Source organism: Oryx dammah, unplaced genomic scaffold (genome assembly GCF_014754425.2).
Source record: "Oryx dammah isolate SB20612 unplaced genomic scaffold, SCBI_Odam_1.1 HiC_scaffold_4, whole genome shotgun sequence".
NCBI lineage: Eukaryota > Metazoa > Chordata > Mammalia > Artiodactyla > Bovidae > Oryx > Oryx dammah.
Window position 1 is genome coordinate 67946525 of NW_024070188.1, and position 72089 is coordinate 68018613.

At 43.9% G+C, this 72089-nt stretch overlaps 2 protein-coding genes across 2 annotated transcripts in view; one reads left to right on the top strand and one right to left on the bottom strand.

Annotated features, from left to right (window-relative positions):
- The window catches only part of PEX3 (peroxisomal biogenesis factor 3), a 31478-nt gene extending 30228 nt beyond the window's left edge, over window positions 1-1250 (top strand). The window contains exon 12 of the mRNA XM_040238601.1: window positions 308-1250. Within this exon, the coding sequence (XP_040094535.1) occupies window positions 308-391 (84 nt within the window). The 3' untranslated portion in view covers window positions 392-1250. The remainder of the gene's footprint in view (window positions 1-307) is intronic.
- A 7346-nt stretch (window positions 1251-8596) lies between these two features.
- On the bottom strand, window positions 8597-28318 carry FUCA2 (alpha-L-fucosidase 2). The gene is made up of 7 exons (XM_040238606.1): window positions 27990-28318; window positions 20473-20660; window positions 15467-15806; window positions 13651-13861; window positions 13255-13445; window positions 10599-10707; window positions 8597-8881 (listed from the first exon to the last, which is right to left on the bottom strand). Exons 1-7 carry the CDS (start codon window positions 28205-28207, stop codon window positions 8741-8743), a joined length of 1398 nt encoding a protein of 465 aa, XP_040094540.1. The 5' UTR covers window positions 28208-28318; the 3' UTR covers window positions 8597-8740.
- Window positions 28319-72089: the final 43771 nt, after the last annotated feature.

Consider the following 72089-nt stretch of genomic DNA (forward strand, 5'->3'; position numbering starts at 1 on the left):
AAAGTTGTAAGTTGTGGCATTTATACTTTATCTTTGTCCATTTTCATAAAAGTCTCTGCCTTCATCAGTAAGCGGTTCATCTTGACAAGCCACACTTGAATACTTATCATACCCACTGTCTCTCATACAAGAACTTAATAAATATCTCCAGGAATTTATTATAAAAGAAACTACTTTCATTAAATGGTTTTCTTTTTGGCCTTAATGCCACAAAACTTTGAGCCAAATTTGTTGCTTGATTGCAGAAATGAATTCAGATTATCTGTTCTTTTTGCAAACTGTAATGTTTTATTCTCATCTTTGCTAGGATCTGTTAATGATGGAGCAAGTGAAAGACTTTGCTGCTAATGTGTACGAGGCTTTTAGTACTCCTCAACAACTGGAGAAATGATTTTTTTTCCTTCAAGAATAGCTACAATGGAATTCAGTTACTTTTTTTAAAAAATGCACCGAATAAATCAACTATATATAGGGTAATGATTTGTTACCATAATGTCTAATAAAAATATATTCTTAAAGTCTTCATAATAAAATAGATTTATTTGGCATCTTAATATATTTTTTTAAAGCCATCAACAGACTGGTTTTTGTGGGCATACCTGAGTGTATACAGTGCAAATATCAGAATTGTTAATAGTTTGTTACATCATGGATATTAGTTCCAAGTCAAATAATGTAAATACTTTATACTTTGACATTAATACTGAGGTAAAATCTGTTTGGGAAGTAGATATAAAGTTTGGAAAAAATGCTATTTAATCTTAAAGTTCACCGGACTGCAGTATACAGGAGAGAATCAGACTTTTCTTCAGTTAATCTTCAAAGAGATAAATACTTTGTCTTAAATATACCTGGTTGAGAACTTTCTTTTTTAATAGAAATCAGTTAATTTAACAACTAGGATTAGGACTTCCCTGGTGGTCCAGTGGTTAAGGCTCCATGGTCCCCCTGCAAGGGGCATGGGTTCAACCCCTGTTCCCTGGCAGGGGAATCTAAGATCCTGCATCCTATAGCATGGCCAAAAATAAGAAGGAATAACTATGATCAGCAATTATTTTCTTTACTGTTGTTAATAATCCTTAGGAAACTACATACTGATTTAGAGGTGAAAATTGTGTTGATGCTATTTACTCAGCTATTATTAACTACTGTATATAGTTTCATTTATTTGTATGTAAATAATTATAACTTACTTTGTATTGATTTTGAGCACAGTGAATCTTATTACAATAAAATATTTTAGTAAAATATGGTTTTATCGAGTTAATACTTTACAGCTATTATTTGTCCCATAGCATTTTTGCTGTTTTTTGGAGATTACACTGGTTCTCAAGTTTCATTTTTTTTAACAAGCAATCGCTACTTTAACTTACTTGTTTAGAAAAATAACATTTCCTTCTAAAAAGAAATAATTCATTGTTCTAGTACATATGTAGTTCTTTATATGGGTAACTAGGACAAAAAGAAATGAATCATATCATCATTATATTAAATAATTTTCAGTAGCATCATTTATGTTGTTTTATGTTCCTTCAACATATACAGCTACATAGGAGAAGGTAAAAAATGAATTGTAATGTCTCTGCTAAGTTCAGGTTAGGCCTGAAGCCAACTTCTAGGGAATCTATGCCTAGAATATATTAAAAAAAAAAAAAAAAAAACCAAAAAACAGACAAAAGCAGATGTCAAAGTAGAGAGAACACATACTTCTTTTCAAATTTGTCAGAATATAATGATGTAATTTCAAATCCTAAAAGATGATGCTGTGAAAGTGCTGCACTCAATATGCCAGCAAATTTGGGAAATTCAGCAGTGGCCACAGGACTGGAAAAGGTCAGTTTTCATTCCAATCCCAAAGAAAGGTAATGCCAAAGAATACTCAAACTACCGCACAGTTGCACTCATCTCACACGCTAGTAAACTTCTCCAAGCCAGGCTTCAGCAATATGTGAACCGTGAACTTCAGATGGTCAAGATGGTTTTAGAAAAGGCAGAGGAACCAGAGATCAAATTGACAACATCCGCTGGATCATGGAAAAAGCAAGAGAGTTCCAGAAAAACATCTATTTCTGCTTTATTGACTATGCCAAAGCCTTTGACTGTGTGGATCACAATAAACTGTGGAAAATTCTGAAAGAGATGGGAATACCAGACTACCTGACCTGCCTCTTGAGAAACCTGTATGCAGGTCAGGAAGCAACAGTTAGAACTGGACACGGAACAACAGACTGGTTCCAAATAGGAAAAGGAGTACGTCAAGGCTGTATATTGTCACCCTGCTTATTTAACTTCTATGCAGAGTACATCATGAGAAACGCTGAGCTGGAGGAAGCACAAGCTGGAATCAAGATTGCCGGGAGAAATATCAATAACCTCATTTATGCAGATGATACCACCCTTATGGCAGAAAGTGAAGAACTAAAGAGCCTCTTGATGAAAGTGAAAGAGGAGAGTGAAAAAGTTGACTTGAAGCTCAACATTCAGAAAACTAAGATCATGGCAGCTGGTCCCATCACTTCATGGCAAATAGATGGGGAAACAGTGGCTGACTTTATTTTTCTGGGCTCCAAAATCACTGCAGATGGTGATTACAGCCATGAAATTAAAAGACGCTTGCTCCTTGGAAGGAAAGTTATGACCAACCTAGACAGCATATTCAAAAGCAGAGACATTACTTTGCCGACTAAGGTCCGTCTAGTCAAGGCTATGGTTTTTCCAGTACTCATGTATGGATGTGAGAGTTGGACTATAAAGAAAGCTGAGCACCGAAGAATTGATGCTTTTGAACTGTGGTGTTGGAGAAGACGCTTGAGGGTCCCTTGAACTGCAAGGAGATCCAACCAGTCCATCCTAAAGGAGATCAGTCCTGGGTGTTTATTGTAAGGACTGATGTTGAAGCTGAAACTCCAATGCTTTGGCCACCTGATGCGGAGAGCTGACTCATTTGAAAAGACCCTGATGCTGGGAAAGACTGAGGGCCAGAGGAGAAGAGGACAATAGAGGATGAGATGGTAGGATGGCATCACTGACTAAATGGACATGGGTTTGGGTGGACTCTCGGAGTTGGTGATGGGCAGGGAGGCCTGGCATGCTGCGGTTCATGGGGTCGCAAAGAGTTGGACATGACCGAGTGACTGAACTGAACTGAACTGAACTGAAAGTAGAGAGAACACAGACTTCTTTTCAAAATTTGTCAGAATATAATGATGTAATAGGATGGTGGAAAACTGTATTTTGGAAAATGAGTGAATGTGTGTGTGATAGAGCATGCATCTCTTCCAGCAAAATTAACCCAGGATTTCAAACAAGGAAATTTTGAGACTAAACAGGTGTGACTTTGTAAGGATAGACTGCTGACCATCAGAAAATTATCACCTGGAATCATCTGCATCTGTAGAGTTGTGGCAGTTGTAGAGAAGACAGCGTAAAAAACCACATGTATTTGAAGCTAACTGGCCTTAGACATTACAAATTGTGTTCTAATTGAACAATAGGAGCCCTTTTATCTGGACCCCTTAGTTGTTTGGTTAATCCAAAAAGTCTTTTAAAGCAGGATATCATTTTTTAAATAACACATATATTCTTAGATATTTTAACTTAAAGTACAAGTCATCTTTATTTGCCAGTTATTTAATGTAGGACCTTGGTCCTTTCTACCTTTTCATTGTAGGTATGCTTATAAGCGTTCTCTGACATGTCTTATACAAATCATATGTGTTGCGTTACATAGTTGTACACGGGTACAGAATACTTGTGGATTTTTAGTACATTTCTGGCCAGTCTTTTAGAACTGTTTTACCAATAATTAACCAATACATTTAAATTGGGCATGGGGCAAGCAAGACACTTTCATCTAGCTTTTCCAAAGTATTCAACAGAATACTACACAGAAACTACAACCCTTCACACTCATCTCATCTGCTTATGTAACATGATAAAAACATAAATTTATCATAAATTACCAAAGATAATCAGTTTGGTGACTGTGTTAGTTTCCTAGAATTGCTGTAATAAATTACCACTAACTGTGTGTGTGGAGAAGACAATGGCACCCCACTCCAGTACTCTTGCCTGGAAAATCCCATGGACGGTGGAGCCTGGTGGGCTGTAGTCCACAGGGTCGCTAAGAGTAGGACACGACTGAGCAACTTCACTTTGCCTTTTCACTTTCATGCCTTAGAGAAGGAAATGGCAACCCACTCCAGTGTTCTTGCCTGGAGAATCCCAGGGATGGGGGAGCCTGGTGGGCTGCCGTCTATGGGGTCGCACAGAGTCGGACACGACTGAAGCGACTTAGCCGCAGCAGTGTGGCTTAAAACTACAGAAATTTATTCTCTCACCATTCGGGTACTTAGAAACCCAAAATTAAGGTGTCAGCAGAGCCATGTACCCTCTGCAGACTCCAAGGAAGAATCCTTCCAACCTTCCTTGACTCTTCCTGCTTCTGGTGGCCCCACGTATTCAGCCATGTAACTCAGCAGAGTAACTCCAGTCTCTGCCTGTCTTCATGTGGTCATCTACATGTTTGTGACCCCACGTCCACTATGATCTTACCTCAGAACTTACCTTAATTCTTAATTGCATGTGCAAAAACACTGATTCTAAGTAAGATCACATTCTGAGCTTTTGAGTGAAAGTGAAGGTCGCTCAGTCGTATCCAACTCTTTGTGACCCCATGGACTATACAGTCCATGGAATTCTCCGGGCTAGAATACTGGAGTGGTAGCCTCTCACTTCTCCAGGGGATCTTCCCAACCCAGGGATTGAACCCAGGTCTCCCACATTGTAGGCGAATTCTTTACCAGATGAGCCACAGGGGAAGCCCAAGAAAACTGGTGTGGGCCGCCTATCCCTTCTCCAGCAGATCTTCCCAACCCAGGAATCCAGGTGGATTCTTTACCAACTGAGCTATCAGAGAAGCCTTCTGAGTAGTTTTTGAGAGCTTTTGAGTAGGTATGATTTATTGGGGAGTACTATTCAACCCACTGCAGTAACAAACTCAGCTAACTGGTGGTAAACATATCCTGTTACATGGGCTTTACTGGTGGCTCAAGTGGTAAAGAATCTGCCTGCAATGCAGGAGACCCAGGTTCAACCCCTGGGTCGGGAAGATCCCCTGGAAGAAGGAATTGGCAATTCAGTCCAGTATTCTTACCTGAGAATTCCATGGACAGAGGAACCTGGTGGGTTACAGTTCATGGAATCACAGAGTCAAACACAACTGAGCAACTTTCACTTTTCACTTTCAAATTGATTGCAGCAAGTGGAAACCGAGGTGAAGCATGTGCCAGACAGAATCCTGCTAACTGAAAACCTGCATCTTGCCCAGGCATCAATTAGTATTCTTTTCCAAGAAAATGGAGAGCATTCGTTACTCTAGTGAGTTGGTTAAATGAAGATTACTTGAAACAATTATACTTTCTCCTTCAAACTTGTATAAATATGTTTGTTATTGTGTATATATAAAAATTCAAAATGAACAATTATTTGTTTGCAAGTTAGACAGGAAGGTTTATATCTAACCGTGTCTTTTACCTACAAAATCAAAAATGAACAGCAAGCAAAATATCTGTCTTGTTTTCTGTTGCCCTAATTCACATTTATTTGATTACTCTGAACTTTTAAAGTAATTGTGTTGTTTCAATATGGCACTCATAAGAAAATGAGATAAAATCTTGTTAAAGTGATATCCAGTCTAACAATCTAGTTTTGCTTGCCTTCAATATTTCTCTCGTTATTAAAGAAAAATCCAGTGTTGAAATTTAAAACAGGTCAAGTTTTTTGCCTGCATAATAACTCTGGGAAAAGAATCAGTTGTGGGGGATAAGAACTGTCAGACGAGTGTATGCTCCTTGGTTCTGTCTTGTCACAACAAAGATTTGGAGTGATGGATATTAAAGCCCTTGCTTGGCATGTCACAGCTCTCGGGTCTTGGACAGACCGTGTTATAGCTCTCAGGTCTCGAACAGACCATGTTATATCTCTTAGACAAATCAGTGTTACAGCTCCATGTTACAGTTCTATTTTATTTAGATAATAGCAGGAAAATCCACCTTTGAGGCATGAGGGCAGGTCGACCCAAAGATGCGAAGAGATGAGCGCCCCAGCGTGCGGGATTGGGAGAGAGAGAGAGACCCCCAGCGCTTTGGCTCCTCTTTTTATATGTTTTTTTCCTCCCCCGGGCCTGCCCTATGTAAATTGGGCTAGCCAGGAGTGTTGTTTGTTCTACCTGAGGTCCTCACCCTGGTCCTCGGACCTTCCTTTGTTCTATTTTCACGGGCTTTTCTCTTTCTTGTCTTTTAGCCACCGCCATTCTGGACTCCTGTTTCCTATTGTAACTACTTAATAGAACTATTGGCTTAAACTAAGTAATGAGAGATCTGATTTTTAATTAGCCTTACTATAATTCTTGCTCTTCATACCAATGACAGTTCTAAGAATTTGATGCACTATTTTAAAATCCTTGTTACAAGTCCCACTTACAGTATATTTCACATAAAAGCAAGATATACATTAAACTTAAATTTGATGTCTCATTCTGTTCCATATATAATATATGGTTATTAGGAAAGCATTTTATCAGCACCTCTGAATGCTGATCTGTATTTTATCATTTAGCTTCCTCATAGCTACCCATTAACTAAACCCTATATCTAATTATAATTTACTTAAATAGCTCAATTTTCCCTCTATATTCTCTATTTGTAAAGGTCATTATGGACAAGGTAGGAATTTAAATGACTGACAGATTTTCGTGTCAAAACTATTTGCTTCAGATGACCTCACTTTTATGTTAAGATTCTTCTAAATCAGAGTTTTTTTCCTTTTTTGTTTTTTCTTAGTCTAGTGTTGGGGATCATGTAAATCTGTCCTTACTGGACCTCTAATACAATGGTAATTGGAATTTAGAACTCTTTAAAGTACTTATTCATGTCAATACTTTAGAATGGTTTTAAAATTTTGGTAGTTGTAGAAATTTCAGCTATGAATAATTTTTGAAAAATATTTTTAACTTCAAGATGATTTTATAAAATAAGTGTGAATTTATGACTTCCCTCTCTACTTGAAATGTCTACAGGGAACAATGAGATATCTGCATTTGATTAACATAACAAAATGGAGCCTGTAGCACTTCAATTAAATATCTAACCTTGTGGAATATCTTTTGTTAAGGGAAGTGAGTTCTTTAATCAGTGTTTCTTTATATTTACATCAATATCAGTATTTTTGCATCATTCTTAGGGAAAATCTAAATACACAATAATTTTCTGAAAGGTTTTCAACTTCAATTTGCTTAAAGGCAAATAAATACAGGATAAAAAGATTCATTTAAATTGGACCTCTAATTAGCCCACCTACAAAAATAAGCCCACACCTCCAATCCTACACCCTTACCTGCCTCCGCCCAAAAAAACCCTGGAAGAATAAATACTAAAATATTAATAATGGTGATCTTAGTGATTTTGTCTTTAGGCATTTCTGTATATTTTTAAATATCTATAGTAAATATGTCAGTTTTATTACCATGAAGGAAAAAAACAAAAAATTTTTTATAAAAGACAGTTACTGTAAGCATAAACATTAAGTCAAATTTATTATATACCTATGACCCTTTATTGTTGTTGTTTAGTCACTAAGTTGTGTCTGACTCTTTTGCAACCCCATGGACCATAGTCTGGCAGGCTCCTCTGTCCATGAAATTTTCCAGGCAAGAATACGGAAGTGGGTAACCATTCCCTTCCCCAGGGGATCTTCCCAACCAGGGACTGAACCAGCATCTCCCAGTTGGGCAGGTGGATTCTTCACCACTGAGCCACCTGGGAAGCCTTTATTAATCTGCTGCTGCTGCTAAGTCGCTTCAGTCACGTCCAACTCTGTGCAACCCCATAGATGGCAGCCCACCAGGCTCCCCCGTCCCTGGGATTCTCCAGGCAAGAACACTGGAGTGGGTTGCCATTTCCTTCTCCAATGCAGGAAAGTGAAAAGTGAAAGTGAAGTTGCTCAGTCGTCTCTGACTCTTCATGACCCCATGGACTGCAGCCCACCAGACTCCTCCATCCATGGGATTTTCCAGACAAGAGTACTGGGGTGGGGTGCCATCCCACAGATAGGGTGCTTAACCCACAGTCACTTATTTTCTCACAGGTCTGCAGGCTGAAAGCCTACGGTTTTGGCAGGTTCGGTTTCTCTTGAGGCCTCTCCCTGGCTTGCAGTTGGCCACCTTCTCACGGTGTCTTTAAATGGTCTTTGCTCTGTGTGCTTCCATCCATGTTCTTCCTCTTCTTTTGACTCCAGTCATATTGGATTAAGGTCCCACCCTGATGACTTCATTTAACCTTAAAATCTCCAAATCCCATCCTTCTCCAGGGGATCTTCCCAGCTCGAGGATCAAACTCATGTCCCATGCATTGCAGGTGGATTCTTTACCGCTGAGCCACCAGGGAAGCCCCATTAAGGCTTAAGAGTTTCAAAATGTGAATTTGGCATTAGACATGATTCAGTCCTTACCACCACCAATTTCTCACTACAACAAAGATCCCCACCTCTGATTCACATATGGAAATAAATTCAGTGTGAAGAGAAATAGCAAAGTGCATTGGAGAGTTAAAACAGTTATGTGGGTAACTTAGGAAATTCTTGGCCAATTTTACATTTGCTTTCTCTGTGTGCTATAATTACAGAAACCTGATATACATTCTAGTCTTAGATATAACTGCATCAGGAAGCACTCTACTGCAGATCAGGTCACATTAGTTAGTGCTAGAGCCCAGCCCCACTGGCAGGGCATCTGATGGATGGTTAGCTGAGGTAGGTCTACTTTAATGCCATTTTCCTTCAAAGCTGTCCAGTGAAGGGGCTGTCCGTGTCCCAGGAGTTTAACCTGAAATTTAAAACATACACATAAATGTCTCCATATGTGTCTCTGACTTCCTCACTGTATTGGGAAGAAGCAGTTGATACTTCTTAAAGAGCAATGGAGACAGGAGATTCATTGTTTTTACTTTAATTTAGTGGGCCACAAGCTGCTTTAATTTATGATCCAAATGCATGTATATATCTCTCTTGCTCCTTTCTTACTCTCGAAAGTGTGCAGGATTTGAGGAAGAATCGTATAGACTGAATAGTGTCAGAGTAGAGAAAACTACTCTTGAACCAATCTGCACAACTAAGGCCTGCCTGGCTCTGACACAGGACGTTCAGGGAAAGGCTCATCTTCCTTATCCAGCCACCCTCCCTCCCCAGATGGCCCAGTAACCTCCACTAATCAACAGTACATACGTGCGATCTATTATTACTGTAACTGTTCTATATCCTTAGTCTTACACAAAATGAATTTAAATAAGTAGTTTTCTATATATTTGTGGTTATTTTGAACCAGAAAACTTTGTTTACCATGTAGAATAATACAAAAACAAAACCCGTGGACTTTCAAATAACAGTATTAATGGTGGCCAAAGCTTCCCTGGTGGCTCAGCAGTAAAGAATGTGCCTGCAAAGCAGGAGAAGCTGGTTTGATCTCTGGGTTGGAAAGATCCCCTGGAGAAGGAAATGGCAACCCACTCCAGTATTTTGCCTGGAAAATCCCATGGACAGAGGAGCCTGGTGGGCTACAGTCTATGGGGTTGCAAAAGAGACGGACAGGACTGAGCAACTAAACAACAAAGAGAAGGTAGATAAAATAAAAAGGTAATGTTATGTCCAGGCCTCTAAGCTGCAGTTAAACAAAAGATTTGAGAAAAAAAAAAAAAAAAACATCAGATTTGAACTCTTTATCTCCTTTTCTGCCAGATCAACCACAAGTGTTAGAAATGAAACATGGAAAAATGGTTTAAGGAGAAGAATTTGGACAATTCACCTCCCATAAAATTTTTATTTTCTTAAAAATAAGTTATAAAATATATTAAAATGAACTCATTGCCAGAGCTGATGGCCACAACTGTTAGATTAAACTTTTGTTACTGTTGTTTAGTCTCTCAGTCCTGTCTAACTCTTTGCAACCTCATGGATTGTAGCCCACCAGGCTCCTCTGTCCATGAAATTTCCTAGGCAAAAATACTGGAGTGTGTTGCCATTTCCTCCTCCAAAGGATATTCCCGACCCAGGAGTCAAACCCTCAGTTAAACCCGCATCTCTTGCATGGCAGGCAGATTCTTTACTGCTGAGCCAGCAGGGAAGGTTAACCTTTAACCTCCAAATGTTTTAAGAACTTAAAATAGTGGCCATGACATCTTACATTTATCAGATGTGTTCTGGGGTGAGATGTCAGGGGAAGAATCTGATCTCCAGTCTTATGAAAAGAGTCATTTTTGGATGCACTCAGTGAACCTGAGCAACATAGCATGACTGGAGAAGATGTTTTAATTGATAAGCATGGAGATGATGTAACTGTTTTATAGGCTTGGTTTTCTGGGGAATGAAACAAAATTTTCAACAGTTTTTGCCAAACATTGCCATTGATAAAGCTCATTTTAAAATTACTGTCATGAGATGTAAATGGAACACATATAAGGCTCACCTTGAAGTTAAAAGTTAATGTCTTCCTCAGGGTGTTCTAGTCAGCAATTTAAAGGAATAATAAATTCAAAATTCCCTCTTACCTGTGTTGCCCCCAGAGTAGCTTTGGGCTGACCAAGAAAGAGCTGTCCTGATATGGGCCATTTGAGAAACATAGCATAGACCAACTTATCTTTAGGTTTGGATGTGTACCTGGTTAAGAAAAAAAAAATGCATAGTAATATTTCTCATTATTTATGGGTCAGGTTCAGAATTATCTTCCAGAAATACCTCCATTTAGTAAATATTTACCAATGTTTTCTTTAATCGAGGGAAGAAAAAATAGCCCGATGGTAGCAATAAAAAGCACCCAAAAGGATTCTGACCCCAACCCCAGTGTAGTGTGTGGGGTGGGGGAGAAGTTCCCGTATCACCAGGCAGTTCTCAGGCACCAGCTGGGCGTCCTACTGTTTGACTCCATTCTGACACCATCTACCCAGAGGCAGTGTCAGATTCTAAAGGGTCAGGGTTTATTCCTACCACCAGTCATGTGTCCAGATCGTCATGTGGGGTTCTGACCCACAGGCTATAGATTGGAGGTTCCTACAACCCCCTCCTTGAGTTCTGCTAATTTGCTAGAGGAGCTCTCAGAATTCTACTTCCTGGATGACAGGTCTATTATAAAAGGATGTATCTCAGGAACAGCTAGATGGAAACGATGCACAGGACAAGGCATGTGGAGGGGCAGGGGGCTTCCACACCCTCCCCAGGGGCCCTGCTCTCCCGGCACCACCACCAATCCAGAAGCTCTCTGAACCCCATTCTTTTGGTTTTTTATGGTGGCCTCATTAATCACTATTGATTAAATCACTGGCCATGATGACTGTTTTAATTTCTAGTCTCTCTAAAGAGCCATTTGGAAGCTGAAGTGAACTGAAATACAAGAGGAGGAAGTTAGACAGTGGGATGATTCAGACTGAGATCATGAAAGGAGTACAAATATTGGAAATGCGAGGTCTAAGGTACGACCAAAAGAAGGGGACAGGGTTCCTGGAAAGAAGGAAGTACAAGACCTGCATGCCTGCTAAGTCGCTTCAGTCGTGTCCAACTCTGTGCAACCCTATGGACTGTAGCTTGCCAGTCTCCTCTGTCCATGGGATGGTCCAAGCAAGAATACTGGAGTGGGTTGCCATGCCCTCCCCTAGGGGATCTTCCCAACCCAGGGATCAAACCTGCATCTCTTAAGTCTCCTGCATGGCAGGTGGATTCTTTACCACTAGCATCACTCGGGAAGCCCAAGAACTGAGGGGCCAGCAAATTAGAAGAGCTGTGAATATACACAATCAGAATTATATGAAGAGTAGTTCTAGCAACCCACTCCATTATTCTTGCTCGGACCATCCCATGGACAGAGGAGCCTGGTGGGCTAAGTCCATGGGGTTGCAAAGAGTCAGACGCAACTGAGCGACTAACTAAGTTCTGGGGACAGCAACAGTGAGCCAGGGCTTAAACTCAAAGGATTTCAAAGATGGCCCTGGGAGTCTAGACAGCCATCTAAAGATGCAGCAAGGAGGGGAAACACACGAACCTGTGGGGAGAGAGCTCCACTGATGAGGCAGGGAGAGTGGCCACCTGGGCTCAGTGCAGTGGAGCCAGGCAACAGCCTTATAGGGATTGCTAAGTAGTCTGACTTTTATCTTTACTTACTGAAAGAGAACTTCATGGAATAATGCTTAATAATTGTCAAGTCCCAGATCAGACACCCTCATAGTCAAATATAAACACAGAAGCAAATTCTAAAACCAAATTTAAAACTAGCTTCTGTAAAATGAAAGATTGGTTCTGAGTTCTCATTATGGCTTCTGCCAGATCCAATATTCTAAAATTCTACAGTTAGGTGCTTCTGTGTACACTGCCTTACTTTATTTTCTTCAGTGAATTGACAATTGAAGTCATAAGTTCAAAGAAGAGTATTTAGTCCAATCTTTTGGTATATGCTTGATCAGGCTGTACTCGCTTTGGTGGTAACACGGGTGAACTTTAGAGCTTCACTAATACTGTGCTGTGCTTAGTGGCTCAGTCATGTGACCCCATGGACTGCAGCCCGCCAGGCTCCTCTCTCCATGGGATTCTCCAGGCAAGAATACTGGAGTGGGTTGCCGAGCCCTCCTCCAGGGGATCTTCCCAACCCAGGGATCAAACTCAGGTCTTCTGAATTGCAGGGGAATTCTTTAGTCTGAGCCACCAGGGAGAACTACTCTTATTTGCGTATGTTAAGATCCTACATCAGAAACCACCATATGCTTTTTATAGGAGACACTAGTTAAAATTTAGCCAGTTGAGATAATTTTAAAGAAAGTTCAGGTTTAGATTTATTAGAATATATTTTTCCTGCCTTATGGCACTTCCTGCTAATTTGATGAGATGTAACACCTGCAAAAGTTAGAATTTACCTGACTAAACCAAAAGTCTCTTTTGGATTAACCACTCAGCACTTTTTTTTTTTTTTTTTTCATTTTTCTGAATGACCTACAATTTTTATAAGAAATTTTATTTCTCCCTAAAATTTATCCACTGTTAGAAGAAATCTAGCGATTATTTCAGCTCAACTTGATAAGTAATTAAGTGTTTAAAATATGCTGACTTTAAGTAAATAAAATATTCTGTATAGGTGGGCATTCGTCCAATTTCCTCTTTATTATACTATTCTCTTTATCTCTGAGAAATGTTAAATGCCTTTTTCTATCAAATAGTACTTACCATACATCTGGGGTGACAGTGTCATTCTGGGATCTCCAAGCATAGGTTTCATAGATGGCTTCTCCATTGACTTTTAGCCAGATTCCCATTTGCCTCAATCGCTCCTTAAAAATTGCAGAAATGGTGCCGTCTTGTGTGGGTCCAATATTCATCAACAGATTTCCTCCACATGAAACTGTTTGTACAAGTTGCTTAAAAATTAAGAATAAATATAGTTCTTAGAGGAAGAAAACAATTCCATCATTAATCACTATCTAAGAGAACACACATAGAAAAAAAAAAGAGTCATGTCCTGTATTTACAGGCCATTGAGTCATACAGTTTAGAAAACATAATTCTGACACGTGTACACTATTACGAATATTACTATAATGGTCACCAGACATTTTACTGTACCTTCACCAATTCTTCAATTGTGAGATAGTCAGAGATTTCAGCATTCCTCCTGTAGCCCCAGGAAAACTTGTCTATTGTCATGCAGTTTTCCCATTTATGTGGCAAAAGATGTCCTGGGTTATAACGATCACTACATGTATAGTAGCCACCATGATTACAAATGCTACCAGCTCCCCAACGGTCATTGGTGACCACTGTGTCCCGAACTGGGCTGAAATGAAAAGGATGATAAAAAAAAAATTTACACAAAAGCAATGTCACTGAAAAGAGTGACATTGAATGTGACTGAAATCCAATGTGACTGAAATCCACTCTTAGAAAATAACCATAGTCGAATATAATACAAACCCCATGATTTTGAAGTAAACTAGACCTGAGGAAGTTGTAGTCCTGGCCTGTTACTTGCTAAGCTCCTTGTCCTAGAGCAAATTACCTAACTCCTCTGAATAATCCATTTCTCCATCTGTTATTAGAACAGAACTTGGGCTTCCCTGGTAGTTTGGACAGTAAGGAATCCTCCTGCCACCTCAGGAGATACAGGTTCGATCCCTGGGTTGGGAAGATCCCCTGGAAGAGGGAAAGGCTACCCACTCCAGTATTCTTGCCTGGAGAATCCCACGGACAGAGGAGCCTGGCGGGCTACAGTCCATGGGGTCACAAGGAGTCAGACACGACTGAGCAACTGACACAATCTATGTAAGACACCTATGTATGCCCAGCACACACAGCACTTAAAAGAGTTTTACTATTATTTAAACGTTCTCCCCTGGTCTCTTCCTCTTATAACTGTGCCTAACATTGAAGATCTCAGCAAAGCTGACTGTTATGGATGGAATTCATTCACTGTGGCATAAAATATTCCCACAACAGTATTCATCATAGCAGGTGGTACCTCCTGCACTTCTCCATTTAGAGGGGATCGTTTTGGTTCACAAACTGAAACGGAGGACTCCCAGTATGTCCTTTTGGAAAGGAGTACCTAGAGAAACTGCGGTTATGCACCAAGACAGAGGATTTCTCTGTGCATCCTCTGTGGACCCAGAGAACACCAGCAGGGCTCTCCCTAACTTCACAGCACAATACCAAGTACTTTTGAGATACAGATATCAATTTGGTCCACATAGTGTGAGCCTTATAGAGGAGCTTAGTCAGAACTCCCTGTTCTAATGGGGCAGCCTGGAACATGCTAGAAAACAAAAGGAAAGTACAGGAAGAAGTGAAATGCTGACGATGAAGGAAAAGAGACAGACAAGGGTGACATCCAAGCAGCAAAGATTATCAAAGGTAAGAGGATGTGAAGAAGCAATTAGAGGAACTGAAAAGCACAGCATGAGAAACAGTGATGGATAAATAGCATTGGCCCAGAGAGGTGATGAAAACGGGGACCTACAAAATTAATCTTCAGAGTGCTTAATGCTGTAATTTTTTTTTTTTTTAGTCTCAATTCAAAATCAGACTGTTGAGCTATATTTGACTTCTGATTTGTAACTCTTAGGGCTTCCCAGGTAGCTCAGTGGTAAAGAATCCACTTGCCAGTGTGGCAACACGGGTTCGACTCCTGGATCAGGAAGATCCCCTGGAGAAGGAAATGGCAACCCACTCCAGTATTCTTGCTAACTAATTCTTGTTAAGAATATTCCAGTGTTCTTGTAACTCTTGATATTTTGAGTAAATATTGATATATCTAATATGCATTATTTATAATAATTTTCTCCCCATGTCACAAACAAGCCTGAAGGGGAATATTTCAAGAAGCAAGAACTAATGTTATATAGATATTAGGAATATCACGACAGCAGTCTAGTGGCACACACACCTCTCATTGTACAGCCAGGCTAGGAAGTCTAAGCTTTTCCAGTAGGTATCTGGGGCCCCTCCATCGCCATCTGACCACAGCACCTCCGGCTGATACTTGTTCACTAACTCGTAGAGCTCGGGCAGCATCTTAGACACTGGATATTGTCGTTTCTGGAACAAGCTGGATTCATCCTCACGGAAGAGTGGATGAAACCACTCAAAAAGAGAGTAGTAGAGCCCGAAGCGCAGGTCAGTCCTGTTCCTAACCGCAACTGCAAGTTCCTTGACGATGTCCCTCTTTGGCCCCATGTCTACTGCGTTCCAGTTCCACGAGTACTCTGAGCCCCACAAGGTGAAGCCTGAAACATATTAAAAGCCTCTGTAAGCATACCAACTCTGTTCTAGCAAATGTGCGCCTATACCAATACCAAGTTATAAAGGCAGTATACGTGACATATAAATCACTGTCCTACAAACATGTTTTATGACCATTTTTTTCCTTAGTATATATTTTGCTTTCATGCAAGAAACAGATGAGAATTTAAAAAAATTTTTTTTTTTCTTTATTTGGCTACACAGGGCCTTAGTCGCAGCATGCAGGAATCCTTAGTTGCAGCATGCAAACTCTTAGTTTTGGCATGTGGGCTGTAGTTCCCTGACCAGGGATCAAACCTGGTCCCCGTGCATTGGGAGCACTGAGTGTTAGCCACCAGGGAGGTTGCTAACAAATGAGAATTTAAACAAAGTAGAACCAAGATTTTTTAAAGTACTTCTCATGGTACCCCATTGTTGTTGTTGTTCAGTGGCTAAGTCGTGTCCAACTCTGTGACCCCCATGGACTACCAGACGAGAAGCTCCATTATCTCTCGAAGTCTGGTCAAATTTGTGTCCATTAAATCAGTGATGTTATCTAGCCATCTCATCCTCTGTCATCCCCTTCTCCTTTTGCTTTCAATCTTTTCCAGCGTCACAGTCTTTTCCAATGAGTCAGCTCTTCACATCAGGCGGTCAGAATACTGGAGCTTTAGCATCAGTCCTTCCAATGAATATTCAGGACTGATTTCCTTTAGGATTGATTGGTTTTATCTACTTGCAGTTCAAGGGACTCTCAAGAGTCTTCTCCAGCACAACAATTTGAAAGCATCAGTTCTTCAGTGCTCAGTCTTCTTTATGGTCCAACTCTCACATCCATACATGACTACTAGAAAAACTATAGCTTTTGGAGTGGGTTGCCAGTGATTTTGGAGAAAATAAGGCCTGGATAGTCTGACCTTTCTCCGGTATTCTCCCTCTTAAATGACAAGGTCCTGGAGGGACAATATCATGTCTGCAGTGTTCCCTGTTATATCCTCAGCCAATGGCTAGCACAAGGTCTAGCACAAAATCACAGTCGACATTAGCAGATCACAGCTGAGATGGGAACATCTTCCACATCCACCACTCTAAACAATGACGGTGACTATTTACAGGGAAGAACCGTAGATGCACTCCTGCGTGATTCCTGTCTTCCAAATCAAAGAGTATATTCCCTGAGCTTAGAATTATTTTATTATAGTATGATTCATAGAACACTGATAATCCATGTTCAGTAGTAAATCTCGACCCTCATTATTCATTTAACCCAGGCAGGGGTAAGGTTCTCTTCCCCAGTAGTTCTATACTTGAAATGTACCCACCGTCTGTAATCTCATCCTACTCTAAAATCGTAAGCTTGGATGTTGTGTTTTAAATTACCTAAAAGTGAATTATCTACCAACTAAATGGATAAGAAGAATACAATTACATAAGTACTTTGAAATAATTCATATTTTAAAAGGAATTTGCATTTAGATTGCTGGCTTGTCTATATAAAAACCATAGAAGCACTAGATAAATTGAATACTTAAGGAATAATATAAAAGCCTCAAAATCTTTAGTTAGGATCTAGGAACATGAATACATTGTTACTGTCCTACTAAAATCTAAAGCAACATACGTAAGGTGTTTGGTGTAACATTTTACTTTTATAAATCAGGACAAGTCTAAGGCAGAAAGTGAAGAAGAATTAAAGAGCCTCTTGATTAATGTGAAAGAGGACAGTGAAAAAACTGGCTTAAACCTCAACATTCAGAAAACTAATCATGGCAGCTGGTCCCATCACTTCATGGCAAATAGATGGGGAAACAGTGGAAACAGTGGCTGACTTTATTTCTCTGGGCTCCAAAATCACTGCAGATGGTGATTGCAGCCATGAAATTAAAAGATGGTTACTCCTTGGAAGGAAAGTTATGACCAACCTAGACAGCATATTAAAAAGGAGAGACATTACTTTGCCAACAAAGGTCCGTCTAGTTAAGGGTATGGTTTTTCCAGTGGTCACGTATGGATGCGAGAGTTGGACTATAAAGAAAGCTAAGTGCCAAAGAATTGATGCTTTTGAACTGTGGTGTTAGAGAAGACTCTTGAGAGTCCCTTGGACTACAAGGAGATCCAACCAGTCCATCTTAAAGGAGATCAGTCCTGAGTGTTCATTGGAAGGACTGATGTTGAAGCTGAAACTCCAATACTTTGGCCACCTGATGCAAAGAGCTGACTCATTTGAAAAGACCCTAATGCTGGGAAAGATTGAGGGCAGGAGGAGAAGGGTTCAACAGAGGATGACATGGTTAGATGGCATCACCAACTCGATGGATGGGTTTGGGTGAAGTCCGGGAGCTGGTGATGGACAGGGAGGCCTGGCGTGCTGCAATTCATGGGGTCGCAAAGAGTCGGACACGACTGAGCAACTGAATTGAATTGAACTGAAGATGGACACACTCTTTGGATTCGTTTTGAAGAAACTTTTAAAAGAGCTCACACTGGTTCTAAAGATGTTTGTAGTAAGCTTCAAAGCACTGTTGGTGATATTTAAAGTCTTATTCCATATGTCTCAACTTGGCAGGCCCTAAAACCACTTTGGATCTTTGGTTCAGTAGCACCACCAGAAGCTCACATGGTGGTCTTCCAGCCTAACTGGGCTCAGCAGGGTCTTCTATAGGCATGAAAACCTCCAACAATATGGTTCTAGAAAGTGTATAAATGTGGGCTACATCATTTGTCCTCACAGCGTGATTAACGGTTGTTTTGCTGTGTTTTTAAATAAGCTAAGTAATACTTTCTACCATATAGCCTGGAGAAGTTCTAGGCATCAGAAAATCAACATGTCCTCAGTATCTATCTCAGCCTGAGAAACACCTGCAGGAAAAAAATCATTAAGCCACTGGACTGTGGCCAAAAGGAAAAATATCCTGATTCCTTATTTTGGGTTTTCATTCTTCCCTCGTAATCTCCCACGCACCGTGGCAGAAAATGAGACAAAATTTTTTATTCCAATGCAAACAAATCATCTAGTTATTTATTTATCTTTGATTGCACTGGGTCTTTGTTGCTATGTATGGGCCTTTCTCTAGTTGCGGCTGGTAGGGGCTGCTCTAGTCGTGGTGTGCGGGCTTCTCATGGAGCTAACTTTTGTTGTAGAGCTTGGGCCCTAGGGTACATGGGCTTCAGGAGTTGCAGCTAGAGGGCTCTAAATTCTGGCTTAGTTGCCCTAAGGCCTGTGGGACCTTCCCCGACCAAGGATTGAACCTGCATCCCCTGCACTGGCAGACAGATTCTTGACCACTGAACCACTGGAGAGGTCCAGATTATCTAATTATTAACATGCTGTTGGAAGAATAATAACGTGCTGATGTTTTCTTGATCTTGTAGATATGGGAATGGTAATGGGTAGATTCTATCCTATTCATGTAAGATCACTTTAATAGTTCATTTTATGTGTCAACTTGCCTGGGCCACAGGGTGCCCAGATATTTGATTAAACATCATTCAGGATATGTTCCTGAAGGTATTTCTACCGGAAATTAACATATGAATAGTTAGACTGAGTAAAGCAGATTGCCCACCTGAAGTGGTGGGCCTCATCCAATCCATTGAAGGCCTAAATAGAATAAAAGGCTGATTAAGAAAGAATTCTTCAGACTTTCCTGGGGGTACAGTGGTTAAGACTCCCCACTTCCACTGCAGGGGGCATGGGTTCAATCCCTGGTCAGGGAACTAAGATCCTGTATGCCGTGCATTGTAGCCAAAAAGAAAAAGCAGCAAAGTTTAAGGAGTGGTGTTTTTTGTTTTTTACTTAAAAAAAAGAAAAAGAAAAAATGTTTTCTATGTCTTTGAGCTGAGACATTAGTCTTTAACTTAGATTTGGACAGGTACTTATATTATCCACTCTCCTGTTCCTCATGCCTTTGGGCTTAGACTGGAACTATATAACTGGCTGTCTTGGGTCTGGACTTCTCAGCCTCCATAGTTGCATGAGCCAGTTTCTTATGATAAATCTATACATATTATACTTCCTGTTAGCTCTATTTCTCTGGAGAACCCTAATTCAACCACTCTGTTTCTTTTTAGATATTCTTCCACCATCTCTAATATTTCTGGGCATCATTGCAGCCTTGCAATCCTGTTCCTTTCAGGTGGCCCGTGTCATTTTCATCAATAGCAAACTTTCCTCAACTGGGTCATATAAGAGTTGGCCAAAGCACCACCTTGTATGTTGGTCATAATGTAAGATAATAGCAAATAATCCCCAGGGTACCTTCCCAGAATGCATTACAGAGGTGAGAAGAAAGTGGAAAGAATGCAGTTCAGTTGTAAACTTTGACCTGCAAACCACATCCCCCTTCAAAGGGCTTTAATAAAATCTTGCGTTACTTGGAAATTGTTAAATATGCACATAATAAAATGTGATCAGTTTCCATTTTTTTCTATATGTGGAGGGTATGATCTTTCTGCATACTTAATGCTCCTTTTTTTTCTTTTTCTTAATGCTTCTTAATTGGGTGAAATGTAATCTCTTAAATTACAAGCAAATGTCAGTAGCCACTTAGGACTGCTCCTAAGAGAAAACTCTGTTTTTATGCGGATGACCTTGCTTTAGTTTCTTCTTCCAAAAGAACTACTTTACATTTATAACCACTGTCAGTGTTTACAGATGTTGTTCTTACTTACCTTCATGATGTTTGGAAGTTAAGACAATGTATTTGGCACCAGAAGCCTGTAAAATATCTGCCCACTGGTTCGCATCAAAAAATTTTGCTGTAAATAGTGGTCCAAAATCTTCATATGTGAAATCAGGAGGGTAATTATTTTTCATAAAGTCCACATAAGCTGGTATCTTTTCCTCTTGCCAGTACCACCTAAGGGGATGAAGGAAACAGCATATAAGTAGCATACACATAAACACTTGAAATATAGGTATCCCTCGGTATTCATAGAGAATGAGTCCCATGTTTCTCAGCAGATACCAAAATCTGTGAGTACTCAAGTCCCTTACATAAAATGGCATACTACAGCCTGCCCTCCATATCTGCAGTTTGGGCATCTGCAGATTCAAGCAAACATAGATGAAAATTTCTGTCTGAGGTTGGTTAAATCCAGAGATGCAAATCCCTTGAATATAGAGGGCCAATTATGTATTTATTGAAAAAAATACACATAAAAGAAAACCAAACTTGTGCTATTCCGGGGTCAACCATAACTCCCTTTACTAAAATTCTCCCTTATTCAGATGTTACTAAGATTCTCTTCCTAACTTGCCCATTTAGTCTGACTTCACTTAAGGAAAGCTTACATGAACTTCCATAGTCTTCCATCTATCCCTCTGTGAACTCTACTCAGCTTATCAACCAGAACAGTCTAAACAAACAAGTCACCCATTTGCTCTTAATTCTTCACTTTTAGATTGCAACATGGAGTATACATAATTAGTCCTTTGTAACACAAATGATGAAGTCTTCAAAAGAAGACAAAGTGCATAAAATATAACATAAATGTATTATATTCACTAGCAGGGAACAAGTGGGGGAGGAAATGACAGTAAAATTAAGAAAATGCTGTTATTTTAATATACTGACTCAGCCTTCAAGGATTACTGGTTATGTGCAGTTATTCTGAGCAGTGGGGCCTCAACTGCCTAAGCAGAGCTTCGGAAGGAAAACAACATTGCAAACACAACTTTAAAAAAGAAAACTATTTATTTGTTTATTTTGCTGCCCAGATGTTAGTCACAGCCTGCAGGATCTTTAGATGTGGGATGTGAACTCTTAGTTGCAGCTTATAGGATCTAGTTCCCTGACCAGCGATGGAACCCGGGCCCCCTGCACCGGGAGTGCAGAGTCTTCACCATTGGACCACCAGGGAAATCCTCAAAGCATAAGTTTTAGATAAACATTTTATAAAAACATGGCAGTAAGCCCATGGTCATGAAATAGATGCAAGTCCCCGCTTTGACCCATCTTTTATTCTTCCTTTCACTACTTTCATAAGAGTGTTTTTACTGGATGCTGCTGCTGCTGCTAAGTTGCTTCAGTCGTGTCCAACCTGTGCAACCCCATAGATGGAAGCCCACCAGGCTCCCCCGTCCCTGGGATTCTCCAGGCAAGAACGCTGGAGTGGGTTGCCACCGCTTTCTCCAATGCGTGAAAGTGAAAAGTGAAAGGGAAGTCACTAAGTCATGTCTGACTCCTAGTGACCCCATGGACTGCAGCCCACCAGGCTCCTCCATCCATGGGACTCTCCAGGCAAGAGTACTGGAGTGGGGTGCCACTGCCTTCTCCATTTACTGGATGAACAAATTCATAATCAGCACTAGATCTCCAAAGATGACCAGGAGGTTCTTTCTGCTGAGAAGGCTTTGCTGAAGGACATACTGTGTCACAGGCACTCTTCTTTACCTGCCCAAGAGTCAGATACATACTTTCTCAGCTTCCATCACAGCTACCACATGGACACCTGATCCATGCTGGCCAATGGAACTGGAGGGGAAGCCAACTTGGGAGATTCTGGGAATGGTCTCCTCTCCAGTAGAAAGAGATACAATCTGCCGTTGGACAGGGCTGTGTGACGTGATGCCTGGCCACCATCATGTCACCATGACAGGACAAGTCAACAGGCTGAGGATGACAAAGAGCCCAGGACTCTGATTTTATCACTGAGCCAAGTACTTCTAAATTTCTTATATGTATAGTAATAAGTTCCTATTATTATACCTTTTATTTGAGTTTTCTGTACCTTCAAGTGAAAGTATCCTAATTGATCCCTGATGCATTTTTATCTTTTAAATGGAACTGCAAAAGAGAAACTGGGAGAGTCAGAAAGTTAAAAGATAAGATATTTCTATTTTTTTCCTAGCACATCTAATTTGAACCTGCATTCTCTATTATAGTCTAGAGTCACTTCTCAAATTTCATAGTAATAGAGATGAGAAGAAGCACTTACAGTAAACAGCCCACCATTTATATTTGTTTTTGAGCTGCCATTAAGGATAGTCAAATATACTCATCTCTGCTGTTGACTGCCCCAGGTCAAATCAAGTGAGATCAGAGATTTAGAGGAGATAAAAAGGGAAACTATAGATAATTAAGAATCTTCTACAGGGTTATTGCACTTCCAGACCATCAAAAATAGACTCTGTTTTGTATGACAATCATCTTTATTGTTCCAGGTCAAAACAAACAACTTTGTGTTCATTTGTAGAAAACAAGAAGTTAACCATTACAAAGAATAAGATGACTCAAAACTAATTGTTTTGTGCAGAGCACTAGTTTCAACTAACAAACATCAAATCCTCTCCTAGCATCAAATGTATATTTACCTAATCTTCCCAGTTGAACAAAGGTGCTAGTGGTTAACAGAATCTGCTTGCCAATGCAGGAGGCATAAGAGACGCGGGTTCAATCCCTGGGTTGGGAAGATCCCCTAGGGGAGGGCATGGCAACCCACTCTAGTATTCTTGCCTGGAGAATCCCATGAAAACAGAGGAGCCTGGTGGGCTACAGTCCATGGGGTCACAAAGAGTCAGACATGACGGAGCAACTGAGCATACACAATATAAGATGAAGAAATCTGTTAATTTATGTACCTTGCTGTCAGGGGATGCTCAACAGTAGGATTCCTGTGTGCTGTTTCCTGTCTCTCATGAGCCCTCTGTTCCTTATCAGTTCCTGGTAACAGGAATGAGCGGAGCGGCATGCTGCTCCCAGGACTGAGGTCATGAGATGGAACGCATGCGTAGGGTTTCCTTCATTAGCTTTTCCATATGGTAAAAGTGATGATTTATGATGCTCTTTCTTTGATATGGATTGTCTTCTGGTTTTATGACCTCTATTACTCCTTGTTTCCTTGGTAACTTGTAAAGTCTGGTCTTTTGATCTTTATCTGAAGAAGCTACCTTGTAAAACAGTATATATACTCACACAGAGTTCAATAAAGCACCCTTGTTCTACCGGAGACTTGGGTCCCCGTGTCCTTCTCTTTCTCTCTCTCTGTCTCTTTCCCTTATCTCTCTTTCTGGATGATTCTCTGGAGCATGGCAGCCTGCCGAGCTCACTTTCCTGCCCGGACTTTCAAGACCTCTTTGAGAGGATGCCCTGTGCCTACGTGAGTGGTACAAGCCCTGTCCTAGGGCTTTATTGGTTCTCTGCGTAACCCAGGGAGCATTAGCCTCTTTCCTTCTTTCACTTTCTTATCATCGACTCCAGACCACCAGGTTCTGGTCCATTAAAGGACCACAACACCTTGCTAACTGAAACATTTCAAAAGCAAATTCAAAATGCCTCACAGCACAAAACTTGCAAAGAAAGATTTATAATATCCTGAAGCAAATATATTTGGTAATACAGGTAATGGAAAGAAAGAGTCCCATATTTTACAAGTTGATTTCAAAAGAGTATATGAATAATACTCCATAGCTTATGCATTTCTTTTACATCAATTGGCCTAAGTGAATAAGAAAAGTTACTGGTTGCAGAAAGTCAATGTCTTTACAGAAAGTGGTACAGTGTTTACAGTATAAATGTTTATAGTGTAATACAATATATAATTTATACTCTGTATTGTATCAGCCAACTAAAAATTGTCACTTGCCATCTGATTCTATAAGAATGAAGTCCTTAGCCACTGTAGTTGCTGACTTTCAACACACCCTGAAAGGACAGGGTGGAGATTAGGAAAAACTTCCAGAACAGCCTTTCAGATAGTCAGATATTTTCAGAAGATTTTATGAGCCCAATTTCTTGCATGTTTCTCATAGCTAGAAAAGCACTAAAATCATTAAGGGAGACATCCATTCCTGGTGATGAGCAGTGACCTTCTTGTGACTAGCAGTAACCTGTCAAAATGTGTGCTCATTGCATATATCCCCTTTCACCAAAAAATGACATATATACTGACCTCCGGCTTTCCTGGTAGCTCAGTGGTAAGGAAACTTCCTGCAATGCAGGATATGTGGGTTTGATCCCTGGGTCAGGAAGATCCCCTAGAGAAGGAAATGGCAACCCATTCTAGTATTCTTGCCTGGAAAATCCCATGGATAGAGGATCTGGGATCACAAATGTAGGCTACATTCCAAGGGATCGCAAAGAGTAGGACACAACTTAGCAACTCAACAACAACACACTGACCTCCACCCTTAGCTCTTCAGAGCAGTTCCACAGAGCTCTCTAAGAGGCAGTCTCCTAGGTTACAGTCCTCATTTTGCCCCAAAGTGAAAGTGAAAGTATTTTGCCCAAAATAAAACTTAATTCACAACTCTCACACTGGGTGTTTTTTTTTTATAGTTGTCATATGGAATATATATTGTATGAATTAAATTTGTTGTACATTATGTATACAGTATAATGTAGGTTTAAATATTCATTGTTTATTTTCTTATCTTACTTAGGGACATATTATTTATGTGTACATATGTGTATTATGCATACATATATATGTAGTAACATTTCTATCTTGAAGAACTTAACATACCTGAAGTATTTAATCAAGAAAGATGTGAGACACTTAAAGCTGTAAAGGTATGACTCTCAAGGTAAAATCTAAAGAGCAATTTTTTTGTACACCACTTTTCACATGTCGTTGCTATTGTTTAATTGCTAAGTTGTGTCCAAATCTTTCTGAGACCCCATGAACTGTAGCACGCCAAGCTCCTCTGTCCATGGGATTTTCCAGGCAAGAATACTGGAGTGGGTTGCCATTTCCTTCTCCAGGGGATCTTTCTGACCCAGGGATCAAGCCAGTGTCTCCTGCATTGGCAGGGGGATTCTTTACCACTGAGCCACCAGGCAAGCCCACTTTTCACATTTTGTTCAGTCGCTAAGTGGTGTCCAGCTTTTTCCAACCCCATGGACTGCGGCATGCCAGACTCCTCTGACCTCCACTATCTCCAAGTTTGTTCAAATCCATGTCCATTGAGTCAGTGATGGTATCTAACAATCTCATCCTTTGCCGCCCCCTTTTCCTTTTGCCTTCACTCTTTCCCAGCATCAGGGTCTTTTCCAGTGAGTCAGCTCTTCACATCAGGTGGCCAAAATATTGGAGCTTCAGCCACAGTCCTTCCAATGCATATTCGGGACTGATTTCCTTTAGGACTGACTGGTTGGATCTCTTGCATCCAGTTCAGTTCAGTCACTCAGTCGTGTCCGACTTTTTGCGACCCCATGAATTGCAGCACGCCAGACCTCCCTGTCCATCACCAACTCCCAGAGTTCACTCAGACTCATGTCCATCGAGTCAGTGATGCCATCCAGCAATCTTATCCTCTGTCGTCCCCTTCTCCTCCTGCCCCCAATCCCTCCCAGCATCAGGGTCTTTTCCAATGAGTCAATTCTTCTCATGAGGTGGCCAAAGTACTGGAGTTTCAGCTTTAGCATCATTCCTTCCAAAGAAATCCCAGGGCTGATCTCCTTCAGAATGGACTGGTTGGATCTCCTTGCAGTCCAAGGGACTCTCAAGAGTCTTCTCCAACACCACAGTTGAAAAGCATCAATTCTTCAGCACTCAGGTTTCTTTATGGTCCAACTCTCACACCCATATATAACTACTGGGAAAACCATAGTTTTGACTAGATGGACCTTTGTTGGTAAACTGATATCTCTTGCTTTTTAATATGCTGTCTAGGTTTATCATAGCTTTCCTTCCAAGGAGCAAGCATCTTTTAATTTCAAGGCAGCAGTCACTGTCCACAGTGATTTTGGAGCCCAAGAAAATAAAATCTGTCACTGTTTCCATTTCCCCGCATCTATTTGCCATAATGGGACCAGATGCTATGATCTCAGTTTTTTTAATGTTGAATTTCAACACCTTTTTCACTCTCCTCTTTCACCCTCATCAAGAGGCACTTTAGTTCCTTTTCATTTTCGGCCATTAGAGTGGTATCATCTGCGTATCTGAGGTTGATATTTCTCCCAGCAGTCTTAATTCCAGCTTGTGATTCATCCAGTCCAGCATTTCTCATGAAGTACTCTGCATATAAGTTAAAAAGCAGGGTGACAACATACAACCTTGTCATACTCCTTTCCCAGTTTAAACCAGTCCATTGTTCCATGTCCGGTTCTAACTGTTGCTTCTTGATCTGCATACAGATTTCTCAGGAAGCAGGCAAGGCAGTCTGGTATTCCCATCTCTTTAAGAATTTTCCAGTTTGCTGTGATGCACCCAGTCAAAAGCTTTAGCGTAGTCAGTGCAGCAGAAGTATATGTTTTTCTGGAATTTCCTTGCTTTCTCTGAGATCCAATGGATGTTGGCAATTTGATGTCTGGTTCCTCTGCCTTTTCTAAATCCAACCTGTACATCTGCAAGTTCTTGGTTCATGTACTGCTGAAATCTAGCTCGAAGGATTTTGAGCATAATCTTGCTAGCATGTAAAATGAGCACAGTTGTGAGGTAGTTTGAGCATTCCTTGGCATTGCCCTTCTTTGGGATTGGAATGAAAACTGACATTTTCCAGTCCTGTGGCCACTGCTGAGTTTTTCAATTTTGCTGATTTATTGAGTGCAGCACTTTAACAGCACTGTCTTTTACAGGATTAGCTCATCTGGAATTCCACCACCTCCACTAGCTTTGTTCATAACTTTTCACATAGCGATCTGTTAATAATTGGAGTTTCTTAAGGTTAATATTCTAGAATCTTTTTAAAAAATTTTTCCTTGGGCTTCATGTGGTAACATTTTAAGGTTAAAGAGCCAGTGAATGCCCAAGTGAACAGAAGTCTCACATACCCATGAATTTATGCTTAAACCCTCTTCGTGACAGAACAATTGACAATTGACAAGTAGCAGCAGAACAGCAATGGAGCAAGTCTGCAGTTCGAAGGACAAGGACGGTTTAGGCCCAGAGCTTCCTCCTACGACCCCCACACAAGCCCATTACTTTTCTGCTATTTTATTCTGTCGATGGCTGCAAAGTGATAAGAACAACTGAGAAGTACAACTACCAAGAAGCTGAGAAGCCACAGCCACATCAAGGGTCTGACTCTTGCAGTCACACGGAAGAAAAATTCAGCTTTCACCCAGCACCAACCACTTACCCAGTAAATCATAAACGTAACACCCGGAAATGCAAAGCGCGGCTCAAACAGCAGGAGGTGAAACTAAGAGACCAAACAAACCCGCAAAGGCTGGAGGTCTGGGTCCTGGCTGCAGGCCAGTGGGGTGCAAAGCGGGATTAGAGGAGACGGAGGGAGGCGCGCTCACCAGAACCATTCGCTCCCGAAACTGGGCACGGAGAACACGCCCCAGTGGATAAAGATGCCGAACTTGGCCTTGTCGAACCAGGCGGGCAGCTGGCGGGCGTCCAGGGACTCCCAGGTCGGGTCGAAGGGCGCAGGGCCGCCTGCGGAACCCGGCGGCGGCAGCGGAAGCAGCAAGATCAGCAGCGGGAGCGCCGGCCCGGACAGCTTCGGGGATCGCATAGCCTCGCAGCCCCCAGTCCTGGACGCTCTCCCGCGGCCTCCGAAAGCTCGTCCTTCCGCGTCCCCGGCTAAGTAAGAGCCGCCACGGTCACCTGACCAAGCTGCCTTAGGAAAAAGGCACCCTCCCTGCTGGTATGGGAGTGGCCGCGGTTCAGGCCCTGGAACAGAATGACCCCAGGAGGCCTGCAGCGCTCTCTTGCATAACTAAAGAGGCCAGTATTACCCCAAAGCCTGCTCTCAGCCTCCTAGATTGTCCTCTCGAGGGAGAAGAAACTAGTCTGGTTCAGGGACCCCGTGGGAGGGCCTCTCCCCTCAAGCTGCAGGACGCTTCCAAAAACCGCCCAGAGAAGGCATGCTACTGAGCAGCCTGGGTGGAATCATGGACCTGGAGCCCAATGCGGACACCGCAGGCGGACCATCCAGCGGGTGGCACGGAAAAACCCAGATCATTCTCAGCCGCTCCCACCCGGCCACCCCGCTCCCACCCACCAAGGTCTAGGGTGTGTTTGGAACTGTGGTTGTCAGCCTTGGAGTCTGTATCAGGTGAAATTCCACAAGTTTCCAGTTCAGGTTGGAGCTCCAGAATTTGCATTCTAACCAAGTTCTACATGATGCTCGGTTTTCTGGTCTGAACACCAAACTTGGAGAACCACTGCAATTGAAAACAGTGACCTAAGACAGGTGAAACCGGTGAAATGAATGCTTGAGAAATCTGAAGTCAGAAACTTGGAATGATTAACCAAGGTTGAAAGCGCAATTCAGATGGGCTTCAATCCCAGACAAAGCTCTGTCGACTAAAAAAGACACACAACTCGAGAGTTGCGAGTTAAGCTTTGTTGTTGTTCCAGTCGTTCAGTTCAGTTCAGTTCAGTTGCTCAGTTGTGGCCGACTTTTTGCGACCCCATGGACCACAGCATGCCAGGCCTCCCTGTCCATCACCAACTCCCAGAGTCTACTCAAACTCATCTTCATTGAGCCTGTAATGCCATCCAACCATCTCATCCTCTGTCGTCCCCTTCTCCCCTACCCTCAATCTTTCCCAGCATCAATGTCTTTTCGAATGAGTCAGCTCTTCACATCAGGTGGCCAAAGCATTGGAGTTTCAGCTTCAGCATCAGTCCTTCCAATGAACACTCAGGACTGATCTCCTTTAGGATGGATTGGTTGATCTCCTTGCAGTCCAAGGGACTCTCAAGAGTCTTCTCCAACACCACAGTTCAAAAGCATCAGTTCTTCAACGCTCAGCCTTCTTTATGGTCCACTCTCACATCTGTACATGACTACTGGGAAAACCATAGCTTTGACTAGACGGACCTTTGTTGGCAAAGTAATGTCTCTTCTTTCTAATATGCTGTCTAGGTCTGTCATTGCTTTTCTTCCAAAGAGCAAGCATCTTTTAATTTCATGGCTGTAGTTACTGTCCACAGTGATTTTGGAGCTCAAGAAAATAAAGTCTGCCTCTGTTTCCATTGTTTCCCCATCTATTTGCATGAAGTTGTGGGACTGGATGTCATGATCTTCGTTTATTGATTGTTGAGGTTTAAGCCAGTTTTTTCACTCTCCTCTTTCACTTTCATCAGGAGGCTCTTTAGTTCCTCTTTGCTTTCTGCTGTAAGGGTAGTGTCATCTACATATCTGAGGTTATTGATATTTCTCCCAGCAGTCTTGATTCCTGCTTTGGTTCATCCAGCCTGGCATTTTTCATGATGTATTCTGCATATAAGTTAGATAAGCAGGCTGACAATATACAGCCTTGACATAAAAGTGAAAGTGAACGTCTCTCAGTAGTGTCTTTTTGCAACCCCATGGACTATACAGTCCACGGAATTTTCCAAGTCAGAATTCTGGAGTGGGTAATCTTTCCCTTCTCCAGGGGATCTTCCCAACCCAGGGATCGAACCCAGGTCTCCTGCATTGCAGGCAGATTCTTTACCAACTGAGCTATCAGGGAACATACTCCTTTCCCAATTTTGAACCAGTCTGTTGTTCCATGTCTGGTTCTAACTTTTGCTTCTTGACCTGCATACAGGTTTTGCAGGAGGCAGGTAAGGTGATCTGGTATTACCATCTCTTTAAGAATTTCCCACAGTTTGTTGTGAGCTCAGACGGGGAACGTAAGTGATGAGGAGTGGCTGTAAATACAGATGAAGCTTCACTGGCTAGCCCACCACTCACCTCCTGCTATACAGCCTTGCTCCTGACAGCCCACAGACCAAAAACAGTCCATGGGCTGGGGATTGGGGAACCCTGCCTTGTGGGAATGCAGGGGGTCTGGAGCAGATTACCTCTCTCATGCAGACCAGGAAATTTAAATTCTACTCCTGAGAGAGCTGAAACTGCTATTAGCTGATATTAAGTCTTGGTTGGGTTTAGCACAAGTGACTCCATTTGAGGCTGTTTGTTTCCTTTTAACAAGTATTATGAAAAAAACAAAGAAGAAAATGACACTAAGTAGCTGTTGCCTTCATTCTTTCTCTGCGAAAGCCACCTGTCACCCCAGGTATAAAGGCATTCACCCTCTTGATGCAGTGTTGATGGCCTCCCAGCACCACAGTCTGACAGGAGGGCTCCCAGTCTTTTCAGAGCGTGGTTATCTGTCAGGAGCCATGTTAGGCATTACTGACAAAGTGGAGGCACAGTCCCCAGCCCCCTCTCCTCATTCCGCAGGCACGGATCCCAGGATGAAGGAGTTAGGCCTTGTAATTCTGACTTGTCTTTTCCTCTCCTTGGCTGAGTTGACTGAAAAGGAATATTAAGGTGCTTATTGTTCTTGAGAGGAGCATGAGAAGGCACAAAGCCTTCTGCAGCATTGCTCAGAAAATAATTCATAAAATTAACCATTGACATTTGTTCAAGGACTTTTACAAAAAAGTGTTCCAGGATGAGCACATAGGCCGCAGCTTGAGGCCATGGGAGAGATTGACATCTGAAGCCTATTTGAGAGGAGAATGTTTATGGCAAAGGAGTTTACTGAATTTAGGGCTTAGAAATAATTAAAACAGAAGTTAAAGATTTAAGGAATGTTGTAAAGTTAGCATATTTTACTATAGCTTATAGAAGTTAGGAATTTTTCAGTTCAGTTCATTCGCTCAGTTGTGTCCGACTCTTTGCGACCCCATGAATCACAGCACGCCAGGCTTCCCTGTCCATCACCAACTCCCAGAGTTCACTCAGACTCACATCCATTGAGTCAGTGATGCCATCCAGAGACACTATAGCTAGAAGTCTTTTTAAGACATAGTGAGCTCAAGATGTTAGGGGCAAACAGGACTTAGGAAGATAAGTAGTAAACTGAGGAACTTAGCATGAATTACAATGTAATCACATGTTAACTATAGGACACATAAGAGAAGGTAGATAACAGATGATAAGGTTGATTCAGAGAGAATCACTGAAGCAGAAACTCTGTTTGAGGAGCAACAGTGATTTATAGAGATAATAAATCTGGGAGAGGGGGAACTGAAAATGTCAAACCTCTGGCCTAATGCTTTTGTAAAAGTATAAAAGAGAATCTTAAACTTGGAATAAACAGGCAGTCCATAGAAAAATGAGAGGCTGTCTCATTCACTGACACCGTTCATCTCTTCAAGTTGAATCCCTGGCTGCTGGAGTTGGACTCCGGCAGTTATCCTGGAAAAGACAATCTGAGAATCCACTGGACATCAATACCAAGTGCAGTAGCCCCAGCTAGTGAAAAAGTGGGGTGATCATTTTTATTTTTTAGCCTTTGATCCTAGGATGATCTAGTACCTCAGTGGCCCCTTGAACCTCCAGGGCACATTTGAACAAAAAAAGAAACGGACCTTTAGTCACTGTGCCTTGACATCCCTTGAAACAGACACTTGCATAATAAATGTAAAAGCCACTTTTCAGAGTGACAAGAAGATCGTGAACTCCTAGAGGGACAGTAGACATAACCATGGTGACAAGACATGTGGCCCAGTCTTCTCATCAGTCATCCCTTGCCCATGTGAACCTCACCTTTCGAAAGTTTCCATCTTCCAGACAAACTTCCTTTCTCGTGTAATACATTATTGTATCTTGGCACTAGTGGTAAAGAACTTGCTTGACAATGAAGGAGACGAAGAGACACAGGTTTGATCCCTGGGTCGAGAAGATCCCCTGGAGGAGGAAATGGCAAACCACTCCACTATTCTTGCCTGGAGAATCCCATGAACAGAGGAACCTGGTGGGCTCTGGTCCACAGGGTCACAAAGAGTAGGACATGATTGAAGCAACTTAGCACACAGCATGTATTTCAGTTAAAGACTGCAAATCAGACCTTCTGATCTGCATAAATGCCACTGGGTCAATTACCATTTCACTAGAAAGCAAAGAACTTTTTTAGTTAATAAGTACAACCTTATCATAAAAGTACAATTTCTGTAGGAAATACTGAAAATAGATGAAAGACTTTCCCTAGTGCCCTGAGGAAACATAAGAATCCTAGAATGCCAGATGGGAACCGTTGATGAAGGATTTCGAATGAATAGGAAATAGATTTATCTGAAAATAAAGAGATGCTACTCAAAATATACTTTTTAAATGACTGAGAGGATGAAACATTTTAGAACATAGTCACTGAGGGCAAGAGTGTATGTCCCATTTTATGATATAATGCTTTACAAAGCTATAGCCTTAGCACTTCAGTTCAATTCAGTCGCTCAGTCGTGTCCGACTCTCTGCAACCCCAGCAGAGAATCGCAGCACGCCAGGCCTCCCTGTCCATGACCAACTCCCGGAGTTCACTCAGACTCACGTCCATCGAGTCAGTGATGCCATCCAGCCATCTCATCCTTGGTCGTTCCTTTCTCCTGCCCCCAATCCCTCCCAGCATCAGAGTCTTTTCCAATGAATCAACTCTTCACATGAGGTGGCCAAACTACTGGAGTTTCAGCTTTAGCATCATTCCTTCCAAAGAAATCCTAGGGCTGATCTCCTTCAGAATGGACTGGCTGGATCTCCTTGCAGTCCAAGGGACTCTCAAGAGTCTTCTCCAACACCACAGTTCAAAAGCATCAATTCTTCGGCACTCAGCCTTCTTCACAGTCCAACTCTCACATCCATACATGACCACAGGAAAAACCATAGCCTTGACTAGACGGACCTTAGTCAGCAAAGTAATGTCTCTGCTTTTGAATATACTATCTAGGTTGGTCACAACTTTTCTTCCAAGGAGTAAGCATCTTTTAATTTCATGGCTGCAATCACCATCTGCAGTGATTTTGGAGCCCCCAAAAATAAAGTCTGACACTGTTTCCACTGTTTCCCCATCTATTTCCCATGAAGTGATGGGACTGGATGCCATGATCTTCGTTTTCTGAATGTTGAGCTTTAGGCCAACTTTTTCACTCTCTTCTTTCACTTTCATCAAGAGGCTTTTTAGTTCCTCTTCACTTTCTGCCATAAGAGTGGTGTCATCTGCATATCTGAGGTTATTGATATTTCTCCCGGCAATCTTGATTCCAGCTTGTGTTTCTTCCAGCCCAGAGTTTCTCATGATGTACTCTGCACAGAAGTTAAATAAGCAGAGTGACAATATACAGCCTTGACAGACTCCTTTTCCTACTTGGAACCAGTCTGTTGTTCCATGTTCAGTTCTAACTGCTGCTTCCTGACCTACATACAGATTTCTCAAGAGGCAGGTCAGGCGGTCTGGTATTCCTATCTCTCTCAGAATTTTCCACAGTTTATTGTAATCCACACAGTCAAAGGCTTTGGCATAGTCAATAAAGCAGAAATGGATGTTTTTCTGGAACTCTCTTGCTTTTTTGATGATCCAGCAGATGTTGGCAATTTGATGTCTGGTTCCCTTGCCTTTTCTAAAACCTGCTTGAACATCAGGAAGTTCATGGTTCATGTATTGCTGAAGCCTGGCTTGGAGAATTTTGAGCATTACTTTACTAGCATGTGAGATGAGTGCAATTGTGCAGTAGTTTGAGCATTCTTTGGCATTGCCTTTCTTTGGGATTGGAATGAAAACTGACCTTTTCCAGTCCTGTGGTCACTTCTGAGTTTTCCAAATTTGCTGGCATATTGAGTGCTACACTTTCACAGCATCATCTTTCAGGATTTGAAATAGCTTAACTGGAATTCCATCACCTCCACTAGCTTTGTTCATAGTGATGCTTTCTAAGGCCCACTTGACTTCACATTCCAGGATGTCTGGCTCTAGATGAGTGATCACACCATCATGATTATCTGGGTTGTAAAGATCTTTTTTGTACAGTTCTTCTGTGTATTCTTGCCATCTCTTCTTAATATCTTCTGCTTCTGTTAGGTCCATCCCATTTCTGTCCTTTATCGAGCCCATCTTTGCATGAAATGTTCCCTTGGCATCTCTAATTTTCTTGAAGAGATCTCTAGTCTTTCCCATTCTGTTCTTTTCCTCTATTTCTTTGCATTGATCGCTGAAGAAGGCTTTCTTATCTCTTCTTGCTATTCTCTGGAACTCTGCATTCAGATGCTTATATCTTTCCTTTTCTCCTTTGCTTGTCGCCTCTCTTCTTTTCACAGCTATTTGTAAGGCCTCCCAAGACAGCCATTGTGCTTTTTTGCATTTCTTTTCCATGGGGATGGTCTTGATCCCTGTCTCCTGTACAATGTCACGAACCTCCGTCCATAGTTCATCAGGCACTCTATCTATCAGATCTAGTCCCTTAAATCTATTTCTCACTTCCACTGTATAATCATAAGGGATTTGATTTAGATCATACCTGAATGGTCTAGCGGTTTCCCCTACTTTCTTCAATTTAAGTCTGAATTTGGCAATAAGGAGTTCATGATCTGAGCCACAGTCAGCTCCTGGTCTTGTTTTTGTTGACTGTATAGAGCTTCTCCATCTTTGGCTGCAAAGAATATAATCAATCTGATTTCGGTGTTGACCCATCTGGTGATGTCCATGTACAGTCTCCTCTTGTGTTGTTGGAAGAGGGTGTTTGCTATGACCAGTGCATTTTCTTGGCAAAACTCTATTAGTCTTTACCCTGCTTCATTCCACATTCTAAGGCCAAATTTGCCTGTTACTCCAGGTGTTTCTTGACTTCATACTTTTGCATTCCTGTCCCCTATAATGAAAAGGACATATTTTTTGGTGTTAGTTCTAAAAGGTCTTGTAGGTCTTCATAAAACTGTTCAACTTCAGCTTCTTCAGTGTTACTTGTTGGGGCATAGACTTGGATAACTGTGATATTGAATGGTTTGCCTTGGAGACGAACAGAGATCATTCTGTCGTTTTTCAGATTGCATCCAAGTACTGCATATCCACAACTGGGTAGTTTTTGCTTTGGCTTCATCCCTTCATTCTTTCTGGAATTATTTCTCCACTGACCTCCAGTAGCATATTGGGCACCTACTGACCTGGGGAGTTCCTCTTTCAGTATCCTACCATTTTGCCTTTTCATACTGTGCATGGGGTTCTCAAGGCAAGAATACTGAAGTGGTTTGCCATTCCCTTCTCCAGTGGACCACATTCTGTCAGCCCTCTCCACCATGACCCGCCCATCTTGAGTTGCCCCATGGGCATGGCTTGGTTTCATTGAGTTAGACAAGACTGTGGTCCTAGTGTGATTAGATTGACTAGTTTTCTGTGAGTATGGCTTCAGTGTGTCTGCCCTCTGATGCCCTCTTGGAACACCTACCATCTTACTTGGGTTTCTCTTACCTTGGGCGTGGGGTATCTCTTCACGGCTGCTCCAGCAAAGCACAGCCGCTGCTCCTTACCTTGGATGAGGGGTATCTCCTCACCGCCGCCCTTCCTGACCTTCAACGTGGGATAGCTCCTCTAGGCCCTCCTACACCCGTGCAGCCACCGCTCCTCGGGGTGCTCCTCCCGGCCGCTGCTGCCCTGGCCTCGGGCGCGAGGTGACTTCTCCTGGCTGCTCCTGACCTCGGACGCGGGGTGTCTCCTCCCGGCCGCCCCTGACCTCGGACTTGGGTAGCTCCTCTCCGCCGTTCCTGCGCCGTCGCAGCCTGGCACTCTCGGCCACTGCCCCTGACCTCCGACTTGGGGTAACTCCTCTCGGCAGCGCTTAGTGCGCCGGGTCACAGCCGCCCGCGCTAATTGAGCAATAAAACAGCACCACCTAGAGTTTAAACTTTGTATTTAAAGGTTTTGATAGAGAATCCAGGTATCTGAGAAACAATAGATGTCTTAAGTGTGGTTGACTCATCTTGGAAAGCTTTGGGCCTCAATGGGCAACAGAGTTAAGGGACCCCAATCCCATCCCGTTTGTCTGAGGTCACCTGGAGGCATCAGGTGAAAAAAGTAGAAGGGTCAAGTATTTGTCCCTTGTAGCAACAAGTGGGGCCACCACGCCGGCAGCCACGTGTTGGGGAGCTGCTGGTCCTCGGGGTGCTTACCATGGTCACTGCTCCTGATCTCCCAGAGGGAAAAGGCAGCTCAGCCAGCCGTGGCCAACGTCTATTGCTGCCAGAAGAAGCAGTCGGGCTGTTGACGGCCTCAGGGACTGCCGAGGCTGGAGCTGCTATCTGAGTGAGGCTCTCGAGGATACATTCTGGATCTCCATATGGGAGTTGGGTGGCTGCCAGAAGCCAGTCTTGGCAGTTCCCAGAATTCCTCTGAAGTGGACTATGGAAGAAGTGAAACATTTGCCCCACACTGACATCAGCATGGAGCCTCTCTCTTGGAAACGCAGAAGTAAAGCGTTCAAAACAAACTGAAAACCCACGCCATTCTTTATATGGTGAACAAACTGGCCTCATGGTAGAGACAGCATGTGACATGGGGAAATAAAATCCGGACTTTTCCTGGCCTGAGGGCAGGGAGTAGAAGGAGGAATGAAGGGAAGAGGCCAGGGGTCTCAGAGAGGGCAGAGGAGCAGCACAGCGCAGAGTCTGAGAGCATGGATTCCATAGTCAGCCACCGGATGCTCGTTCTGGCTCCCTCCTCGACTCCAGGACTCTGTGGTCCTGAGGGAGTCATCCAGCCTTTCTATACCTCAGTTTCCACACCTGTTAGATGTGAACGATAATAGTACTTCTTCCTCGTAGGGTTGTTCTGAGAATTAAGCCATGCAAAGCACGTATTAAGCCTCACCTAAGTGTAGACTAGTATCATTATATGGGTCAGATAAATATGGGCTGACTAAGAGGGACATTTCAGTCCTAATTCCCACGGACTCAAGAAGCAGCCTCTAGCCTGACAGGCAAGTTGATCTAGATGGAGCCTTGTTAGATGGAGGGAGCTGCTGTTTTCAGATTTCCTGGGGGACCCTGATACTCCAGTCCTGATGTAGACAGGACCCAGAAGTAGCAGAGAAACTAACAGGAAATCTGACTCCTGTAACCCCCTGGGGATTTGGGATTCACAGCCCTATCTTAGAGGATTCCAGCAGATCACTGAGAGCTGAGGTGGACCCGACAGAGACCAGATCATGAATTATGGCAGCTTCAGGCTTCATGTAGGAACATCAACAGGACAAATATTGGCACTCAGGGACCAGAAGGGGCAGGGGCTCCAAGTTCTTCCTAATGCTTGGAGAACAATGCCTAAGCCTGCCAGCTTAGGGAGAGGCAAGGGGTGGAGAAGCATCTGAGATACTGAGCTTAGTGTTGGGATTTGTTGTTGTTGTTCAGTCACTAAGTCAGGTCCACTGCAATCCAATGAGTCAGTTCTTTGCATCAAGTGGCTATTGGAGTTTCAGCTTCAGCATCAGTCCTTCCAGTGAATATTGAGGACTGATTTCCTTGAGGATGGACTGGTTAGATCTCCTTGCAGTCCAAAGGACTCTCAAGAGTCTTCTCCAGCACTACGGTTCAAAAGTGTTGGGGTAACATTCCTCAGTGGGACAGTGGGATGAACAGCCATTCACTGTGGACACGGCTGGAAGCCCCTGGGAACCTAAGTTCTGGACGTGGCTCCTGGGTAAACAGACAGGATGAGAGGAGGCTGGTTCTGAAAAGGCTGCCTTGCTCTGGTCATCTCTGAAGTGGCTCTTAGTCCTGGCAGCTGAACCTGGGTCTCCTGCATTACAGGCAGATTCTTTACCATCTGAGCCACCAGGGAATCCCTTTTTACCCAAAAGGAAGCCTAATAGTTCCTAACTAGGCTAATTTACAAGATTTGTTTCACTGTAATCCAGAATGAACAAGTAATTTTGCTCACCAACCAACTAGTGTGTGTATTGGGGGTATGAGGGTGGGGATAGGCTGGTCTGCAAGGCAAACAGGTTGACTATTAACAAAACAAGAAGCCACATTTCCTCTGGATGGCTTTGGGTGGCCCCTGAAATTTTATGACCCTGAAATGCAGTCAAGCATCAGAATATGCAATCCACTTGTCTCCATTGGAAAATGAATGGTCTGACTAGCATCTGTGCATGGAGGCCCAGTTCAGGAAGAAGAAGTCTCTACCATACATCGGGTCTCCTTTCTTGTGGTCTTCCGTGGGTCAGAGCAGAGGGTGGAGTTTCCACAGCCCTGGCGAAATAGGAGGGAAAGGACCACGTCTTCAGAGGAAGAGGAAGCAGAAAAAAAAGGCAAGGAAATAACAGAAAACTAAAAAAGGAGTGGGCAAAAGGGAGAAAGGAAACATTAAAAAAGAAGAACTTAGCAGGAAAGTCTTTAAAAATAGTACATTAAAAAGGCAGCAGAGGAAATGAAGAGTGCCTGAAATTGGAGTCAAAAGGAACAACAATGTAAAGAAAAGCAGACAACGCGTAAGAACAATAGTGGCAAGAAGGACGAGAGGGATTGGGAAGTGGGACCCAAAGCAGTGCTCCAGAAGCCAAGCAATGTGAGGAACGCGGGGGAGCGTCTGAGAGGTGAAGGATGCTGAGAGGCCAGAGGAGGCTAAGAGTACATTAGAGGAAGCCTGACAGGAGAGTGAATGAGGGGGAGATGGGAAAAGAGGTGAGTGTGGGCAGGAAACCTGTGGATGAGGCGGTGTGGGAGGGCTGAGGAAGACAGAGGAGGGCAGTGAGGGGAGTCCTCTCTGCAGCCGGGCTCTAGCTGAGGGCTCTTGCTTTCGGAGGGTAGACCCAGAATGGCAGGATCACCTCCTGCCAGGCTGTGCTTTCTCAAGGAGCTGCCTGCCCTTACCAGAAATGATTCAGATGGTGCATGAAAGCTGTCAGGCATTTTTAAGAATGGCAGTATGGTTGCTTTACAATGCTGTGTTAGTTTCTGCTGCACCAAAAAGTGAATCGGCTCTACATAGACATATATCCCCTCTTCCTTGGATTTCCTTCCCACTTAGCTCACCACGGAGCCCAGAGGAGAGTTCCCTGTGCTGCTACACAGTAGGTTCTCACTAGTTATCTATTTTATATATAATAATGTCACACAAGCATTTTTATTCTAATTTCTTTTAACTGAAAAGCGAAGATTCTGGTGCATGGTGTCAGGCTGAACTCTTGACTTTCCCAGGCCCTGGGCACTGTTGCCTTCATGGGCCCCTTCTTCCTCCATAAAATAGATAAATAAAGCATATATGTTATGACTGTGCTGGGGTAAAGGCAAATATGTTGATATTATATATTAAAACATTTTTCTTTAGTCTAAAATCTTTTTTTTTTCTTCAGATTTTAGAAGAAGCTAAAACATTTTTGTGGGTCTCTATGAATATGATGGTCCTGGGCACTGTGCCTACTACCCTGATAGATAAGTCAGCCTGGAGAACATATAGACACAGGGTAATGAACACTAAAAATATACAAAGAGATTAGATGAAACATCAATACTAATGTGAGCCAGGGTAAGTGCACTGGAATAGCAATGGCTGAACGTGGTGACCCTGAGAATTCCATGATCACAGGGAGGGGGGTTTTAAGGTGTTGGAAAATGCTGTTTAGTGATAACTATATGCTGGGCATTCTTCTAAGTATTTAAAGATACATACACATATATTTTTCTATCTACCTATATCTATTATCAATCGATCAACCCATCTGTATACATACATATAGTTTCATTAAATCCTCATGGGTGCATGCCTGCTAAGTTGCTTCAGTCGTGTCTGACTCTTTGCAACCCCATGGACTGTAACCCATGAGGCTCCTCTGTCCATGGGATAGTCCAGGCAAGAATACTAGAGTGGATTACCATGCCCTCCTCCAAGGGATCTTCCCAACCCAGGGATTGAACCCTTGTCTTCTGCGGCTCCTGCATAGCAGGCAGATTCTTTACTGCTGAGCCACCAGGAAAGTCCTAGTAAGTAAAGTCCTCATAGGGCATTTTTATTATACCCATTATGCAGATGAGGACAAGAGGCACAAAGAGGCTAAAGAACTTGCCTAAATTGATTAGGGCCTGTGTTTTTGACCATCATGCTAAACTGAGGAGCGCTACTTGGACTCTGGTTATTATATTAATGAAATACTCTATTCAGTCTTTCATTCATTTAGTCATGACACCTTTATTTCATTAAGTGAATATATACTTCATTAGCCCCAACTCTGTGCCAGGCACTGAGCTGGGCCCAGCAGATGCCATGAGGAAACGGACAGTTCTTTCCCTCGTATGACTTTGTCTCTAGTGGGAAATACGGACATTGAACAAATGACCCAGATATAATGTTGCAAACTGCAGTACATCCCATGAAGTAAAGAATACTATGCCAGCATATGGCATGGAACCCCAATCTAGTCTGGCTTCCCTGGGGAATTAAAATTAAGAACTGAGGTCTCTCAAACATGAGTAAGTTAATTAGGTAGACAGAGTGGGAGCAAATGTGTTTCAGACAGAGGCCAACAGCATGGGTGTTGCTGTTAGGCCCCTTTACGTCAGGGGCCCAGGATGCAAAGCCAGCCCTGAAGAAGCTCCAGAAAACTCTGTTGCCCTCCAGAAGCAGAGTCCAGTCTGAAGAGAGAAGGAAACCACAGAGGTGAGCCACGATAGCAGCACAGAGGTGCTGTTATGAGAACTGTGTGGAGCATTTGAGTGGTGGAGGCAAAGTAAGTACTGGGGTGGTGGTATTTTAAGTAATAACCTAAGGGTAAGATGAGTAAGGAAGACTCTAGAGGCCTCCAGTAATTTTCACATGAGGCAGGCAGAGGATCTTACCTATTTTAAAGCCCCAAAGACTATTCACTTGAGTATCTGAAGACACTCAGGAGACCAAGAGTCAGTCCTGCAGAGTTTAAGAAAGAATTTTCTTCTGACCTTCTCATAAGATGGGGCTTCCCACATGGCGCTAGTGATAAAGAACCTGCCTGCCAACACAGGAGACGTAAGCTTCTTGGGTTCGATCACTGGGTTGGAAAGATCCCCTGAAGGCGGACATGGCAACTCACTCCAGTATTCTTGCCTGGAGAATCCCATGGACAGAGGAGCCTGGTGGGCTACTGTCCATGGGGTCGCAAAGATGATCAGAGCTGCATGTGAGGCTGCATAGGTGAAACCTGTATCACTATGGAAGATTCTAGCATGACACACTGGTCAAAATATAGGGAAGCCAATGTATGAAGTGGTGAGGTCACCTGAAGAGATGAGGTGCCCAACAGACGCACCAAGCAGAGAGCCCTTCCTCATATTATTGCTGCTGCTGCTGCTAAGTCGCTTCAGTCGTGTCTGACGCTGTGCAACCCCATAGACGGCATCCCACCAGGCTCCCCTGTCCCTGGGATTCTCCAGGCAAGAACACTGGAGTGGGTTGTCATTTCCTTCTCCAGTGCATGAAAGTGAAAAGTGAAAGTGAAGTCGCTCAGTCGTGTCCGACTCTTCATGACCCCGTGGACTGTAGCCCACCAAGCTCCTCCGTCCATGGGATTTTCCAGGCAAGAGTACTGGAGTGGGGTGCCGTCGCCTTCTCCGCCTCATACTGTTACCTGTAGGATTTCTTATCTAGGAATAAAGATGGTGGCTGGTGTCACACACATGCCTGCAATCTCTGGAAGCCTCTAGATGGGGCCACATCCCAGCTCTCTTCACAGCACAGTCTCTTCATCCTTCAGTATTGATACCTTGAGACCATCAGTCATTCTGGAAAGATCAGTTAAGCCCACATTATCTGATCACAGAACTGCTCAAATGTTCACTCCAAAAAGTACAAGTCTCCCTCGAATATCCATATGAGATTTATTCTCTATATTTTATATATTTTCTCATTTTTTCCCCCATAGGAAATTTACAATTTAAACCATGTAGCTATTCATTAGCAAGGAAAATGGAATTATGAAAATGGAACATTCAGTACAGTGTTCCAAAAACTACTATGAAAACTTCTTGCTTATTTTTGAAGGCAAGATCCATAGCTAAATCCTTATACATCAGCTACTGAGCAACATCATAAATGAGGAACTCCCAGGGCTGCCTTACTTTTGTCTAAAATGTTGAAACTCATTCTTATATGTATGGATCCATCTTCAGAACAACAGAATTTTTTTCATTTACTCTTTCTTCTTTAAGTGTAGGGTTGGGTCCTGTCTTTATTTAAAATTTTCATATTTCATTCACAGTGTTTTGCTTGTTTGTATCAATTCTGCCTCAATAGCTACTTATCTTCTTGGCAGAAAGCTTATGGCTGTGCCTTGTCTCGAGGCACGGCCAAAGACAAAAGAAAGAAGGAAAGTGGTTGGGATTATCTGGATGAGCCCAGTGCAATCACAAAGTCCTTAAATGGGGAAGAGGGATACAGAAGAGTCAGAACCAGAGGGATGGCATCATAAGAAAGACTTGACTGGCCATTGCTACCTTTGAAGATGAACGAGAGTCAGCAGTCAGAGAAGGCTCACAGCCTCTAGAAACTAAAAAATGAAAGGACATGAATCCTTCCCTAGAGCTTCCAGAAGGAACACAGCTCTGCTAATCCCTTGATTTTAGCACACCGACACCTGTTTTGGACTCTGACCTCCAGAACTATAAGATAATAGACTTGTGCTATTTTCAGCCACTAAATTTGTGCTAATTTGTTCCAGCAGCAACTGGAAACTAATCACACATGTGTGCCTAGTCGCTCAGATGTGTCCAACTCTTTGCAACCCCATGGACTGTAGCCCACCAGCCTATTCTGTCCATGGGATTTCCCAGGCAAGAATACTGGAGTGGGGTGCCATGCCCTCCTCTAGGGGATCTTCCCAACCCAGGGATCAAGCCCACATCTCCTGCCTCTTCTGCATTGCAGGTAGATTCTTGACCTGCTGGCCCATCAGCGAAGCCCGTGGGACCTCTCTGAATTCTCGGGTCCTGGTTCGTGGGTTTTCAAGGTGGTAGCTCTCCACCGGCCCTTCTTTTGACTTGCAGGTGTAGCCATCACCCAGAGGGCCTAGGGGCTGTGTCTGGATTTTCAAAGTGCTAGGTCTTTACCGTTGGCACTGTTAGCTCTCAGTGCCGAGATGCCCTCCTCCCTGGGTTCAGTTCCTTCAGTTCAAACACATAGCTTTCTCCAGAATTCTGGATGGACTGGGTCACAGCTAGTTCTGGAGGCCGGGACCTTACAGATTAGGAACATCTGTTCTGTGGGGTAGGAACACTTTTCCTTGTAAATCCTCAAGACACAAAGGCTCTAACTAACCATCTCTGACCAGTGACTCAGACCTACTCACTATTTTCTGAAGGAGGATTATCTTCAGTCCTTCCAGGAGACCCCATGGCTCCACAGAGGAGGCTACCTTTAATACAGCCAGGCTTCTTTACCATTCAAGGGGCCATATGTACCTTTCTAGGACTGGGGGTAGTTCTAGAAAATGCTCCAACTAATTCATAATGACAAAAGAGGAGATCAGTGGTGGCCCAGGACTGTGGACAAAGGGAAGAATGGACAGCAAAGAAGCAGGAGGAACCTTCTGGTCATGATAGAAATTGTCAGTATCTTAATTGTGACCATTGCACCGCGTGTCCACCTGTCAGAATTCATCAAATCATACATTGAAATAGGCACAATGTATTGTATGTAAATTAAACTTCGGTGAAGTTGATTTTTTAAGGGAGAAGGAATATCAAGGGACTCAAAAAAAAAAAATTGTCCACAACACAGAGAATAAAGTTGAGGAAGACTTTTTTTTTTACCCTCAAACTAAATGTATGGTGTAGCTAGTGTGCTTTCTGCATGAAGTGAAAAATTTTGCTTTGGTAGATGGAATAATATCCTGCCACAATAAATGCTTTAAAAAAACTTAGAAGGGCTCATGTACCCCTTTTCCCTTGGGATTCCCTCCCATCCAGGCTGGTAAATAGTATTTAATTTGTATCTTGTTCTGAGTTAAATAAGAAGCCAAGAATGCTTACTGCGTGGTACACATTAATGAAATAAATACTGAATAAATGAAATAAAGGATATCATTTAAAAAAACTTAGAAGAGTGATTATATAGTCATATGCTAATTATTAATACTATGTATCAAAGGAAAAGCCAACTTCACAATTAAGAGTGAAATTCCAGAGACATTCTCATTGGATTAAGGAAAAAAAAAAAAAAACCCTGATAGTTGTTATTACCAAATTTACTGGAAATTCTGGCTAAAAAAGTAACATATCAAGCCTAAATAAGAGTTTTATTATTAGCAAGGAGGAGAAAGCATCCCCACACCCTCTTCTTTCTTCCTTTCCTCAATCCATCCCTCCCTTCTTTTTGTAGATGATGTCATTGTGTGTGTGCTAAGTCGCTTCAGTTGTGTCCGACTCTTTGTTACCCTAGGGACTGTAGTCTGCCGGGCTCCTGTGTCCATGGGATTCTCCAGGTAAGAATATTAGAGCGGGTAGCCATTTCCTCCTCCAGGGCATCTTCTGGATTCAGGGATCAAACCCGTGTCTCTTATGTCTCCTGAACTGGCAGGCAGTTTCTTTACCACTAGCGCCACTTGGGAAGCCCAGATGATATCATTATAGACACCCAAAACCCAAGAGAGAATCAGCTAAAATCTCCCAAAGCTAAAAAGAGTTCGATAAGGTGCTAAGTTACAAAGATATAAAAATCAATCGCTTTCCTTTACACATAAAAACTGTCTTAAAAAAGGAAAAGAATATTCCATTAACAAAAGCAACCTCACAAAAAAATGTAAAATAGAAACTGAAAGATAAACAATGAAGTGGGTATATACATTTTTTACAAATATGAGAAAGAAGTACTCTTCTTAGTCTACAAAGTGCTCATACAAATCAGTAAGGCTAAAATTCCTGCAGATAAACAGAGAAAGTACATGAACAACCATTTCACAAACAGGAAGTGCAACAAAGATATCAAACAGGTAATTGAAGACACCAGACTTTTAAAATGTTAATTGTAACAACAGATGCTTACCATTTTCTTTCTTGTCAATTTAGAAAAAAAAAATTTTTTTTTTAATTTTATGGCCAATGCTGGCAAAGTATGATGGGTCCTCTCAAGCACCATCTTGTGAACCCTAATGTGAATTGGATACAATACTTCTGAAGGCAGTTTACTTTTTACTTTGTTTCTTAATTGTGTTGCGTTATAGTTTTTAATTTTTATGAAGTCAAATTTAGTGATTTTTCCCTTATGCTTTCTTCCATTACTTTCATTTCTACCCAGGGCTTTTCTATCTCATAGTCTTGTCTAACTTTTTATGGTTTGTGTGCATGTGTCTGTTTAACCATTTACCTCTCACCCCATCTTTATTTAGTGTATTAGTGAATGTACCAAAGGAAAATTTAAACAGTAGTTTCCATACAGTTAGGAAAAATTTCAAACACTGTTCCTGGGTTAATTCCCATTGATTTGTAATGGTATGATAGACTGAGGTGTGGGTGCATTTCAGACTTTTTAGGATTCTACATTCTGCTCCACTGGCCTGGCCAGGGTTTGGGGGGTGTGGTTGGAGCATGGGTTTGGAAGCCAGACTACCTGTTGGCTTTGGACTTGGGACATTTCATTTACCCTTTCTGTGCCTTTGTTTTTCACCTTTATAATAGTGTTAGTAGGTCCCTGTCTTGTAGGCTTTTTTGTGAGAATTAAATATGTTATACATCCAAAGCACTCAGAGGGATGCTTGGTGTATTCTGCATGTTAAATAAGTCTTAACAACTCTTGATAAATGAGCACCAAATTATTTTAATTATTATAGCTTTATCTCATTTTAAAAATATTGAATAAAACAAGGCTTCCTCATTTCTATTCCTTGAAAAAACAGCTAATTTTACCACTTATTTTCAAGCCCCAAATCTTGCAGTGAGCCCTGGATCACTGCTTTTCCCTCACCACCCCCACCCCTATGCTCAGCTCATCAGCACATGCATGTTAAGTACAGTCATGTCCGACTCTTTGCGACCCCGTGGACTATAACCACCAGGCTCCTCTGTCTATGGGATTCTCCAGGCAAGAATACTGGAGTGGGTTGCCATGCCCTCCTCCAGGGGATCTTCCCGACCTGGGGGTCGAAGCCACATCTCTTATGTGTCCTGCATTGGCAGGTGGGTCCTTTACCATTAGTGCCACCTGGGAAGACTTCGACTCATTAATACTTCCATTAAAAAAAACCCAGAATTTCTTTTTAATGTAATTCAGAACATGTCATTCCTCTGCTGAAAAGCTTTCATTAACTTCATTCCACTTGAATTAGTGGAGGGTCTGAACCCCTCTTCCCTCTCTAGGTCACCTTTACCCCACCCTCCAACCCCCACCCCGATCCTGGACAACTTGCTCATTACATCCCAGCATTCCTGGCCACCTTCCTGTGGCTCAGAAGAGTTTTTACATTTGCTGGTCCCTCAGACACGACTGAGCGACTTCACTTTCATTTTTCACTTTCATAAACTGGAGAAGGAAATGGCAACCCACTCCATTGTTCTTGCCTGGAGAATCCCAGGGACGGGGGAGCCTGATGGGCTGCCCTCTATGGGGTTGCACAGAGTCGGACACGACCGATGTGACCTAGCAGCAGCAGCCTGTAATGGACTTCCCTGTTGGCTCAGACGGTAAAGCATCTGCCTACATTGCAGGAGACCTGGGTTCAATCCCTGGGTCGAGAAGATCTCTTGGAGAAGGAAATAGCAACCCACTCCAGTATTCTTATCTGGAAAATCCCATGGATGGAGGAGCCTGGTGGGCTACAGTCCATGGGGTCACAAAGAGTCGGACACGACTGAGCGACTTCACGCACTCGCTCGCTCCCTCAGCCTGTAATGACATCCTTTGTGCTCTTGGTGGGGTTCCCAGGTGCACAGTGATAAAGAATCCACCTGCCAATGCAGAAGACTCGTGAGAAATGGGTTCGATCCCTGGGTGAAGATCCCCTGAAGTAGGAAATGGCAACCCCCTCCAGTATTCCTGCCTGGAGAATCCCATGGACAGAGGAACCTGGCAGGCTACAGTCCATGGGGTCGCAAAGAGTCAAACACGGCTGAGCACGCAGGCGCACACGTGCTCTTCTTGGTCCCTCAATGTGTACAAAGGTCACATCTTCAGAAAGGCCTTCCTTGACTATCCTAGACAAAGGAGCCCTTCTTCCAGCTGCTTCCTATCAGATCCCTGATTAATTTCCTTCGAAGTATTATATCTGTGAGAAATGACCTTGTTTGTCAGTCTCCTTTTTCAGCCTCCCCTGCTGCTCTCCCTGGTCCCCGGTGAGCTCCCAGATGCCTGCCCCCTCAGTCCAACAGACTCAGCCTTCAGAACAAACCCGGGAGGGGCTGCTCTTCTGAGATTGAATGTAACAGAAAACCTGTTGAGAAGTTACATTATCTTGTTTCTCTTCAGGGCAATCGCATCCAAGAATAAAGGTAATTTTTATCTACTCCTCCCCCTTCTGGAAGTCCAAGCTTAAAAGCAAACAAGCCAAAAATCTCAGAGTCCCAAATACAACCCCCACACCGACCTTTGGTTTTTGTTGTTACTGTTGTTTGAATTGTTTTAGTTTTTCTACCTCTCACTCCCATCACCATGCAGCTGGACATGCTCTGCTGCTGCTGAGTCGCTTCAGTCGTGTCCGACTCTGTGCGACCCTATAGACGGCAGCCCACCAGGCTCCCCGTCCCTGGGATTCTCCAGGCAAGGACACTGGAGTGGCTTGCCATTTCCATCTCCAATGCATGAAAGTGAAAAGTGAAAGTGAAGTTGCTCAGTCGTGTCCGACTCCTAGCAACCCCATGGACTGCAGCCTACCAGGGTCCCCCGTCCATGGGGTTTGCCAGGCAAGAGTACTGGAGTGCCTCAGGAAGGTACAAAAAAGAATTTTGTCTCCCTTCCAGAAGGGTAGACCTTTGCTTCCTGGGAGCCATAGGATAACATTTTAACATTTTTATTTTATTTTATTTTTTATTATTATTATTTTCTAATTTAAATTTATTTATTTTTTATTTTACTTTACAATTCTGTATTGGTTTTGCCATACATTGACATGAATCCAAAACCTTTTTGTATGTGAGGACAAGTCTTCCAGACCAGAGACATTTCTAAGCACAGAACAACCTGATCTCTGTTTGCTGGAAGTCTTAGCCATTTAAGAGAATTAGGCTGAATTGTCCCAAAAGGAAAGAAAACTTGGTGGGTTTTTTCCTTTTTTTTCTTTTCTTGAGGTATAATTTATACACAGTAAACTTCCATCTTCTTAGCATACAATTCTATGACTTTTTTGACAAATACAGCTGTTTACTCACCATTACAATTGAGACATAGAACAGTTCCCTCAGCCAAAAAATGTCTTCCCTTCTGTCTGCTCCCAGCAACTGGCAACTGCTGCTCTGTTTTCAGGCCCCATCATTTTGCCTTTTCCAGAATGTCCCTGAAGTGGAGCAATAATGCACAGGGCCATGCATGCCTGGCTTATGTTACATAGCAGAACGCCTCTGAGGTTCTTCCACGTCGTATGTACCAGTAGTTCACACATTTATATTGCTGAGTACTATTCCATTGGGTGGATGTATTTATTTGGGTTGTTTTCTGTTTTTGGAGATGGTGAGAAAAGCTACTGGAAACACTTGCTCTCACAAACATGAGTTTTCATTTCCTTGGACACATGCCTATGAGTGGAACTGCTAAGGCACAGAGTAAATGTATATTTCACTTTATGAAAACTGCTGAACTAGTTCACAAAGTGGCTGAGCCCTCTTGCATTCCCACCAACAACTGGTTTGAGTTGACAGTTGAATTGACAAGGACCTAATCCTCAGGTGTGCTGGACCCTTCCACTCCCACTGGGAACGGGGTTGAGACATTTGACATCTGAGTGATGGACACCTTAGCACTGTCTCTGACAGTCTCTAAGGAGTCAGGACACGGAAGGAGTGGCTTCTGTAGATACCACGTGTCCTGGATACAACATGCTGAAACCTTGAAGTCTAGGTGAAAGAAGCCATGGATGACCTTGGCAGCCACTGGACTACAAATCGGGATAGTCCCCTCCTATCTTCATAAATCCAAAAAGCACCAAAGTTTTTGCTTGATCCAAGGAGCAGGAAGGAGTTTTGGAAAATGTCTTTCAGGTAACCTTAGTGGATAAAACTGAGCCGGATATGATTTATGGAAATAAAGAAATATAATGCATATCCCCAATGTCTTAATGCACTGAATGTCATTCATTGTGCTCAGCACTTTATATACATTTTGCAGTCCTTAAAGCAAGCAACCTAGTATCCTAAGGAGAAACAGTATTTGGGATTCAAAACTAAGGACCAACTTTGGCCTCTCTCATAAAACAATTTCTTCTCCATCTTCAGTTTTAAAATGAATCCAGGGATGTCCCTGGCAGCCCAGTGGTTAAGACTCACCGCTTTCCCTGCAAGGGGCAGGATGCCTAGTCAGAAACTAATATCCCACATGCCCTGAAGTATGGCCAAAATAAATAAGACACCTACATTAAGAAAATAATGAAATAAAATAAATCCAAATAAAAAACTTTTATAGAACCATCAAACTCTATACCAGAAGAAACCTTAGAGGTCATTAAAACTGATTTCCTATTTCTTGTTGTTGTTGTTGTTGTTGTTTAATGTGAGGTGTTGGAAAAGACTCTTGAAATCCCTTGGACTGCAAGGAGATCCAACCAGTCCATTCTGAAGGAGATCAGCCCTGGGATTTCTTTGGAAAGAATGATGCTAAAGCTGAAACTCCAGTACTTTGGCCACCTCATGCGAAGAGTTGACTCATTGGAAAAGACTCTGATGCTGGGAGGGATTGGGGGCAGGAGGAGAAGGGGACGACAGAGGATGAGATGGCTGGATGGCATCACGGACTCAATGGGCGTGAGTCTGAGTGAACTCCGGGAGTTGGTGATGGACAGGGAGGCCTGGCGTGCTGCGATTCATGGGGTCGCAGAGAGTCGGACATGACTGAGCGACTGAACTGAACTGAACTGAATGCAGAGCTGGTAGCTCAGACAGTAAAGAATCCGCTTGCTATGCGGGAGACCTGAGTCCAATCCCTGGGTTGGGAAGATCCTCTGGAGAAGGGCATGGCAACCAACTTCAGTATTCTTGCCTGGAAAATCCCATGGATAGAGGAGCCTGGAGGGCTCCAGTCCATGGGGTTGCAAAGAGTTGGACATGACTGAGCACTTTCAGAAGACAATGCATACCTGCTTTCACTATGTTATGGCCCTTTACCCTCATTTCCTTTGTCGCCAACTGTTTATGATGTGGATTCCTCGCCTTTCTGTTATTTCATTTTGACTTTGTATCGTCCGTTCTGATCTTTGCCACTTCTTTTCTGATATTACCTTGGTTACCTTTTTTTCACCCATGGAGATTTTATCTACCTGTAATAAGAAAACAATAATGTCCAGGAAAGACAGTATTTCTAATGCCATGTATTTTGGAATAGTATTTCCTAAGGAAACACATATATTGTATTTATGCGTGTGTTTTATATATAATGGAAAAGGAGAAGGAAATGGCAACCCACTCCAGTACTCTTGCCTGGAGAATCCCACGGATGGAGAAGCTTGGTGGGCTACAGTCCACGGGTCGCAAAGAGTCGACACGACTGACCAACTTCACTTTCACTTTCTATATAAAGTCTGTCCAATCAGTGGAGCTTTGTATATATGTTGGGGGAAGAGACAACAACAAAATAACAATTATAATAATAATCCATGTGCTCTTGCTGACAGCAGGGTGTACTAAACAGAGATAGGCAGACCAAACTAGTTGATACATTTTCATTTATGTCTTTTATAATCTTATATAAATCATAATTTTTATAAGAGTAAAACATAATTTTGGTGTGTTAAACTGCTGTTACAATATGTACTTAAAAGTAATTCCTTTTTCATCTTCAATTTTTATTTTCAGCCTTCAGAAATGATATTTAATGAAAAGAGCAGAACAAATAAAGTAATAATACCGAGCAACTTTTTGCTTTGAAAAATGGAATGTTCTTCCCCTCTTTTTATCAGTCTTTCAAATAGCTTACATCTATTAAGTGCTGGGCAGAATATTGTCCTAGGTGCCAAGGGACATTGCTAAGGAAATTGAAATCTTATATGAGGAGTGAGATAAGATCAACAAAACTGGAAATAAACAACCCCCTTAATAAATATGATGTCTCATTACTTTAGGATGGCACAGACATGATGGCATTTGAAAAGTGAATCCTAATCCACTTCTTGTCTGCTTTTCAGGCTCAGAAATTAGCTATTTCCCCTTCCTGTTCTCCAGCTATTACAGCATCCCAAGGAGTCCCACTGTCTCAAGTTTCTGTGTCCTTCAAATGCCTGTCCACATCCTGGATGCCTGGGCATCTCAGGTGCCTCTTCTTCCAGGAAGCTTTCCCTGATCCTCCCCCTCAGACAGGCTAGGTGCCTACTCTTGTGGGTTTCCATAGCACCTTCTATGAATTGCCAGGGAATTACTTGTTAATGTTTGTTTCCTCAAATAGACTCAATTAGCTAATTCATTCATCCAACACACAGGGTGTCAGGAGAACAAAACACAGGCTAAGTACTTCCTGCCCTGAGGCAGCTCACAGAGAGTTGGGGAGATAGGTTAGCACCCCAACAACTACAGTCCTGTGTGAAAAGGGATCTGACAGAGATACGCATGGAATGTTATGGCATTGTTCAGGAAGGGCCTCGCCTGGCTCTGAGTTCAGGGAGGTGTCAGGAAAGCTTCGTGGATGGAGACACACTTGACCTGAGGCGCCAAAGATGAGTGGTGGTCCGTGAGTGGGACAAAGTTAGGGCAGGTGGGGGATGATGCTACAGGCAGAGGGAACGGGGGTGCAAAGTTACTGTTAGAAGAGGAGCAGGGAGCTTCACAAGGTCTGGACACTAGAGAGCAGGATGCAAGGAGCAACAGCAGAACGTAGAAGCCCCGATATGCCACTTGGAGGAGCAGACGCTTGAACACGTGGCATGGATACTTGTTTTGAAGGGATGTAAACGGGGCAACACCAAAGTCTTGTGAGCATTTTGGAAAGATCATTCTAGAAATGAGGAAGAGAGCAGAGTGGAAGAAAATGAACCCAGAGGCAGGGTCTCTTTCTTTAAAGGGAAAGAGAAGATGAAGTTTCAAGCTAAAGACATGGCAGTGAAAGCAGGCTGGAAACCCTAGAGATATTTATTTTAGATGGAGAATGGACAGAGCAGACAGACTCATGGAGGAGGAAGAATTTGGCTCTGGGCACACAGACTGCCAAGTGTCAAGGAAACTGCAAGAAGACAAGCCCTCTTGGATTTTGGGATCTAGAGACCAGTCTAGACTGAGGACGAGACTTGCGAGGTGTCTCTTGGCAGTTTAAAGCTAAAGGTAAGGTTTCCCAGGGGCGGGGGGGGGGGATATGCCAGGTGTGAAAAGAAGAGAGCTGATGCTGGACCCCTGGGGAGCACTAGGTAAGAACAGACAGGAAAAAAGAGATCTGAGAGGAGGGAGCAGGGAGACAGAGAGGCAAGATGAGTGTCCCAGAAACCAGGGACACAGAATCCAGAAAAGGTACAAGTGGTCCAGAGTGTCAAGAGCTGCAGCAGGAGTCAGACCTGAGAGGTCCCCAGTCCATTCAGTAACTAAGCGCTCAAAAGCTGTAGTGCTCAAAGAAGCTCATGCAAACAGCATAGGCAGAAGTCACACTGTAGATGGTGATGGGATGAGGATGGGAAGAGGGGACTGCAAGAACAGGGACAGATGCTGTTATTTCTAGAAGCGTGGTGGTGCCTGGCCCAGTGTCGGGCCCTCAAGAAGCACTTCAGCACATAATGACTAAGTGAAAGTTGAAATGATTAACTGCTGACTAATGAACAAGGGAAGATTTCATATGTTCTGGAATATTTTGTGGTTGTTGTTTGGTCGCTAAATTGCGTCTGACTCTTTTGGGATCCCATGGACTGTAGCCCCCCAGGCTCCCCTGTCCATGGGATTTCCCAGGCAAGAATGCTGGACTGAGTTGTCATTTCTTTCTCCAGGGGATCTTCGCAATCCAGGGATCAAACACGCATCTCCGGCATTGGCAGACGGATTCTTTGCCAATGTGCCACTAGAGAAGCCCTCTGGGATATTCAGTAATTCATTTATTTAGCATCAAGAGATGACATACAGGATAAACCCGAAAAGGAGAGGCAGGAGGCCTAGAGGGACAGTGAGGGCGCCCATGTTGTGAGCAAAGGGGAGAATCCAGGGGGGTGAGACCTAAGTGCAGGGAGAGAGGCAGGTGTGCCCCAGAAGAAAAGCAGCTGGCAGGGGGAGCTAACCCCTGAGAAAGTGGATGAGCGGGGTACAGACAGCATCACTGGGTAATAACACAGGCAGGACAGCAAACGATGATGAGAAATAGCTTCATAATCTAATGGCAGTTACAGGGGAAAGTGGCAAATCCTTCCCACGGCCCTTTCAATCCCACCAAAAGACCTATCTGCTGAAACACCGCAGGCTGGTGCACAGACACAGGCATCTTTTTTCTATCCTGAACTACACAAGGTATCGATCGACGCAATAACACTTGAAGCTGTGTAAATTTAAGGAGGTGGGGAAATAGGAGATATTTAGAGCAGGACCAGACAAGCATGGCTGACTTTGTGGAAATAGACCTGTTTTTGGAGAGTTCTCATAGAACCGCTGGGGTAATCATGCCTTTCCCAGAGTTGCTGTGAGAATTATAGGTGAAAACCCTTTCAAATTATTAAGGGCAAGCTGCTGTTATTATTATGACCAAGTCACTACAAAGGCCTTTGTGTGTATTAACGTACCTCTCTAGTTTGCACCCCTCACTTTGGACTCCCCTTTCTCTCACCACCTCTGCTTGAGGTTGTTTTTTTTTTTTTTAAACTAAAAGGTACCATATGTGCAAAGTGTCTGACAAGGCACTTGGCATATGGGTGTGGGTGCCAATAAATGTTACTGTGTTAACCCTTCCTCCCCTCCCCCTTCTCCTTCTCTGTCTGCTGCCTCACCATGGCCCATAGGTGAACCCAGGGACCTTCGTCCCTTGCCATGAGCTTTCAGGAATGGCGACACCTGGGTCTGGCTCTGGGCAAGTCACAACTTGGGGACATAATCATAAAACTGATAAAGCTTAGGTTGTGAAGTCACCAGCTGAATCAGCCAGTTCTCCATTGCCCATCTCGCACAATCCTACAAGGCACGGAGGTAACCCTATTTCCAGTCCACAGCAGCTGGGAGACCCATCTTTCCACTGCAGAGCTTTGACGCAGACTTCCAGTAGGCACTCATTCACTCGGTTCTTTGGAAGCCTGGCCTTTCAAACCTGACCTATGGGTCTACCCAGGAAACAGAAACCCAGGAATGCGGGCAAAGGTGGGAGGCAGAGAGGGCTTCGAGGGCAAGGGGTGAGAGGGGAGGTCTGTGGCCTTGACTTAAGGGTCTCCAGGATGGGTCATGAGCTCACCAGCAAGTCCAGCGCCTGTTGGTGTTGCAGTTTGGAAGTTTCGCATCCTTCAACTGGGTATGAGCCTTTCGATTCCATCACAGGGCGCTCAAGTGTGTGTGCTTGGCATTCCTTGCAACCCCGGCCCACCGCCCCGGTCCCACCCCCCCACCCCCACTCCCCATGAAAATAGTATTGTTAACCTTGACCTTGCATCCCAGCTCCTGACGCCCTGGCTCCACTAATCTGAGGCCTGCGAGCTGGGTATGACCGGAGGGGACCCTCCTGCCGCCAATCTGCAAAGGGCCGTGCCCCGGCCCGGGGGGGTGGAGCAGCGGGCAGGTTCGCGGGCACTGAGGGCGGCCCAGCTCCGAGCCCTGTGGCTTTCGCCGCGGGAGCGAGAGCCGGCTGTAGGCGGCTCCTTCCTGTGCAAACTTTTCTGTCCTCTTCCTCCTCCCGCCCTCCCCACCAGCTTCTCCGCGCCCGGCGTCCAGCCTTCCCCGCCCTTGTCGCTGCCTCGGGGTCGCCGCACGCCGGGCAGCGCGGTCCGCGGCGCCGGCTCCACCCCGCGCTCCGGGCCGCCGGGAGCCGATGGCCGAGGCGGGCAGGAGCCCCGCGGAGCCCCCGGGAGAGCCGGCCGGGCAGGCGGCTGCCGAGGTGCGCGAGCCCGAGACGCCCGCCGGGCCGCCGGCGCCCGCCCTGCGCAGACTGCCGGGGGACCCGAGCCCCCGCGGCCGCTCGCAGAGCGACCTGTCTTCGTGCTCGAGTCGGGGCCGCCCGCTCCGCGTCCACATCTCCGGATCAGGTGAGGGCCGCTCGGGCGCTGGGGGCCGGCGGAGGGCCGGCGCGGGCAGGTGACTGCGATGGGGACACGGCCAGCCCGGGGCGTCCGCGGGCACTGGCGGCGGGAGGGGAGGAGAGGATGGGGGATCGGGGTTGGGCGAAGCTGAACCCCTCACCCTCCCATTGGTCCCATCCCCAACCCCCTCCCCACCTTCTGTCGCTGCCCCTCTCGGGTACCCTCGGAGAGGGATGCTCCAACCCGGCTTCGGCTGGTGCGCGGGGTGGTCGCGTGTTTCTCCGGGGCGAGGTGCACCCGCCGCGATGCGGAGCGCTCCCTCCCGCGCGGCTCGGCGGCTGTGCGGCGCCCTGGAGCACCGGCGACTCTGGTTCTTAGGCTTGTCCATCAGGAAGAGGAACCTTCTCTCCGTCTTCAGGGCGACTTTGGTCCCTCGGAAGGGTGCGGTCCTCTCACTTGGGGAGCGGGGAGCGGTTAACATGTTACGTTAACACGCAAGTCTTGAAAACCCTTCCAAATGCTAATGCTTCTGAAATAAAGCCTTCTTTGAGGAGTTGCTGGTCAGAGGACCCGGGGTATAAACGCCCCCGCAGGTGTGGTTAGAGTTTGGTTGTGCTGTTGGATCACTGATCCTTCACCGTTTGACCAAGCCTGGAGCGGGCATCTCTGCGGTAACCCCGGCCCGCCTGCTTGGGCTCATCTCCGGGCACCGGCTGGGCAGAACCCGGCTGAGGGCCGAGCTGTGTGTAATGTGGGGCAGATGACTTAATCTTGTCTCTCATGTCTCGGTATTTACAATGGGAATCAGAGTGTGGAACTGCCACATGGGGAGGTTAGGGGGATAAAATAATTAATAATTTTTAAAATGCTTTTGAACAAAGCATTATCCTAAGAACTGCAGAACGGCTTTTGAAAGTCCACCAGATTTGTTAAGTTTCTACAGATTGTTTTCTGGTTTGCAGTCTTGAGAGGACTGATGCTAAAACTACCAATGGTGCAGCCACAGGCAATGGTGCGGAGCTTATACACTGCTCCCCAAGGTTCCCCCACAGGCTCTGTGCTTGGGGGGTGGGGGGGGAAGGGGGGGGTAGGGGCCGGGATGGATACATAGGCCTTGAAGGGCTAAGGCAACCTGACTCCTAGTTGAAACCTAATTTCCCCTTCAGCAAAGGCACATTTTCATGTTTCTGACTCCATTCCATGGGCCACCTACCTCTGTTTTCCATTCCACTGCTCCTTCTTTATTCTTGTAATATCATTTTTGCCCTATCATGTGTATAGGTAAAAAACATCAAACGTATTGTTGATCTGACTTTGCAGATCACTTTGGATAAAGCCAGTCAGAGTTCTTAAATTCAATTGGTGGGATGTAGGTTATGTGTTGTAAAGAGCCTCTTGCCAAATTCATGTTGTGGAAAGTATTGAGCTGAATGTGTTTTTCCTTCTGGTTTTTATGTCTTGGCCAGACTGAACTTGACTCCTGGATAATCATGATTGATTTTTTCTTTTGAAAAAAGATTAACTGTTCAGATGACTGTAAAGAGAAAACTGAAAATGTGTCCAGTTGGTGACTGCAGATAAAATAAGCATAGCGTGTATCACCATTTTTCATTTTCGTAGATGGAAATCAAGGCCTAAACACAGAAAAGAGGCAATAAAAACCTTTTGGGGCTTCTTAGGTGGCTCAATGGTAAAGAATCTGCCTGCAATGCAGGAGACTCAGGTTCAGTTCCTGGGTCAGGAAGATCCCCTGGAGAAGGAAATGGCAACTCACTCCAGTATTCTTGCCTGGAAAATCCCAAGAACAGAGGAGCCTCGCAGGCTACAGTCCATGGGATCACAAAAGAGTTGGACATGACTTAGCAACTAAAAACAACAAAATAAGAACCTTTTAGAGTGTGCAAAGTGCCTATCGTGTGAACTGTGGACTTCAATTTATAAAACTATTTTATCTCCAAGAGCTCTATGCATTCTGTATGCTTTTACAGGATATTAGGAAGTGACAGATTTCAGCTGCTTCATCACCCAGCGCCCCAGGAAGCTGACCCATTGTGTGAAAGAGTGAGCTTCTATGTGAATGCATCATCTTCAGCATGAGCCTTGAATTTCTTTAAGAATAGGCTAAACACAATGAGGAGCTCCCTGCATTTCTTAAGAGTCAGAGACCAAATGAGTGAGTTGGTCCCTCAATGACACATACAGCCAGGCTAGATGGTTGGAGAATCAGCTAGATGATGGAGCTGATAACCAACTTGTCTTAGAGGCACCATAGGAAGGTTACAACCCCTTGTGATAACACCCCTTGACCCGAGGTAGGATAGTCCAAGTTTGAGGTCCTCCCCCAGAAGTTGTGGGCATACAACTGGTCAGTGTCCCATGTGAGATCACATGTGGCCTGAGAGGAGCCAGCCCCAGAACAGCAGCATGGGCCTCATCTCAGAATCTTGGACCCCACCCCAGATATCCTTAACCCCAATCTGCATCTCACAAGGTGCCCAGGTTGTTATAGGAAACTTAACATTTGAGAAGCATTTTTCTCTGCCACTGGTTTTCAAAGTTGGTTACACTTAGGAGTCCCTTGGAAAGTTAAGAAAACAGAACCACGACCAAAATCACAACAGAACAGTTTATGGCTGTGTCCCAGCTCCCGGGATTCTGATTTAATTGGCATCAGGTGATTCTAGTGTGTGGCAGGGTCTGTGGCAGAACCTATGGCCTGTATATCAGTGTGGCTTGCTGCCATGTGATACTGTGACAAGGGCTTGGCCTGGGCAAGCGTAAGGTTGAAGAGTTTGGTTTAATATCTTATCGATATTCTCCTTTGCTGCTACCGCCTTCCAAGGGGGCTTTTTTCACTCCCTTTCTTTTTTTTTTTTTTGGCCACACCATGTGGCATATGGGATCTCAGTTCTGCAACCAGGGATCGAACCTGTGACTCCCGCATTTAACCCCTGGATGACCAGGGAAGTCCCTGTCTTGATCTCAGCTCAGTTCAGTTCAGTCGCTCAGTCTTGTCCGACTCTCTGTGATCCAATGGACTGCAGCACGCCAGCCTTCCCTGTCCATCACCAACTCCTAGAGCCTACTCAAACTCATGTCCATCACGTCAGTGATGCCATCCAACCATCGCATCCTCTGTTGTCCCCTTCGCCTCCTGCTAGTTGTCAGTAAGTTCTTCCTAAGGGTTCATTTCTAATAATGAGGGAACTGCTGGTGTGAGTCCTTGGGAGAGTGTTGAGCGGGGAGGGGACTTTGCAGCGGTGTGTGGCTGGGAGGGGCAGAGGAGGACAGGGAGGAGAAGACTGCAAAGTGTCCTTCAAGGGCCATCAGAGAAGAACCTCACTCCGTCATTACCAGACAGCCTGCCTACCCCCTCTGTCACCCCATCTCCCAGCCCTGCTTCCTCCTACTCTTCTCTCCACGAAACAATAATAAAAACTTGAAACTCAAAACTTTTTCCTACCATGCAGATAAGAGACAGTCCAATACAAACAACATTTTTAAAAGACCAGTTCTGTGCTTTCCCTCTGTTGACTCTCTGGAGATACACAAGAGAATCCACGTTGTGCTTTATTATTGGATTTCTGTCCAAGCTTCAGTGGCTTTTATTTAACTTGTGATTTGAACAGTTGATTTTTCACATGATAAAGATGCATGTGCTTTGTCAGCAAAAACTCTAGTTTTCAACTTTAAAATCCATACAAAACGTGTGAAGAAAGCCATATATTTTCAAATAAGTACACTTAAAGAATACAACTAAAGTAACACTGGAATTGATACATCAGTCCTTTTATTGGGGTTAGGAAAACAGATTGTTTTTGCTTTATGGTTTTGAACTCACAGTTCTGGAATTCAACAAAAGTTTTGCATTTTAAACGTCTAGTATTGCATTGTAAATGAAGTGGTGTTTTATCCACTTTTTTTAAAAAAATGCCCAAACAAGGTTTTCACAGTATATGGACAGATGTTCTTTTAATTTTTAGGTCAATCTTCTTCTGCATTGGAAACTTTAATATAGTCAGTGGATTCTGAGTAAGTAAAGAAACTTAGGACATAGCCCAGGGCTTATTCCTATTGTAAGCTCTTAGCAAGTGCTGACTGTGGACCTACTGTGTGCCAGGCACTGTGCCCATCAGGCTGTAGGAGTACCAAGAGGTATTTGGTACTTGGTCTTGGTCTTCAAGTGATGACTCTTGCATATAGGGCTGCACAGAACAAAGAACATTTGAGCCACCTCAAAAAGGGAGATATGAGCAGATGGACCACTTTATGTCCAGACACAGTCTCGTTTCTTTCAGTACCTGATCATTCCTCTGGCATCCCTTTACCCTGGTGTATATAGGTGTACGTGTGTGCGTGCTAAGTTGTTTCAGTCGTGTCTGACTCTTTGTGGCCTTATGGGCTGTAGCTCCCCAGGCTCCTCTGTCCATGGGGAGTCTCCAGGCAAAGCACTAGAGTAGGTTGCCATGCCCTCCTCCAGGGGATCTTCCAAACCCCAGGGATCGAAGCCACGTCACTTATATCTCCTGCATTAGCAGGTGACTTCTTTCCCACTAGCACCACCTGGGAAGATGACAGATCCAGTGTCTTTTTCTTAAGTCTTTTATCCCTGGCGTGTTCAATGAGGAGTGGAGCGAGAAATCTAGCCAACCTGGATGTTCCATCCACCCATACCTAGGGCTGCCTGGCCACTGCCATGGGGTGCCGCTATCAAAGATGGGTTCTGCAGTTGATGGTCACCTGTCCCATTGGGGGAGAAGTCCTTGTTATTGACACCTGGCCGGTGCCCCCAGAGTGCCTCCCACTACCCTCTGAGGTTCTAACTCTTCCAGTTGGTGTTTGCATGCTCAGCCATTGTTTTCCAAAGCATAATGCCATGCTGTGGGGGTAGGGGAAGGGGGCGGTGTCCCATGGGGACTCTTCGGCTCCATCACAGTGGGCCTGGAGCTAAGCCCGAGGCAGGAACAATGGATGCCGGCTCACTTGCCATTCATATAGCTCGAGAGTGGTTTCTTTTACCAAACAAAGACCATTTGGCTCTGGGTACAATTTCTGTCCTTGCCTTCTCCCTGGAGAGTAAAGCCATCCTGCCGGGAAGGGCGGGGCAGACAAGACCCAGCTTGTGCCCTGGCCTCGCCAAGCTGTGCAGCCCTGCAGCAGACCTGCGTGCCCCCACTGCCCCCAGGAAGTGAACCTTTTTCTTTGTACAAGGGTGATGGGCTTCTCATCCTGCCGGGAGCTGACCACTGGTCAGGCTTCATCCCCAAATGGGCGCCTTTATCCAGTGCTCACAAAGGCACCCTCTAAGCTGAGATGGTCCTGTACCTAACGCTAACACATTTTAGAACTCAGTATCACCTGTTAGCCTGTAGCCGTGGCTGAAACACTACAACTCATTCTCACCTGTTAGGTAAGAACGTGCCTGTTAAATCTGGTTGCACTAGACCTAAAGCTGAGACCGGAGAGGAGCTGTCAGGAACGGCCCTGCAACCAATTCCTCTTTCTCTTCTAGAGCCTCCTCAGGATGGCAGGGTCTCCCTGACGCTCAGCTTCTCTCAGTCGCTCTGCGTCCTAATCTGAACAGGTTCTCCTTCGTGGCTGCTTCCTCATCCATCTACTGCCACAAACCTTGTGTCATAGCATCTACCTCCCCTCCCGCAACTTAACCTTTGCTTCCTCTTAGCTCTCATCTGTATATATACCTGGAGATGTTTCTTCATATTTTTTAGTTCAGATTTTCTAGAAAAGATCCACTATCTGAAGTCTTAGGTCACACAGAGGTCATGGAGCCATTGTCTGTCTTGATCCAATACCCATGCAAACTCGAGCCAGTGGTGGCCTGAAGGGTGAAGTGATTACATAGTGCCATCAAGGTCACTTAGGAAGAACCAAGCCAGGGCAGTTTCCTTCCTTCAGCCAATATCTCATTCATTCATTCATTCAGATATTTCCTGAGGCAGAGGCTGCTGTGTGCCATCACAGTTCTAGGCTCTGGGTTCACACAGGTGAGCAGATACAGGCTCTGCAATTTGAGGGGTGAGATTGAAAGCAGAAAGGTTATGGCCAGCTAGAGACAGCAGCAGGTCCAGTGGTCTAAGGCATTGTTACCAGCCATGTTTATGCTCAAATCCTGACTGGTGATTTCATGTCTGTTGTTCTTGTTTTCAGAAGAGCCACATGGAGTGAATTATCCCTAACCTGGGGAAGCTCTGGTGGGCATCAGTAGTTCAGTGGTAGCTCCAAGACTGCTGGCAAAGCTGTGGATTTGTTTTGAGCCCAGCCACTGCAGCGAGGACACTAGGCTATGGGGCATAGCTTGATTTTTTTCCCCTTCATTCATTTAATCAAGAAACAGTTAGTGGGCTAAACACAGAGGCTGCAAAGACACCCCTGAGGAAAAGTGAGGGAGAAGACAGTCAAATGAACCAATGTCTGCAGTGCCAAATAGTCTGAGCTATGTCTTGTGCCTCTTGTGGGCCTCGGGGAGAACGAAGAAGACTCAGCTATTTGAAATGGCTTAAAGGAGGGTAATCAGGAAGGGCTTCCTGAAAGAGGCGAAACTTGTACTGCCTCCAGGCAAGAGAAGGAACAGGAAGGTGGAGCTGGGTAGATGACAGGAGGAGTATCTGGGGAGAAGAAAGAGTAGAGAAAAAGCACCAAGGCTGGAGAGAAGCCGGCATCATCAGAAAACAGCAGTTCTCAGTCTAGAACACGAGAGCTTCCTGTGTCTGAATGCTTCCTGGGGAACACAGTTTAGGTGACATTTGTAAGGCATTTGCTGGCTTGATAGGGGGCATGTTCGGAGTATATTCTGACATGGACTCTGAGGGACAGCCAGCAGAGATTTGAGACCCAGAATCACGGTTATTATCCATGTGGTCTTGGTCAGCTTCCTTCCCCTCCTTCTCCTGGCTTCCTTATATCTGACCTGGAAATGATTAGTAATGGTGACACCCAGCTCATAGGGTTCATGGGAGGCTGACACTGTGAAGGTGCTTTTGAACTTTAAAGTGCCGTGTAAATGGTGGCACCTTGGGCACTCGTCCATGACAGGACTTACTTTGGTGCATTATACTGCGCATTCTTCTTCATGCTGTAACGGCACTGAAAACAAACTATGTTTTATTGATTTTTTTTCATTCTTAGTGCCAGGTATGGGGCCTGGTATATAGTAGTGCTTACTAAACATTTATAGACTTAATGCATGTATTCCCTAAAAGTCAGGTTGTTGTTGTGTGTGTTTGTTTTTGTTTTCTTTCTTTACTTTTTTTTTAAAGGCAGACCATGCATCAGGTGGGATCTTTGTTCCCCAAGCAGGGATCTAACCCGAACCCCTTGCATTGGAAGTGCAGGGTCCTGACCACTGGACTGCCAGAGAAGTCCCTAAAAGTCAGTTCTTTTGACGTGAAGTTGCAAATCAAAAAACTAGGCAAACTGATATAAAAGAAAAAAAGAATGGAAAGTTGGGTAGAAGTTATGATTCTCTAAGGTTTAGGACACACAGACACAAACTCTAACTGGAGTGTTCTTTTTATTTATTTTTAATTAGAGGATAATTGCTTTATAGTATTGTGTTGCTTTCTGCAACCAGAGTGTTTTCGAAGAGCAGTTGATGAGACACTGAGCATTTCCTTGGGAGTATTGTGCAAACCTCACTTCACAACATCTTCATAGAAGTACTTTGTGAAAGGGAGATGGTGAATGTCAGTCCCTCCCCGGGCTAGTGCTGATAGAGCCCAAGTAAGCCAGATTCTGCAGCTTCCCTGCAAAGGGTTGCGTGCAGGAGTGTGGGCAGGAGGGCTTAGAAGGAAGTGAACACTCAGTCAAAACCAGTCCTGCATTATTTACACACGCTATCACATTTCGTCTTTATAACCACCCTGTGACATAGCTGTGTATTAGCTCCATTCTTTTTTTAATTTTTTTTTTTTTTTTTTGCTGCACCATGTGATAGGCAGGATCCTAGCTCCTAGGAAATGGCAACCCACTCTAGTGTTCTTGCCTGGAGAATCCCAGGGACGGGGCTGCTGTCTATGGGGTCGCACAGAGTCGGACACGACTGAAGCGACTTAGCAGCAGCAGCAGCAGCTCCCCAGCCAGGGATAGAACCTGTGCCCCATGCGGTGCAGCGAGGAGTCCTAACCGCTAGACCACCGGGGAAGTCCCTCAGCTCCACGTTTTAAATAACGAAACTAGCTTCAGAAAAATGGAGCAATCCACCCATGTCCCGCAGGTAGAACTGATATTTGATGACTTCAAAGCTCACACTCTCATCCATACTGCATTAGACCTAGCGCACAGCCATCGCCCCTCAAAGAAAATGACTCATATGTACCCTCTACCACCAGGGAAGAAATCCAGTCACGTTTTACTCTATAAATACTATTCTGAGCGAGATCATCAGAATATGCATCTATTTCTATCAAAAGATCATTTTCAAGCCTCAAGCAGTTGTCTATTTTAAGGTCTACCCAACACTTCATGTTTCTAGTGTAAACAACACATTTGAATTCACTCTAATGGGATTCTGGGATCCAGTATTTTCAGACAAGCGCGCTTCAGTTTTCATTACTGAGGCATGGTCTTTTAACCTAAAACTACTCAATCTTGGAGTCATATTTTGAATTCATGCCCCGTAGCTCTGTCTTGTCTCAAAGTACAAGTGTAGTTTCAGTTACAGTGAAGCTCAAGAAGAAAACCCTGAAGCAGCTTTAGTGTTTTTTAAATCCTCTACCGGGTGACTCATTATCTTTGATCACACTAGCTGAAATTTGCACAGAGAAGTGGGTTGCATGGCTTGCCCTTAGAAGGGTTTCTGAGATCTAGCTCACTGTGTGACCTATTGGCTAAAACTTGACATTTATATACCTTACTTAGCAGTTTCTCGATGCCTCTGTGAAAGCTTGAGAAAAAGTAGCTATTGCTTATCGCTTATAACAGGAAGAAACTTGTGACTTGAAGAAGAATGCAGTATCTGTCTCCAGAGCTCAGGGCTATGACCAGGGCAGGAATATCACTGGTGCGATGCTTCAGTTTTGATTGGCAGCTCACATATTTTAAGTATGTGACATATAATTTATGGCCATGATTCGGGCTGATAGGGTTGGTCTGTAATCTTTTGCCTTCATGTATATTTTTACCTACCTGAATGGCATCTGATTTTTTACAGGCTGCATTTAAATTAGACAATAATTAAGAAACCTAAACATCAATAACAAACATTCATTAAACCCCTCTTCTCCAACCTACTGGGCTTTATAAATCTTAGATTTCTCTCCTCTGGATGAAGGGTACAGAAAGATATGATGATGACAAAGAATGTGATTTATTTTTAATAAATGTAATAGCACATAGCATGTGTGTCTTCAGACGCATATTGTCCTTTAGAATTGTGATCTGCTTATTCTGATTATGGGATATATGCTTATTTCGATTAGGATTCTAGTGGGGAAAACAAACTTTATGATTAAAATGTTCGATTCTTCATTTTATCCACTTTCCCTGATTACAGCACAATTGTAGCTGTTTCTAAAAATCATGAGACGTCGATTTACTGTCCGTAAGGAAGATTTGAAGAGACATTCCAGAAATGGCGGGGGTATTGGCCACATTGTGCGGATACATTTATAGTTTCCCAGTATGATTATTTTGGTGGGAATAACAATCATATGGATATCTAAGTCATTTGTATGACTTTATAGTTCATGCGAGGTAGTATGTGCTAAACAAGCAGGTCGTTTTGGACCGCTGATGTAGTGACTCTGAGGCTGAGGAAGTAAAAAAGACAATGTGTTGTTTATGGGAGAGATTCAGTAAAACATGAGTGAGAGGGTTATTAAGTGACAGCAGGGATTTGCTCAAAATGAACAATTTTCCATAGCCAGTAATAGAGACTCCCTTGTTTGAAAGAAGAGATGCAAGAGCTTTGGATCTTTATGCAAGATCCTTTGTATAAGGATGCAAGAGCTGTTCAGAACCAATAAACAGAGCTGTGTATCGTGAAGACCTAGAACCAGGAGCTGATAGGTTGCCTGTGGCTAAGAAGGGCACTGTTTCTCTCTCTTTCCATCACTTTTTCTTTCTAGGGCCATATCAATCAGTCCATCTATAATCTTTCTATCCATTCATGCCTCCATCCATCCATGCATCCTCTCATACCAGATTTCTCTGCTGTTAGGAGCACAGGTCTCCTCAGAGTGTCTGCGTTCACTTGTCTTCAGGTAGAGCAGAGACTCCTCGATGTCCCTGGAACCCAGTTCCAAATGCCCAGCCTGGGCCAGGTAGTCACTTGCACCACTAGCTGTATCCATCATGTGGGATGCAGGATACCTCTCTTATAGGTATAGAGAGGGTGATTGTTAGATTAGAGATGGTTAGAATGTGGAAACCCACCAACAGTTACCTCAATGTGCCAGAGGACTAACAAGGTGAGGAATTCCTGGGCTTCTGGGAAGCGACAGAGAAAAGCTAATGCCTGTTAAGGTCAGAAAGAAGAAAAAGAGTGCAGTGGATGGAGGCCACTAGGAGTTTTCCAGATTAGGAATATGGGATTAACAGATATAAGTACAGACAGCTGCAGAAGGAGAAAGAATGTGTTTTGAACTTTCTGATGCTGAAAAGTGATGGTACCTTGTCCATCACAATCCGTGTGTGAAAGTACCCCCATCCTGCTTCCCGCTGTGGGCGTGGCTGCCGCTCCTGCCTTCTCTTCACCGCGAGCACATCCTTCAGCTGCTACTCTTTCTCTCCAGGTCCAGGTCCAGGTCCGTCCCTTGATCCCGTTTGCAGGCACTCACCTGTGTTAAACTCTTACTGAAGACGCGGGTGGAGGTGTCTTGATATGATTCAGCTGGTCCCTGTGCGTCAGCAAGGATGCTCTTAATCCCAGGCTGTGGTTTTCAGCCATCCTCAGCTCGCTGCTCTGTTCATAGTCAACAGGACAAAGGCAGGCCCCAAACGACAACAAGTTAGAGTCCCAGTCAGCACCCCCGCTCCCCTGGGAAGCACAAAGTCCACCATTTTCTTCTAGAAGGGGTGATGTTGCAGTGCATCAGAGCCGTCCCCGGCGTCCACATCTGACTTTGGTGACACGGTTACAGTATTCAATTTCTCAAACGTTGCTGTGCTTATGAATCCCCGAGGATCTTGCTGAAATTCAGCCCGGGTGGAGATCAAGCTTCTGCGTTTTTTATAAACTTCTAAGTTTGGCTGAGGCTGTTGGTCCATGAACCTCACTTTTGAGGAGCAAGCCTCTGTGGATAGCTTTCATTCAGCTTGTCAACTATTTTAAGGATGGATTCCTTCTAGGACTAATGTAGCTTACAGTGCTATCCATGGAAACTTCTGTGCTGCTTGAGAGTCTGGTCTGGCTTTCCTGTTTGGTAAGCCTGACTATATATTATTTATAGTCGATGGAAACGCTGAAAGATTTAGTGAGAGGGAGGCTTTAGAACTACCACCCATGCAGGATATTTTGCTTCAAGACTGCCCATGTGAATTGGCTCCTGGAATTCTATCTGTAAAGGCTTTTTGTGTCTAGTGTCTAGCAGGTTTTCAGAGAGTAGGGTGTAGAGATAGAGCTAGAATCTGAGATGTAATTTTCATATAGCACTGTATTAGTTTTAGGTGTACAACATGTTTGATGTTTGTGTTGTGAAATGATTATTAGAAATTTGTACGCTTTGACCTAGAATTTTAAACTTTAATCCAGAATTTTGTTTACCTTAAGATTAGAAGGCTTTATTCACTGGAAACTCAAGACCCAAATCCAGGTTTTGAGATGGCATTACCCCAAACATGAAAAAACAAGAGTTCAGCTTTTATATTTTCTTTTATACTTTTTTCTTTCTTTCTTTTGTTAAATTGAGGTATATTACTTTACAATGCTGTACAACAAAGTGAATTAGCTCTCTATGTACATATCTCCCCTCCCTGTTGGTCCTCCCGTTCCCCCACCCCCATCCATGCATCCACTTAGGTCACACTTTTGAAAAGTTTTACATCTGTGGAGTGTTTTTCTGTCCTAATTTCTCAGTCTCTGTGATGCCTTTTCTAGACAAGAGGGAGGGGCTGAAGGGGACTGGAGCTGAGGTTATTGACGCCCAGACCAGGGCTTCTCATGGACATGAGAAGGAAGGGAGGCCTCAGGAACTTCTGCCCTGATGGGCTGGGAATGGACCTCCTTCCAAGGTGACTGCAGATGCGAAGATGCACCTGAGAATCCGAATGTTGGTGGAGCCTCTGAGCATCATGAGGGTGCTGGATAACAGGCAGATCTGAGGATATGGTAAGAAGATACGTTGGGCTTGTCAACAGTGCTTGATATTACAATCCCGCAGAAAATACCCTTTAGAAATAAGAAGTACAACAGTGGGGAGAAGCTACAGCTCTAATGGAGAACTCTGATTTATGGTGTCCATCATGTGACGGTTTATTATTGCCTTGGATAATGCCCGAATTTTCCTATGTAACCACTTCATTCAACAAATATTTAACAAAATACATTTATTTATTTATTTGGCTGTGCTGGGTCTTAATTGCGGCAATGGCACCCCACTCCAGTACTCTTGCCTGGAAAATTCCATGGATGGAGGAGCCTGGTGGGCTGCAGTCCATGGGGTCGCTAAGAGTTGGACACAATTAAGCGACTTCACTTTCACTTTTCACTTTCATGCATTGGAGAAGGAAATGGTAGCCCACTCCAGTGTTCTTGCCTGGAGAATCCCAGGGACGGGGGAGCCTGGTGGGCTGCTGTCTATGGGGTTGCACAGAGTCGGACACGACTGAAGCAACTTAGCAGCAGCAGCAGCAGCAGCTGGGTCTTAATTGCGGCACACAAGATCTTAGATCTTCATTGTAGTACATGGGATCTCTAGTTGCATCATGAAAATTCTTAGTTGCAGCATGTAGGATCAGGTTCCCTGATCAGGGATCAAACCCAGGCCATCTACATTGGGAGCATGAAGGCTTAGTCACTGGACCACCTGGAAGTCCTAACAAATAATTATTAAAGCAACAAGTATGCAGTAAACATGAACTTCTCATATGAATTATAAACTGTGTCCCTTCTCTTTGAGTGTAGCATTTGAGTTTTAGACTTTTGTCATCTCCATACCGCCTCACTTACAGTAGTTGCTTATAAAGCACATTTTGGAAGTGATAGATTATAGTTGGGACAACTTGTAGGCACCTAGAAATGGTGAGAAGCCAGTGAGTAGGATAAGGGAGAAAGGTATGGTGAGGGAGGTTAGGAGTATTCAGATCACCTGCGAGAACCTAAAGAATCAACACTTTAAAGACCTCATTGGATTGGAAGGAAGTTACTGGAATTCACAGCGAAAGCACTTTCACTGAAGTTGGGGGAATGGAAGGAAACTCAGAGAGGCACAGGGGGAACTGGGTTGAAGGGTACTTTCAAAACCAGGGCCACGGATGGAAATAAAGGGTGGGGCATGGAGGAAATGACCACCCAAAATAAAAGTCTTGCTATGAAGCAATACTTTTCACATGGTCCCTTTCAGTAATCCTTCATTAGCATGGTATTCAGTGCTCGGTTGTGTTCATTTATGGAGGATATTAGGCATGTAGAGGGCTTCCCTGGTGGCTCAGATGGTAAAGCATCTGCCTGCAGTGCGGGAGACCCGGGTTCAATTCCTGGGTCGGGAAGATCCCCTGGAGAAGTAAATGGCAATTCACTCCAGCACTCTTGCCTAGAAAATCCCATGGACGGAGGAACCTGATAGGCTACAGTCCATGGGGTTGCAAAGAGTCGGACACGACTGAGCAACTTCACTTTCACTTTCAAGCATGTAGAAGATGGTGCTTTATCAGGATTAAACACAGTAAATCAAGACAAGTGTAGGGAGCATAGGAAGACTGGAATGATCTGTGAGAGTCAGGCACCTGTCACTTGCCAGGTATTTCAGGAGTGAAGTGAGCACTGTAAATAACCTAAATGCTTAAACATGCTTATCCCAAACTGGAAATGTGCCCTCAGGACTAAAGCCCATGCACATTTATTGACCCGTCAATGATGTTCAGCAGGTATTTACTGAGTCTTTACTATGTGCCAGTAAGAAAACAAAATCCAGCCCTTGGAGCCTATATTACAGCAGAGAATATTAAAGATAAACAAATGCTAGTTAAAGTTGAAAGGACAGATTCTGAGCAGTAACATTCTAGGCAACAGGGAAAAGAGTTCAGGATAGACGGAACTCAACTTCACTTTGTACAGAGGTGGCTGGTTGTTTTAAAGCAGGGCTCCCCAACCTCCCAGATATAAGGCCTGATGCTCTGAGGTGGAGCTGATGTAATGATAATAGAAATAAAGTAGCAATAAGTATAATGCACTTGAATCATCCCCAGACAATCACCCCCACCTCAGTCCATAGAAAAACTGTTTTCCATGAAATCAATCTTTGGTGCCAAGGTTAGGGACTGCTGTTTTAAAGGAAGAGGCAGGAGTAAGGAGGGAGGTAGGCAGGGGCTTAGTAGGGTCAGGATATTAAAAAAATCAAGTGTGAAAAAAGCGGGGGGTGCATGTGAAACCCATTTGGCCTTGTTTGCTGGTGCTTATTGCTTACCACTTATGGAAGTTCCACTTTTTTCTATTATTATTACATCAGCTCCACCTCAAATCATCAGGCATTAGGTCTGGGAGGTTAGTGACCCCTGCTTTAAAACACCCAGCCACCTCTGTACAAAGTGAAATTGAGTTCAGTCCATCCAGGACTCTTCCCTATTGCCTATAATATTACTGCTCAGAATCTTCCCCCTACCAGAGGCTGGAAGTCAGGGGGCCCTATGTTCAGATTGGTTGGAACTAATAGTAAATTCTTTGGCAGCCTTGAGTTTTCTTAGGCAGGCACTTTGAGGGGGACTAGGCAATGGCACCCCACTCTAGTACTCTTGCCTGGAAACACCCATGGACAGAGGAGCCTGGAAGACTGCAGTCCATGGAGTTGCGAAGAGCCGGGCACGACTGAGCGACTTCACTTTCACTTTTCACTTTCATGCATTGGAGAAGGAAATGGCAACCCACTCCAGTGTTCTTGCCTGGAGAATCCCAAGGATGAGGGAGCCTGGTGGGCTGCCGTCTATGGGGTTGCACAGAGTTGGACATGACTGAAGCGACTTAGCAGCAGCAGGGTCATCCCAGGGAAGCAGCTTGAGCTGTTAGAAACTAGGTGAGCATTTTTTCAACTATCTGTAGGCTAAGGTTGAGGCCAAGTCAGGAAGAAGGCTTAGAGGAGCCTGGCTAAAGTTTGATCATAGAGAAAATATTTGTCATGGGAGAGAGACAGTAAATGAAATAAATTTAAAAATAATAGAGGTGATAATAGGAACTTCCCTGGTGATCCAGTGGTTAAGACTCCAAGCTCCCAATGTAGGGAGCGTAGGTTTGATCCCCGGTCAGGGACCTAGAACCTGCATGCTGCGTGTTTTGAATTAGAGCCCGCATGCTGCAACTATTTGGCCAGTGCAGCCAAATATATATTTTTTTAAATCTACTCTCTTGGAAAAAAAAAAAAAAGAAAAGATGGTGGTAATAAAGTGTAAGAGGGACAGAGAATACTAGGGTGGAGGTGTGGAGATCGCAACCTTAGATACGATAGTCAAGACGGGCCTCACTGAGAAGGCACCATCGGGGAAAGCTCTGAGAAGTGATGGTGAGATACCTGAGGGAAGAGCCTTCCGGGCAGAGGGAACGGACAGGATGAAGGCTCAGAGGTAAGGATATTTTCTGTGTCTGAGGAACAGAAAAGAGGCCCGAAGGATAGAGTGATAGGAAGAGCAATAGCAGGCCATGGGCTGCTTCACTGATATCAGTTTTTCTCTGAGTGGGATGGTAAGTCAGTGGGGGACTCGGGCAATAGCAGGCCATAGGCTGTTTCACTGATATCAGTTTTTCTCTGAGTGGGATGGTAAGTCAGTGAGGGACTCAGGCAGAGGAGTTCCATATTCTCTGATGAAGTAAATGTGGAAAGCGGACTTGGGGAGACAGCTGCTTTGTACCAATATCTGATGAAGAGTGAGGCCACAGATCTGACAGGGCTGGGGTGTCGGCCTCTTCCTTTCCACTCCCTTAGTTCATGGGCAGTGAGACATGGAATGTTTCCTGCCATTTTAGTAAACAAAGAATGGCACAGTCATCAGTGATTGCAGTCATCACTGGGTGGTGAGTCGGTGAACCCTGAGGGAACTCAGAAAGCAAAGAATACCTGCCATCTAGCAGCCATCAGACTGCGGCCACTCCCTAGGTGAGCCCTGAGGAGACTAATGATATAAAGACATCAGGATACAGGCCCAGAGAGCTGAGGTATGCAGCAAAGGAACGATTTCAGTGAGCCCAGACTGTTGCATCTTCCCACACGTGGTTTAGTTGCTAAGTTGTGTCCGACTCTGCGACTCCATGGACT

Bases quoted from the DNA above. Each gene is read 5' to 3' on its own strand.
- FUCA2 (XM_040238606.1), bottom strand. From the start codon at position 28,207: ATGCGATCCCCGAAGCTGTCCGGGCCGGCGCTCCCGCTGCTGATCTTG. The intron at 20,661-27,989 runs GTGAGCGCGCCT...TCATCCCCTTAG, and splicing joins TTCGGGAGCGAATGGTTCTG to GTGGTACTGGCAAGAGGAAA. The intron at 10,708-13,254 runs GTAAGTACTATT...TTTCTTAACCAG, and splicing joins ACTGTCACCCCAGATGTATG to GTACACATCCAAACCTAAAG.